A 72,089-nucleotide genomic window follows, 5' to 3' on the forward strand; every position below is an offset into this window, starting at 1 on the left:
GCATAATATTCCATTGTATATATGTACCACATCTTTATTTATTCCTGTCAGTAGACATTTGGGTTGCTTCCATGTCTTGGCTATTGTAAATAGTGCTGCGGTGAACATTGGGGTGCATGTATCTTCAGATTAAAGTTTTTGTCTTTTCCAGATATATACCCAAGAGTTGACAAATAATAATTTTTTAAAAATAAAGACTTTCAAGTGGATTTTTCAGACTCAGCTGATTGTGTGAGGATGACTGATACAGCAGAGCAGGTGGAGCCCTTGTGCTCCCAGCTCCCAGCATACCAGGTAGATGCATTAATAGCAGTACATGGCATTCACAGTTCATAGCTCAACTCTTGCCTAATTCATACTTGAACACATTCCACTCTTAAATCCCTAAACTGTCTATCATATATCAAATTCTGAGTTGTTATAAAATAGCCAAGCAATGAGTACTGTACTATATATTCTGAGCCATTGCACAGTGGTGCTTCCAGCCAGACATCAGTTCAATTTGAGCAGTGCTGCAATTCCTAGTGAACATTAGGGTTTATTCTACCATTATCTGAATGTTTTGCATTTATTCTGTCCTGTCCTTATTAGCTAATGAAATGAGAGGAAAATAGAAAACCAAATATACTGATGCATAGGTCTCATAAACTTAATGTAATTGAGAGTAAAAAAAAAAAAACGTGGTAGCCTCTCAGAAACTAGAAATCTTTAATGCCAATCAAACTTCCACTCAATAACTGTGTATTAAAATATGAAGGAAAAGAACAAAATTAGGGGAACACATGAAATGATAGGTGGATTGTTATCAGATTTTTTGAAGTCTGGACTCAGTGGGATATAAACATAAAATGGATTTATTTTTTCTCCAGTCACTGCCTTGAACTATGCTCTACTGAATCTCTTTTTCCTGTCCTTTAATGACGCCTTGGACAGATTTCATAAGTCTCTGGTCACTTTTGGTTATTAAAACACAGTCCAGTTTACAGTTTCAATCTCAATGTCTGTTTAATTTCCATTTCTCTTCTGTTCCGCTTCAGCATCAGCTTCAACAGCGACCCTGACAATTTATGAGTGCCAGGACAAGGTACGAAAGAGATGTTTCTTCTCTATTCCTGCTTCAAAACATGACACTTCCAGAGTATCAATGTGGACAGGATGTGGGGGGAAATGGATACATGACCAAGTTTCTCTTTACTTCCTGTCTGTGATTGTGTCCCCTTTTTGTCGTTATTGGTTAGTACTGCTTCTTTGTTATCTCCTCCTGACCATCAAGAATTTCTGTAAGAAAAGCATGGAATTTTTGTCTCCCTTGTGGGGACAAAAGGCCTGTTTCAGTTTTGCAGAAATTCAGTGGATTTGTTTATTTACATAGTTCCCTAGTGTGGAGGATGAGGAAGTGGTTCTCAACCTGTGCAGTACAGTAGTTTCCTACCACCCAGGAAGCCTTTAAAAATGTGTGAAGGCATTATTGGTTGTCAGGGTAACAGACTGCATTTAGTGTTCAGGGACCAGTGATATTAAATGTAATCTCCAAAGGGATCAGAGTAAAAAACAGTGCATGCAGTGCAGGGACAGCCTCTGAAGAATAGTGCTAGTCCATTTCCCACATCCTTCCGCTTCTGAGAGGCCGTGTAGAAAGAGTGAGATACATCTTCATTTGTAGGCAAATAGCCACACTCTTCCCCACCCCCTCCCGGCCCCACCAGTGCTTGTCTGCAAAGGCCACCTCAGTCCTAGCCTCGTATCCTCTACGATCTAGCAAATACAGGGACAATGACTGGCATAGCAGCACCTCCTTCCACTCAGGACCCTGATTTCATACCTAGGCCAGAGTCCATTCTGACTGGGTGATGTCAACAATGTAAGCCCAGTTACCCTCACAACAATTTTTATTTTTTTAATTTATTTTTACTGGAGTATAGCTGCTTTACAATGTTGTGTTAGTTTCTGTTGTACAGCAAAGTGAATCAGCTGTACATATAGGTATATCCCCTCTGTTTTGGATTTCCTTCCCATTTAGGTCACCACAGAGCACTGAGTAGAGTTCCCTGTGCTATACAGCAACAATTGTTCTTGACTTTGATGCCTTTGTTTGCCCTTCTCCAGTTCCCTTAAATATTCTGGGAAGTGAAGGACAGGGACGATTTGTGGATGAAGGTTGTGGGTGCCAGGACAGGACATGCTACCACTTGATAGGTTTAGTGAGCCTCTGAAGAATAGTGCTACCCCATTGCCCACATCCTTCCCCTTCTGAGAAGCCATGTAGAAAGAGTGAGATACATCTTCACTTGTAGGCAAATAACCATACTCTTCCTCACCCCCTCCCCGCCCTACCAGTGCTTGTCTGCAAAGGCCACCTCAGTCCCAGCCTCATATCCTCATGGTGTCTGGCCATAATCCTGGGCAAGAATCAGAAGAAGAAAAGGGACTAAGTGCCTCTTGGTCCTCAGCTCTAGATTGTAGGTTGTCATTCTAGGATAATAGGAAAAATCTTTCAATATCCTACAACATGATAATAAAAAAATCTAATTTCAAAGTGAGAGGTAATTAGAAACTTTTAACATTTTTTAATTAACTCTCTGAGAATAGTTCCCATTTTTCACAAATTTACTTTAACACATGCTTCCCTCCCTTCCCCCTGAGAGTGCCTTATGAACAAATACTGGTGACTAAATAGAGAGAAAATAGTTCTGATAAGCTGAAATCCATGAAATATTTGCTGAGTAGACTCTGGGGTCTTTGTTACTCTGTGGAACAGTGAAGAAGCCCTAGACTTGAAGTCATATTGACTTCAGTTCAAATGATGCTTTTGTCAATAATGCCTTGTGACATATGAATGAGGTTCAAGTCTCAAGGATGAGTCTTAGGTTTCTGACTGTGCAATTGTGTGGGTGGTGGTGTGATTTACTGAGATGAAACTGCTAGAGGAACAGGTTAGAGAAAGAAGATCCTGAGTTTAGTTTTGGACATGCTGAATTTGATATGCCTTTGATACCCCCAAGTAGAGGTGCACAGGAAATGAATGGAGACTTCCTCGGATTCAGAAGAAATATCTGAGCTGGAATCATATATGTGAAAACTAAATGTGAGTGGATACAAACTGATGCCATAGGAGTGGAATGAATAGTCTAAGAAGAATGCAAAGTTAAAAGGATCTGGGACTGCGTGAGAAGGAATTGTGGAAGTTCGTGTTTAGGTAGAAGAAAATGATTCAGTACAGGAGCATCAAGGGATACAGGAAGGGAGAGGAAAGTTAGCTTACTTCACATTTTCCCATATCCTTTCTTTTTCCACGTGTGTTGATGCATTACCTGACATTCTTATCTATCACATTGCCTAGACTTAGTAATAGCAAGCTTCTCCTCTGTTCCAGGTGGATATTGGTGCACTCACTGCTGTCCTTTTCATCTGCATTTTTCTTGCTTGAAGACTCTGTATTCATTCCTTTGGAATGTCAAAAAGATGTTTCCTGAAGCCTGTGGTTCACTTGGCTTACAATGAGAAAAAGGAGGAGCCCTGCAAATGGTTGAAACTTCATCTTCCATCCAGTACATAGAAGGCTCTGTTATTGTGTTCTGTTGTTGTAGTTGTTATTACTTGAATGGTTGAAGTTGTTGTACACTTTCTCAGCAAGATGGTCTAACTTTGAGCATACTCCTGCATTCACTTTACAGGGATGGCCATTTGTATTTTCTTTTATTTAATTTAATGAACTATGACAATGTGCAAAGTTAAAGAATGTTAGCATTTATGATTAAAAGAGCAAAGCAGATAGCACCAGAATCATTTGTTCAGATCGTTGTAGATGTATGAGAAAAAAATTTATTCCCCTTGACGTCTTGTATTAAGATTGTCATATTACTTCTGGGAGTAGCAGATTGGTTTCTCTAAGCCCTCTTCCCACCCCCCATAGGTGTGTGTGTGTGTGTGTGTGTGTACACACATAATGTTACTTTTTAAAAAAACTTTTCATATTCTTATTTGGTTTATTTGGAAAATTAAAATTGACCACACAAAGGTAAAATTAGAATGACTAAAAAATAGACTATCACTAAATGGCAAGTCACTAGTATTGTTTGTGATGCATTATCTTAGTTCTGTTCCTTAGTGAAGTGTGAAAGTGTTAGTTGCTTAGTGGTGTCCAACTCTTTGTGATCCCCTGGAGTATATCCTTTCAGGCTCCTCTGTCCATGGAATTCTCCAGGCAAGAATACTGGAGTGGGTTGCCATGCCCTCCTCCAGGGGATCTTCCCAACCCAGGGATTGAACCTGCATCTCTTATGTCCCCTGCACTGCAGGCGGGTTCTGTTCCTCAGTTATATTCTGTAATTCATGGCAGCTTTGTCTGGTTCCTTACATTGAGTTTGATGGCCACAGAGCCAATTGAACAACTCGTTAACTTTGATTTCTTTTTTATTTTAAGTTCATTGCAACTTAATTTAGCCTTGCAAAAACACATGCTGAAACACTGCCAGAGATTGACTAGATAAATACCATGGAGGTTAGCATCGCAGAAACAGTCAAAACCGGAGCAAAATGTTCTGGAGTTCAAGCCTAAATTTAGCAAGTCAATAAGAGTGATAACCTAGGATGAACAACTCTGGAAGATTGGTCTGCTTCCCCAGGGGAGAAAAATGTTCCTGTCCAGAGTATTAGATAACAATATGACAGTCAAATCATAAAATAAAAATTTGGTTGCATATTCTTGGCAATGTTGCCTTTTACCCAAGAACCTAGTCAGTTGCCGCTTAGTAGGTGAAGACACGGATACTGGTGGTCTCAAATAACAATCACTTACATTCTAAGAGGACATGTTCCAATTTGCTCATGCCATAAACCTGTGTTTTTGTGGCCTGGGTGGGAGTGTGGGATTGGTGAAGAGGGTGTCGAGGAAGAAAATAATCCATTATGCATTTCAGGAGTATGCTATTATAATTACAAGAGACAATGCACTGGTTCAAAATTGGGAAAAGAATACATCAAGGTTGAATATTATTATCATGTTTATTTAACTTATATGCAGAGTACATCATGTGAAATGCTGGACTGGGTGGATCACAAGCTGGAATCAAGATTGTCAGGAAAAATATCTACAACCTCACATATACAGATAATACCACTCTAACAGAAAGTGAAGAGGAACTAAAGAGCCTCTTGATGAGAGTGAAAGAGGAGAGTGAAAAAGCTGACCTAAAACTCAACATTCAAAAAACTAAGATTGTGGCATCTGGTCCCATCACTTCATGGCAAATAGATGGGGAAACAATGCATATTCTTTATTTTCTTGAGCTCCAAAATCACTGTGGATGTTGACTGCTGCTACAAAATTAAAAGACACTTGTTCCTTGGAAGAAAAGCTATGAACAACCTAGACAGCCTATTAAAAAACAGAGACATCACTTTGCCAACAAAGGTCTATTCATCAAAGCTGTGGTTTTTCCAGTAGTCATATATGGATATTAGAGTTGGACCATAAAGAAGGCCTGAAGTGAAGTGAAGTTGCTCAGTTGTGTCCAACTCTTTGCAACCCCGTGGACTGTAGCCTGCCAGGCTCCTCCATCCATGGGATTCTCCAGGCAAGAATACTGGAGTGGGTTGCCATTTCCTTCACCAGGGTATCTTCCCCACCCAGGGATCAAACCCACGTCTCCTGCACTGCAGGCAGACGCTTTAACCTCTGAGCCAAAGAAGGCATAGTGCCAAATAATTGATGCTTTCAAAGTGTGGTGCTGGAGAACACTCTTGAGAATCCCTTGGACAACAAGGAGATCAAACCAGTCAATCCTAAAGGAAATCAACCCTGAATATTCATTGGAAGGACTGATGGTGAAGCTGAAACTCCAATACTTTGGCCACCTGATGTGAAGAGCCAACTCATTAGAAGAGACCCTGATGCTTGGAAAGATTGAAGGCAATAGGAGAAGAGGGCAGAAGATGGCTGGATGGCATCACCAACTCAGTGGTCATGAGCAAACTTTGGGAGATGGTGAAGTGCTGGGGAGCTTGGCATGCTACAGTCCATAGGGTTCCAAAATGTCAAACATGACTTATGGAGTGAACAGCAGGGATAGAGGGCTGTCAGGTAGAGTTCTGTGCTTTCAAGCAAGAAACAAATAAGACAAAACAAAATTTCAGACAAATTTAAGCCCCAAGAGAAAATTGTTGAAAGGATTTTAAGTAACTCTGGAAATCATAGTAAGATTTATATCTATGCTTTCTTCTAAGTTTTTATAGTTTTATTCTCTGTATTTAGGTCTTTGATAAACTGTGAGTTAATTTTTGTATAGGGTGTGAGGTAGGGATCCAACTTCATTATTTTGCATATGGATATCCAGTGATCTCAGCACCATATATAAAAAAGGTTACTCTTTCCACATTGAGTTATCTTGGCACCCTTATCAAAAGTTAATAGAGACAGAAAGTGAACTTGGTGGTTCCTTGATGCTGGGGAGAAGGGATTTGGGGGAATGCAGAGCAACTGCTAAACGGCAGAGTGTTTCTTTGGATGGGAGTAGTGAAAGTGACCTAAAATTAGAATTATATAACTGGATGCCTTTAATGGATGAGTTGTACAGTATGACAATTATATCTCAGGAAAGGCATTAACATTTTACAAAATAATAATCTGTTAAAAAATCAAAGGAAGTGTTTATCAGTCTAGAAGTATAGAACCAAGATAGTTTGAGGGATTGGGTAGTGAGTCATTGACAGTTTAAGGACCTTTTTTTCATAGTGACTTTAGCATCAATAGTATTTTCAAAATATTTTATCATTCAGTACAGAATTCAAAGTTTTAGGAGATTGGTCCAGCCTGAGCCATATGTCTAACATTGGAATAACAACAGTTAAGCCTGGCACAAGGTTCATTTAGTATTACCAGTCACTGTGTTAAGTGGTTCACGTTTATCGACTTTTTTCATCTTCAAAATTACCCTATTAAAGTGACTATTAGTATTATAAATTTTTTACAGAGAAATGGGAACTGAGGTTCATTAAGATTAATGAAACTTATCCCACGTCCAAGGTGGGGAGAAGCGGCTGCACTTTACTGGGTCAGCCATGAAGAGATATCCCACATCCAAGGTAAGAGAAAACCAAGTAAGACAGTAGGCACTGAGAGAGGGCATCAGAGGGCAGACAGAGTGCAACCACAATCACAGACAACCAGCTAATCTGATCACATAGACCACAGCCTTGTCTAACTCAGTGAAACTAAGCCATGCCATGGGGGGCCACCCAAGATAGATGTGTCATGGTGGAGATGTCTGACAGAATGTAGTCCACTGGAGAAGGGAATGGCAAACCACTTCAGTATTCTTGCCTTTAGAACCCCATGAACAGTATGAAAAGGCAAAATGATAGGATACTGAAAGAGGAACTCACCAGGTGGGTAGGTGCCCAATAATGCTACTGGAGATCAGTGGAGAAATAACACCAGAAAGAATGAAGGGATGGAGCCAAAGCAAAAATAACACTCAGCTGTGGATGGGAATGGTGATAGAAGCAAGGTTTGATGTTGTAAAGAACAATATTACATAAGAACCTGGAATGTTAGGTCCATGAATCAAGGCAAATTCAGTTTAGTTCAGTTCAGTCACTCAGTCATGTCCAACTCTTTGTGACCCCATGAATTGCAGCACACCAGGCCTCCCTGTCCATTACCAACTCCTGGAGTTCACCCAAACTCATGTCCATCGAGTCTGTGATGCCACCCAGCCATCTCATCCTCTGTCATCCCCTTCTCCTCCTGCCCCCAATCCCTCCCAGCATCAGGGTCTTTTCCAGTGAGTCAACCCAGCATGAGCTGGCCAAAGTATTGGAGTTTCAGCTTTAGCATCAGTCCTTCCAAAGAACACCCAGGACTGGTGTCCTTTAGGATGGATGGGTTGGACCTCCTTGCAGTCCAAGGGACTCGCAAGAGTCTTCTCCAACACCACAGTTCAAAAGCATCAATTCTTCAGTGCTCAGCTTTCTTCACAGTCCAACTTTCACATCCATACATGACTACTGGAAAAACCATAGCTTTGACACGACTGAGCGACTGAACTGAACTGAACTGAAGGTTAAGAAAATTGCCTAGGTTACGGCTTGTAAGTGAAGTAACTGTAAGTAACTGAAGACCTAGTCAGACTTGTTTAGAGTCCATGGTTTTAACAACTATGCTATAGAATCTTTCCGTAAAAATGAAGTTTTCAAACACTGATATATTTTCACAGCCGGCATCTTATTATCCTGGAGTTAGTGCGTTTGTCAAAGTAAAAGTGTTATTACTGGAAGAAAGGGAAGCCACACTGAGCTGGTAGAAACAACAAAGAAGATGTTTTACATATATATATATATATATATATATATATATATATATATAATGAAATAATACTCAGCCATGAAAAGAATGACGTAACGACATTTGCAGCATCATGGATGGATATAGAGATTGTCATACCAAGTGAAATAAGTCAGATAGAGAAAGACAGGGAATTCTTTGGTGCCCTAGTGCTTAGGATTCTGGGCTTCCACTGCTGTGGCCCTAGTTCAATCCCTGGTCGGGGAACTGAGATGCCACAAGTCACATGGTGTGGCCAAAACAAAAACAAAGACAGAATCATCAGACAGAGACAAATATAAAATATCACTTATATGTGAATTCTAAAAACAAGAATGATACAGATGAACTTATTTACAAAACAGAAACAGATTTCCAAACAAAGAAAACAGACTAATGTTACCAACGAGGAAAGTGAGGGAGGCATAAATTAGGAGGTTGGGATTAACAAATCCACACTACTATGTATGAAATAGATAACCAAAAATGACCTGCTATATAGCAAGAGGAACTATATTCAGTACCTTGTAATGAACTGTAATGTAAAAGAATCTACAAAAGAAAATATATGATATATATCATATGAAGTGACAGTGTTAGTCACTCATTCGTGTCTGACTTTTTGGGACCCCATGGGCTGTAGCATGCCAGATTCCTCAGTCCATGGAATTCTCCAGGCAAGAATAATGGAGTTAGAAACCATTTCCTTATCCAGGGGGTCTTCTCTACCCAAGTATTGAACCTGGACCTCCTGGATTGCAGGGAGATTCTTTACCATCTGAGCCACCAGGGAAGTCTACATTTATACTGTACACATAAATAATACATCAGTTCAGTTCAGTCACTCAGTCATGTCTGACTCTTGGCGATCCCATGAACCACAGCACGCCAGGCCTCCCTGTCCATCACCAACTCCCAGAGTCCTCCCAAACCCATGTCCATTGTGTCGGTGATGCCATCCAACCATCTCATCCTCTGTCGTCCCCTTCTCCTCCTGCCCTCATCTTTCTCAGCATCAGGGTCTTTTCCAATGAGTCAGCTCTTCACATCAGGTGGCCAAAGTATTGGAGTTTCAGCTTCAACATCAGTCCTTCAAAAGAACACCCAAGACTGATATCCTTTAGGATGGACTGATTGGATCTCCTTGCAGTTCAAGGGACTCTCAAGAGTCTTCTCCAACACCACAGTTCAAAAGCATCAATTCTTCAGTGCTCAGCTTTCTTTATAGTCCAACTCTCACATGTATACATGACTACTAGAAAAACCACAGCCTTGAGTATACGGACCTTTGTTGGCAAAGTAATGTCTCTGCTTTTTAATATGCTGTCTAGGTTGGTCATAACTTTCCTTCCAAGGAGTAAGCGTCTTTTAATTTCCCAGAGGGATGGTATAGGGAGGGAGGAAGGAGGAGGGTTCAGGATGGGGAACACATGTATACCTGTGGCAGATTCATTTTGATATATGGCAAAACCAATACAATATTGTAAAGTTAAATAAAATAAAATAAAAAAAAAATTTTCATGGCTGCAATCACCATGTGCAGTGATTTTGGAGCCCAGAAAAATAAAGTCTGACACTGTTTCCACTGTTTCCCCATCTGTTTCCCATGAAGTGATGGGAACAGATGCCATGATCTTAGTTTTCTGCATGTTGAGCTTTAAGCCAACTTTTTCACTCTCCACTTTCACTTTCATCAAGAGGCTCCTTAGTTCTTTACTTTCCGCCATAAGTGTAGTGTCATCTGCATATCTGAGGTTCTTGATATTTCTCCCGGCAATCTTGATTCCAGATTGTGCTTCCTCCAGCCCAGCGTTTCTCATGATGTACTCTGCATATAAGCTAAATAAGCAGGGTGACAATATACAGCCTTGACGTACTCCTTTTCCTATTTGGAACCAGTCTGTTGTTCCATGTCCAGTTCTAACTGTTGCTTCCTGACCTGCATATAAGTTTTTCAAGAAACAGGTCAGGTGGTCTGGTATTCCCATCTTTTGAAGAATTTTCCACAGTTTATTGTGATCCACACAGTCAAGGGCTTTGGCATAGTCAATAAAGCAGAAATAGATGTTTTTTTCTGGAACTCTCTTGCATTTTCGATGATCCAGTGGATGTTGGCAATTTGATCTCTGGTTCCTCTGCCTTTTCTAAAACCAGCTTGAACATCAGAAAGTTCACGGTTCACGTATTGCTGAAGCCTCGCTTGGAGAATTTTGAGCATTACTTTACTAGCGTGTGAGATGAGTGCAATTGTGTGGTAGTTTGAGCATTCTTTGGCATTGCCTTTCTTTGGGATTGGAATGAAAACTGACCTTTTCCAGTCCTGTGGCCACTGCTGAGTATTCCAAACTTGCTGGCATATTGAGTGCAGCACTTTCACAGCATCCTCTTTCAGGATTTTAAATAGCTTAACTGGAATTCCATCACCTCCACTAGCTTTGTTCGTAGTGATGCTTTCTAAGGCCCACTTGACTTCACATTCCAGGATGTCTGGCTCTAGGTGAGTGATCACACCATCGTGATTATCTGAGTTGTTAAGCTCTTTTTTGTACAGTTCTCCTGTGTATTCTTGCCACCTCTTCTTAATATCTTCTGCTTCTGTTAGGTCCATACAATTTCTGACCTTTGTCGAGCCCATCTTTGCATGAAATGTTCCCTTGGTATCTCTAATTTTCTTGAAGTGATCTCTAGTCTTTTCTATTCTATTGTTTTCCTCTATTATAGATATATAATCTGAATCACTTTGCTGCACACCTGAAGCTAACCTATTGTAAATCAACTGTACATCAATTAAAAAACAAAACACATGACCATCAGAGGAACTAACTAAATTAGTCTTTATTAAGCCTATGCCTCTTGCTGGACATTGTCAAATCTATCATCCACCCTATTGTGTTATACATGTGCCCTATGAAACCCCTGTTCACCCTCTTTTACCTGGTACCTCAGGAGGCTGCCCTACATGTGCTGCAACAACTTGAGTCCTGTGTGGCTTCTGTTAAGTCAGTGAATAAGAGGTAGGACATTGAAGTAACAGAGGTTTGCAAAGGCAGGTGATTTATCCCCCTGACTCCCTCCCATATGGTCACCAAGAACTGGTGTCCATCAACTAAGCTTCCAGCTCCTCCCAGGTAGGCTAACCCTAGCCACAGTGACAGATATTTTTGAAGGTGGTTCTTCTAACTCCCCCTTCCCTTTGATCCTTCAGGATTGCTAGGAACCCCTGCTGTTTCCCTTTCACTCTGTCCATATTTTGTAGAGTCTCTTTGTTGAACCTCTCCAATCACTCCTTTTGAGGGTGAATGATACCAGGACTCTGGATAATACAGAGTAATCCTAAAAGGTTAATAATCTTCTTCTTCTTCTTCTTTTTTTTTTTTTTTTTTTTAGAATTGAGACTGAGATAATTAAGTAACTTGGCCAAGAGTCCAATTAGAAAGCAGCAGAGCCAGAAATCAAACAATTTTTTTAAACTTTTTTTTACTGACAGCTGGTTCCATAAGCTAAAGCCTGTTAGCTATATCCAGAGGAAAACTAGAAATGTCACTGAAGAAGGGATGTATTTCAGAATAAATTTAAATGAGCATCACTCATTTCAAAATTCAATCGAATCTCCCTTCAAATGTACTGTATCTGTAGCAAAGGGTTTCAGGTGTGATGTCATGGTTACAAATGTGAAATATGAAGTCACTGCCTGACTCTCCATCGACTATCACTGTGTGACTTTTGATTAATTACTTAGATTCTTTTTGTTTCAATGTCCTCAGTTGTAAAAGTAGAGTAATATTAGTGCCAGCTTCATAGAATAATGGAAAGGATAAAATGAGCTAATATTTATAAAGCCCTTAGAACAGTGTGTGACTCATGGTAAGAGGTCAATAAGTGTAGCTCTTTTATTATGGATTTCAGTGTATTCACTTCTGTTGCCTCAAACCTATCTAGTTGATTCTCACAAACAGAATCTTCCTGCTTTCTGGAGATAAGAAACAAATACACAGCTTCTCTCTCTCTTTTTTAAAAAATTATTGTTACTGAACCTGCTAGAAGGTAACCATTTTGAGCAGCTAATTATATCCCATCTTTGGGCCCTTTGGAGTTCTTATTGCCAAAAGTTCCCTTTCAATGGAATCATTAGGTGGGTAGAGATGGTTCCATGGTGAAGGTAACTTCGCTTACCTATGCTCAGCAGGGTGTGAATGCAGAGTTTGTTTTTACATTATATTTGGTTGTTTGTCTGGTTGTATTTTTTTACCTAGTCCTGCTGGTGACCAGAGGTGCTTCAGTACATTTTGCAAGAGGAACAGGCTCAATGGCTACATTGGAATCAAGCTTTTTCTCTTGGTTGATCAGCACCTTGTTGCTTAGTCACTGGTCTCCAATGACAGAAATTGGAAAGAGTATGAGATTGGGAGTTATGAGATCTGAGTTATCTTTGAGTTGTTTCACTACATGGCTGTATGACTTTGGTTAAATTGCTAACCTATTTCAAACTTAAGTATCTCATCTGTCAAAAGAGGAAGTTGGATCAGTTGATAAATAAGATCTCTTTCTCTTCTGAAATACCATGGCATTACTGAGGGAATCGTAGCAGCTAATCAAAGTGGCCTTTCCTGCTGGCTCAGCAGTAAAGAATCTGCCTGCAATGCAGGAGACATGGGTTCAATCCCTAATCCAGGAAGATCCTTGAGAAGGAAATGGCAACCCACTGCAGTATTTTTGCCTGGGAAATCCCATGGACAGAGGAGCCTGGTGGACTACAGTCCATGATGTCACAAAGAGTCAGACATGACTTAGCAACTAAAAAACAATAGATGAAAGTGGCCAGCCTTCTCCTTGTCTTATGTGAGTGCTCTATGGCAAAGTAGAAAGAGCACAGGCTGAGGAAACAAAAACAAATGGAGACCTAGCATGACTTTGCCGCTTATTCCCTATATGAACATTGAAAAGTTTTAAAATATTGAAAAATCTCAAATTCCTCGTTTTTAAAGATAAGATATGCTTCAAAACATTGTTAGAAGATGACTCATGTCAGTTTCCTAATACACTCTATGGTAGCTTTACTAATATTCAAGCAGCTTGCTGTTTAATTGAGGAGATTAAGAGAGATCTCTGTTCTTGCCTGGAGAATCCCAGGGACGGGGGAGCCTGTGGGCTGCCATCTACGGGGTCGCACAGAGTCGGACACGATTGAAGCGACTTAGCAGCAGCAGCAGCATAATAGAATTATTAGAGCAGAGGAATTTGTGATTATCTTTTTCAAACCACAGATCAGGACATAGGATATGAGGAAAGATTTCTTTTCAGATTTGTGAATTTATTTATAGGAAAATTCATGTGAATTTATAAACATTAGATTCTATTGAGCCTTTACAGAAGTTCCTTAGTTAAAATAGTTAGAAGTGTATGATGACATGGGCGAAGTATATGTATGATATGGGAAATTTCTGGTGGACATCCATGTAAATGAAATGCCATGTATGACATATAAAATTCTACACCTTTACATCTAAACTCTTGATTTTTCTTATCCTGACTCTCTTCTTGATTTTTTTCCTTTAAAAAAACCACTCAGTTCTATTGAAATATACTTTACCTACAGTGAAATTCACCTGTTTTTAGTGTACATAGTTTGATGACTCTTGACAAATGTTATGTAATCCTTACAACCATGACTGATATTGTTTCCATCAAACCATTGTCCACCCCCTGCCAAATTCCCTCAGGTTTCTTTGAAATCAATTTCCACCCTTTCCTCTACTGGATCCTGTCAACCCCTGATCCACTTTATATCAGTATTGTTTTGTCTTTTCAAGATTTTTATATACCTGGAATAATATAGTATGTAGTCTTTGTGTTAGGCTTCCTTCACTTGGCATAATGCTTTTGAGATTCATCATGTCGTTGAGCACATGAATAGTTTATTACTTTCAATGTAGAGTATTTTGCCTTTGTATCAAATACATATTTTGTTTATCCTTTCCCCAGTTCATGGACATCTTGATTGCTTCTAGTTTTTGGTGATTATGGATAAAACTACTACAACTAATAGTATACAGATATTTGTGTGAACATAAGTTTTTATTTCCCTTACCTGAGAGTGGGATTGCTGAATCATATGATAATAAAATATTTAACTTTATAAGAAAAATGCCAAACTGTTCCCCAGAGTGGCTGGACAATTTTGCATTCCCATCAGCAACCCATATGGGATCGGTTCATTTTGCGTTCTCAGCAGTGTTGAGGATTGTCAGGCCTTTTATTTGTAACCTTTCCAGTAGGCACGTGGTGATATCTAACTGTGGTTTTAGCTTGCAATTTCTTAATGAGACAAGAGTATTTATGTCCAGAAAAGTGCCTGCCACTCCTCCTGCCTGTCGGGGCTGTTAGAGTGTGAATGAAAGTGAAAGTCACTCAGGGGTATCTGACTCTTTGTGACACCATGGCCTAAACAGTCCATGGAGTTCTCCAGGCCAGAATACTGGAGTGGGTTGCCTTTCCCTTCTCTGGGGCATATTCCCAATCCAAGAATCAAACCCAGGTCTCCCACATTGCAAGTGGATTCTTTACCAGCTGAGCCACAAAGTGATTACATATAGTCTGGAGTTGAGCTGGGTTTAGGATTTCTTGTTGCTATGGTTACCCTCAGTGACCCTCCCTTAAAGGCACTGACACATTCCTTCCTTGCACTCCAGTGGTGCTTGGAGTTTGGGAATTCTTTCCTCAGTACAGTCAATACTAAAGGAAATCAGTTCTGAATATTCATTGGAAGGATTGATGCTGAAGCTGAAACTCCAATACTTTGGCCACCTGATGCGAAGAACTGACTCATTTGAAAAGACCATGATGCTGGGAAAGACTGAGGGCAGGAGGAGAAGGGGACGACAGAGGATGAGATGTTTGGATGGCATCACTGACTCAATGGACATGAGTTTGAGTAAGCTCCTGGAGTTGGTGATGGACAGGGAAGCCTGGCATGCTGCAGTCCATGGGGTTGCAAAGAGTTGGACACGACTGAGCAAATGAGCTGATTGACTGACTCCTCCAAGGAGCAGTGGGATTCTGCCTGTGTCCTGGAAGCTGGAGGGTTCTGTCTCCTTTCTTCTGGGGCAGATGGCTTGTGCTTGGCTGAGAGGAGAGCACAGGGAAGTAGGCAGGGTTTCTTGACTGTGTCTCAGTGGTGGCCCAGTGCCATCAAAGGGGACTCTCTCAGGTCTTAGTGCTTCCTCTCCAGCATGCAGCTGGTGGAGGCTTGGGGAAAAGAGCTTACAAATGAGTGCAGACTGCCCTGTAGTGTGGGTCTTTCAACCTTATAAATTCATCACGAACTCCAAGTAGACCTCTAAGAATTCATTAAAGTTTCAGTTGTTTTTTCTTACCTCCTTTTTATTGGTCATCTCTTCCTGTCGTGCTCTCCCAAAGGTTCAGTTAGTCAGTTCAGTCAGTCATGTCCAACTCTTTGTGACCCCACGGACTGCAGCACGCCAGGCCTCCCTGTTCATCACCAACTCCCAGAGTTTACTCAAACTCATGTCCACTGAGTCGGTGATGCCATCCAACCATCTCATCCTGTGTCATCCCCTTCTCCTCCTGCCTTCAATCTTTCCCAGCACCAGGGCCTTTTCCAATGAATCAGTTCTTCACATCAGGTTAAAAACAAACAAACAAATCTGTCCTCTCTTTTCTTCAAAGGATCTTGCCACTTGAAAATGTAATTCAGTACATGGCTTTGTTACTTCAGCAATTGGAGCAACTCAGGAATAACTATGGTCTTGTCAGTTATCTATCCCTATCTGATAGTTGGGCTTCCCAGGTGGCGCTAGCAGTAAAGAACTCTCCTGCCAATGCAGGAAACATAAGAGACTCGGATTTGATCCCTGGGTTGGAAGATCCCCTGGAGGAGGGTATGGCAACCCAGTCCAGTATTCTTGCCTGAAGAATCTCCATGGAGCCTGGTGTGCTGCAGTCCATGGGGTCACACTGAGTTGGACACAACTGAAGCAACTTAGCAGGCATGCACCCATGTCTTTTAGTTAAGGTGGAAGCCACATTCTCTTACAGCTTTTTACATCCTGAGGAGAAGCAGGGCTTCTTTCAACCCATGTTCTTTTGATTTGATCACTCAATCTACTATGCTACGTACCTTGGAATAGACTCTGGACCTCATAGGTCACTGCTGTAACAAATGTAATGCCAGCAAAAGGCACTCTATATCAAGGTCAAGTCCTTGAAATACTGCCATCTCCCTCCCCTATCTCGACATTCCAACTCTGGGAAGTAGAGGGAACCCTGGAAGAGATAGGGCTTAATCTGGACCTTGAAAAGAGGAGAGAGAGCCTTAACGAATGTGGTCAGAAGAAAACGTTTTCTTCTGTGAAGAAAACAATGTGCTGTCTTTCTAATGTCCTTCCCCCTTTATGTCTGTGGCAAGTCAGTTAGTACTGATCCAGCCACAGGACAGTCTCTTTAGGGCACTTCCATCTGATTTGAGCCACTTCTCCCTCCAAAAGATTGTTATCCTTCTCCATTCCATGGCTCTGTCTCCATCCAAAAGAACTGGCTGTGTAACAATTCCCATGAGGTAACTTGCCTGTGTCCAGAAGTAAATATGGCTAGAGAATCATCCTTGGGCAAAGCCTTGGTTTACAAAAATCACAGATTTGGCTAATCTTCAAGATTTAGCAGTGAGCTTGAGAAGATGGTTATCTCCCTGTAATTTCCAGTGTATGTTTTCTACTAGTACAAGAACCTACTCCACCGTAAATAATTCCTTCTCCTAACCCAGTTTAGATAATTGAGAAATGGTGATTCTACAGTTATAAAGTCCATTCTTTTGCCTTCTATGAATACATAAATATGTCTAAACTGACTCCAAGGTCTTATCAGATGATAATGTCTCAATGTGAATGGGTTTACCTTAAACCTTTCTGAAGTTCAGGTGAGAGAAGAGGGGCACAGAAGAGAGCATGTACTTGAAGTGAAGTGAAGTGAAGTCACTCAGTCGTGTCTGATTCTTTGTGACCCCATGGACTGTAGCCTACCAGGCTCCTCAGTCCTTGGAAGTTTCCAGGCAAGAGTACTGGAGTGGGTTGCCATTTCCTTCTCCATAGGATCTTCCCAACCCAGGGATTGAGAAGATGGATTGAGAATGGGTTTACCTTAAACCTTTCTGAAGTTCAGGTGAGAGAAGAGAGGAACAGAAGACAGCATGTACTTACTCGTGTTCTAATTGGGTGGGGTATGGACAGGTATTATGGGCACAGAATAAAGGAGAACAGAAATGAGAAAATGAAGTCATTGACAATGAACTTCACAAGTTTGATCCTGTGCCTAACCTAGCTGCCAGTGAATTACTTTGAGGAAGAAATGCCCTGTGTAAACAAGAATCTGGTTATCAAGGGAAATCATAATCCAGTTATGATGTTTTGATGGTCAGAAAGTTCCTATTTATCCCATTGCTCTTTTTTATTGAGTTCTTTTTAAACTCAAGAGAAGAACTGGATGTGGGAAATTGAACAGATTCCAGTCTCTCTAAGGACTCTTCTATATGTATTTTAATATTTTTAACTTGTGATAATATTTCATTTCAACAATGTAAAAGTTATTATTATGGATAAATAAGATGAAGCAGATTCTTTAAGCTGTTTTACTAGCTTTTTGTTGAGAGTTAAAAAAACTATGTATCATGGGCATTGATTTGGCATTTCAGTGCCTTTCCTTCATTGAGTGCTGATCATATTGCAAGCCAAATTCATTTCAAAAAATTGAAGCAGTGGTCTTGGAAATGAAATGACAGCAATCTGTAATCCTTTATGAAAAAGATGGGATTGGTTTCCGACTTGGTGTCTCATGCTTGTTTTGGCACACACTGCAAGACACTGTGAAGGAAACTCATAGCCTGGATAAGGAAGCATCTCATATCCTTTTCCATCCAACCTCCTTGTAAAGAGTCAGAAATACACTGATGTGATCCAGATGGAATCCTGCACTTTTTGTAATAGTTTCACATTATGATATCTTGATAAATAACAGGTGGCAATCAAGGTACTAAAAACATAACAAGTATATATTTCTGGGCAGAGGAGGAGGTGGAAGAGAGAAAAAAAGGAGCAAAAGAAACATGCAAAGAGAGATATTCCTGTTGACTTTACTTGCATGGTCAATATCAGGAATTTATTTAATGCAACATTTATTATAAAATCAATACCCAAGTTTCCAATCTTGGAGAGCCACACGTCAGGAGCTTTGCTAAAGTTATTACAAACTTTATTCTATTTAGATTTCAGAACAACCAAATGAGTTAGTTACTATTATATCACATGTTAAATAAGTCATCCAAAGCACACATAGGTAAATGAATGAACCGTGATTTGAAAACAGCTTGATCTAATTTCAAGGCACTAAACTGTTGTGATGGGATTTTGCCTATTTAATCAAAGTCTCAATAAATTCATTTTGATATATAGAGATTATCTGGGTGGGCCTGACTCAAACAAATGAGCTCTTTAATAGTGGTGTTTCTCTGACTGGTAGCAAAGGTAGAAGTTAGAGAGATTAGAGGCAGGAAGGAGATTTGATATGAGGAATCCTACTGGTCACTGTGAATGATCTCCAGATGACATTCAGGAAACTGGGACCTTTGGTTCCATGACCATTACAAACCAATATAATGTAACATAACCACATCTGAGAAGAAACTTTAAATGCAGTTGCATGGTTTAGATTCAGCTCAAGGCCCATGCTCCTACTCTTTGGCACAAGAATAGGAAGGCTTACTGGAGGTGGCATTCTTTCAGTCAGGGTCCCAGAAGAGAACTGAGTCAAGCAGAAGTTAGGGAAACTAAGTAGAGTCATGGTAGCCACAGCAGCCCTGCGACCACCAACATGTAATACTACTTAAAAATAAGTGTGTTTGTGTAAGCCATTGAGGTTTGGGGGTGTTATACAGCAAAACTAAGTGACACATATAGCATATACAGTTTTTTTTATCCTTTTCTTTAGATTTAATATTTTGGTAGCATATTCATTGTCTATTGTCAAGTAACAATATCACCACAAACTCAGTTGCTTAAAACAACACATATTTATCATCATAGTTTCTGTGGGTCAGGAGTTTGGTAATAGCTTAATCAGATCCTCTGTTTTGGGGTCTGACTAAGTTATGGTCAAGATATCGGCCAGTGTTCAGTCTCATCTGAGGCTCAACTTGGGAAGAACCTGTCTTCAGGCTTAAGGGGTTATTGGTAGCATTCCCTTTTTTGCAGGCTGCTAGGCTGAGGCCAGCATATTAAAAAACAGAGACATTATTTTACCAACAAAGGTCCATCTAGTCAAAGCTATGGTTTTTCCAGTAGTCATATATGAATGTGAGAGTTGGACTATAAAGAAAGCTGAGTGCCAAATAATTGATGCTTTTGAACTGTGGTGTTGGAGAAGACTCTTGAGTGTCCCTTGGACTATAAGGAGATTCAACCAGTCAATCCTGAAGGAAATCAGTTCTAAATATTCATTGGAAGGACTGATCCTGAAGCTGAAACTCCAATACTTTGGCCACCCGATGTGAAGAACTGACTCATTGGAAAAGATCTTGATGCTGGGAAAGATTGAATGCTGGAGGAGAAGGGGACGGCAGAGGATGAGATGGTTGGATGATATCACTGACGTGATGGACATGAGTTTTAGTAGGCTCCGGGAGTTGGTGATGGACAGGGAAGCCTGGCATGCTGCAGTCCATGAGGTCGCAAAGAGTAGGACATGACTGAGCGACTGAACTGAACTGAGACTGAGGGCCAAGCTTTCTCACTGGCCATTTGCTGGAGAACCCCTTCACTTCCTTGCTGAGTGGCTGTCTCCACAGGGAAATCTTAAAACATGCCAGTTTGCTTCCTCAAAGTCAGAATGGGAGAGTCTCCTAGCAAGACTGATGCTACAACTGTGTGACGTTATCACAGAAGTGCTATCCCATCACCTCTGTTGTATTTTATTGATTAGACGAAAGCCCTAGATTCTGCCTCCACTCAACTGAGGGAAGTATACAAAGGTGCTAACACCAGGAGGAAGGGACCATGGGCAACCATCTTAGAGTCTGTCTACTACAGATAGAACTTCTCATGTCACTCAACATTCCCTCAAAATATAATTTTTAATGCTTGAGCAATACCTCACAAGAATGGACAATAATTTAATAATAATTCAATCATTCTGTTATTCATCAGTTGGGTGGTTAGTTACCTTTTCTATTAGAATCATCATTCTGGAAAATACCTTGTACATTCATTTTTGTCTACCTGTTTACTTATTTTGTTTACATCCTTAAATGACAATTTGCTGAATTAAAGGCTATGATGGTTTTTAATGCCCTTGATAAATATTGTCAGGTAAGATTCATTGACTCACCATCCCTTGGCATTTATATATAATATGGTTAAATCTGAACTCTTTTAATAGGGCTATTGACTACATTTCATCTATTAATTAATTGTTTCTTCTCTATTTTCCTATTGCCATGTTAATATTTTTATTATTGATTTTAATTTATTTTTGTATATTAGAAGTATTAACCTGCTTTTAAGCTCAATCTCTGGATTTATTTTTGGTTCTTCTTTTACCTTTTTTTTTTTTTTTTTTTGATGACAGGTTAAAACTTTTATGTAATAAAATGTATGAAACTTTTCATTTGCAATTTCTTTCATTGTTTGGGTAATTAAAAATTTATTTCCCCTCCTGAGATCAGTGTCATTTTAACCTCTATTTTCTATTATATTTTATGGCTTTAGTTTTCCAATTTCATTATTACTGTGTACTAAGATTTATTTTTGTGCATGCTATGCTATGAGGCTTAAACTTATTTTCCCCTGAAAATAGCCAATGTGTCCATCATGATGTAATAAATGTTCCATCACGTCCAAATTTGCTTCAAAAGCTTCTGTCATTAAATATTAAATTCTTAAATATACTATGGCTTATTTCAAGTATGCTAATTTTAAAAATTATCCTGCTGATTCTCTAACCAATGTCACACTAATTTTAATTACTATGCTTTTAGAATATGTTTTCCTTCTCCAGAATATGCTTTAAAATATGCTAAAAGTAGCTTCTAACTTAAGGGATGGGTGATATCGTTATGTATTTTGCCTTCTGTATTCAGTATCTCCATGGACTATCATATCATATTAATCTTAATGTTCTACCTGAAATAATCTAAGGAAACCAACTAATATGTTTCAGTACAGATTCTTTATATAATAGAATCGTTTCAAAGTGCATTGCGAAAAATTTAATTTTTATGAACAATATTGGCATTTTATTAAATAAAACCTGAGTGAGCTCTTTAGAGAGACAGTTTACATTAATTGGGGAAAAAGAGATAGATAAAAAGTTCTTTCAATATTTTGTCCATTTTTGAGCATCTTAATTCCATTTAGATATTCATGAAAGAAGTGAAGCAGAGCTAAGCATATGCAGAAATGGTAAGTAGGAGCAAGGCAGAAAGTGATTATACAATAAGCACTAGTATGCAAATCATGTATGTTCATTTTCATAACGTATGCATAAGTATATACACTTATATTTACTTCTAATGATATTATTGAGATATCTTTAAAATAAATAAGATTGTACATTTTGAGACTCTAGAAACAAGAAAGGGCAGAGAGGTCTTTTGTCCATTTCTACATTTGCCCATTCTGTTTTCTTTATATCTACTAGCTAACAAGCAATAGTCTGCCTGGAGGCAAATGTCCCATATAACTCAATCCTTCCTTTATGCTAACACATTCAAAAGGATATGCAAATTATTTAACAATAGTAAAGTCATCACAGTTCTCAGGGAAAATAATTTCCATATTCACCAGGAAGTTTATATAGATAAATGAGCATAATAAATAGAAGCGAGGTCCTTGATGCTTGACCAACTCCTGCCACTTCTAGCCTCTTCTCAGTCATATATTCAAGAATTGAAGTAATAAATAGTTTCAAATAGTAGTTTCAAATAATAGTTTCTTATTATTTGGATGACTTACATTTCACTGTTTATCTAGGGAAAGGGAAATGTCCATACATTTGTACTTCATGCCCTCATTGAACTTTCCTGACCCCTTCTTGTGTACTCAGATTTTGAAACCAAAATCAGTTTGTTTCTGTACAAAAGCAAAATTTGCATAATCAGTGTCTGCTATTCAGTGGAAAGGTATATGAAGAGACCATGATGGTTATTAGAGAGCATTTCTATGGATCTCTTCTGCTTGGGCATAGCAGCTGGTGTGATCCTGGGAACCTGAAGCAGCCAGAGAGGTAGGGCTCACAGCACACCATGATGGGGACTCTCCAAGTTGACAAGATTTAGGACGTTTCTACTATTGGACAGCCAAATTGGAGAGTACTCCTCTTGGAAGGACACTGTACATTTATTTTCAAATATAGAGCCTGGATAAGAATCCTAATAAAATAGAGAGACTAACATTTATTCAAAAAATGATGTGCCAAGTGCTATACTAAACACTAAATGGTGTTTCATTTAATTATCACAGCAATACTATGAGGTAGGCACCATGATAATTAAAATGCCCATTCAATTTATTTTCCATACTAAAACACTTTGGGGAGTAAAATGCTAGCTATTAATATTTACAGTCAGACAATAGGTATAACATGGGACTTTCCTGGGAAAACTGCAAATGTGGTCACTCTTATCATCCCCATATTACAAATAAGGAAATTGAGGTTCAGAGAGATTAAGTAATATCCCCAAGCACCACAGCTAGAAAATGACAGATCTAGGACTCTCAAATCCTTAAGCTTATCACATTATAGAGTAACTGATCCATTACAAAGCAGTAATTCAGGAGATATTTGATAGACAATGACAGATTAATAACATTTCTGCTCTACTTCCTTCAATAAAATCCTCCACAAAATAAGTGAAAGATTAAGAGAAGGAGAAACCTCCATCTTTTTTATTCTATTGAAGTATAGTTGATTTACAATGTTGTGTTCATTTCTGGTGTACAGCAAAGTGGCTCAGATAAATATATGTGTGTATATATGTGTGTGTGTGTATGTGTGTGTATTCTTTCTCATATTCTTTCCATTATAGCTTATCACAAGATATTGACTATAGTTTCCTGTGCTATACAGTAAGACTGCCGGGAGCCGGCATATTGCATATTGAGTGCATATTGCGTAGTGAGTGCAGCACTTTACACAGCATCATCTTTCAGGATCTGGAATAGCTCAACTGGAATTCTATCACTGCCGGGAGCCAGCGTGAGGAGCTCCACCCATGACAAAGGTCATGAGGAAGGAGGCTTGGCATACACAAAGGCGGGATCAAGCCTCAGGAGTCTCCCTGGAAATTCTTGAGCATCTACCCCCAAAACCAGAGTCTGCCTACTTTCTGCTTTGTGCTTTCACCTACACCTCTGACTTTACGGGGGGCTGTCCCCCACTACCTCTTTCTGAAAAAAAGAGTTAACTTACAGCTCCGGTTAATAAAGTTCCTGGGTGTGATAGTATTTCAACCTACAAACTCCTTTGGAAGTCCTCTAGCCTGCCTGAATAGGTTTTTCCGGCCACATGTGATTTCTCAGAGCCTCCCAACTGTGAGAGGCATGAGATGTTCTAAACTGTCTGAATACAGATTCCTTTGAGCAGTTAAAAGATTGATTAGAAATTGTATTGGTGAAGGGTTTTTCACTTGTTGGGCCAATGTTTGCTGCTAAGTCTCCATATCCCTTACCTGCTGTGTCCCTGGCAGTGTATTGATTAATATAATTGGTGTAAGTCGTAGCTTTAATGTTTGTAACTTGGGACCCTTGAGTTAATTCTTTTTCTTGTTATAGCCCACCACACCTTTGCTCTGTAGGAATGCAACTTTATCTAATGCTTTTGGAGGGTGGCGCTCGACTTTAGAGAAAAATAAGTTTTCTGAAGAAAGGGTCTTAAAATGTTAACAGGCCTCCAGGCCAGAAGATGATGCAAATCACCTAAACTTTTGCATATGATAAGTTTGCAGGAAGAAAGACTGGCTTACTGCATGACTTACCCCTTCCCCCATTATCCTCTATGCATAACTTAAGGTATAAAAACTACTTTGGAAAATAAAGTGAGGGCCTTGTTCCCTGAAACTTGGTCTCCCCATGTCATTCTTTCTCTCACCTTCTGGCTGAATTATTCAGCCTCTTTTCTCCACTGAATTTCCTCACTGAGCTATCCTTATTTCAGCCTCTTTTCTTCACTGAATTTTCCTACTGAGCTATCCTTATTCTATTACTCTTTATATCCTTAATTAACGTTTAATTAAGCAGTTGTTTCCTGATCCTCGCCGACGCCGTCCCGGCTTCGAATTCCCTGGATCCACCGGGGCTGGACCCCGGCAGTAAGACCATGGTTTATCCATTCTATATATATTAGTTTTCATCTGCTAATCCCAAACTTCTACTCCAGCCATTCCCCACACCTTCCCCCTTGGCAACCACAAGTCTGAAGTCTGTTCTCTATGTCTGTGAGTCTGTTTCATAGATAAGTTCATTTGTATCATTTTTTTAGAGTCCACATATTAGTGATATCATATGATATTTTTCTTTCTAACTTAGTATGATAATCCGTAGGTCCATCCATGTTGTTGTAAATGGCATTATTTCATTCTTTTTATAATTGTGTAGTATTCCATTGTATATATGTACTACATTCTTTACCCATTTATCTGTCGATGGACATTTAGGTTCGTGTCTTGGCTGTTGTAAACAGTACTGTGATGATCACAGGGATGCATATATCCTTTTGAGCCATGATTTTCTCCAAATATATGCCCAGGAGTGGGATTGCTCTATTTTCAGTTTCTTAAGGAACCTCCATGCTGTTCTCCATAGTGGTTGTACCAATTTACATTCCCACCAACAGTGTAGGAGGGTTCTTTTTTCTCCACACTCTCTCCAGCAATTATTTTCTGTAGAATTTTTGATGATGGCCATTCTGACTGGTGTGAGATGGTATCTCTTTGTGGTTTCGATTTGCATTTCTCTAATAATTAGTGATGTTGAGCATGTTTTCTTGTGCCTGTTGGCCATCTGTTTATCTTCTTTGGAGAAATGTCTGTCTAGGTCTTCTGCCCACTTTTCTATTGGGTTGTTTGTTTTTTAGTTATTTAGTTGTATACTGTGTATATTTTGGAGATTAAGCCCTTGTCGGTTGTATTGGAGAAAATTCCATTTTAAAGAAATTAAGAATTCGTCAAAAATCCTGAATCACAACATATACAGAATTTCTTACAGGATAGTATTGCTCCTGAGTCCCTTTTGCAAAAAATGTACTTACACAAAAATCTAGTCAACTCAAACAGTAAAGAACCAAAACATGGAGAAGCCATGGTATGATACGCCTGGGATTAAGTACTGATTCCTTTAATATTTGTAATTTAAAATGAAAAAATATAGGAATTATAATTATAGAACAGAATATAAAGGATATAAACACTGATAATGTAAAAATTGTAATGGAGCTTACAAAAATGTGGAGGTATGAGGGAAGAGAGGAGTGGGAGGAAGTTTAAGTACATGAATATCTTTCTTATCAATAGAGAAAAATCAAGAGATATCATTCAACCTGATAAGTCAGTAAGTAGATGTTAAACATACTATCTAAACTTAGGAAGATAAACAGAAATATTAAAAATATATAAACTTTTAATATTACCAAAAATTAAAAAATAATAAACAGAATTAAACATAGAATTTTATAACTGTATAAAAAAGCAATCCATACTAAACACCAAAACAACAAGAAAGTAAACAAATGAATAGAAAAAACAACCACCTTATGATGATAAGGTAAAGCTGAGAATATCATGGTAACACATTTATGAATGTATCAGCTGATGCAACTACATAAATGAAGTGAATGAAAGTGACAGAATTATTCATATTTGCAAAATAATATGATTATCCATGTGAGAAACCCAAAAAGAAAAATTGAAACTCTACTAGAAAAAATAAGAGAATCAGTGAGGTATTTCATTTCAAAGTCAGCAATGTTAATCAGTAACTTCTCTGTATATAAAAATTCAGTTCAGTTCAGTTCAGTCACTCAGTCATGTCCAACTCTTTGCAACCCCATGGACTGCAGCATGCCAGGCTTCCTTGTCTATCACCAACACCTGGAGTTTACCCAAACTCATGTCCATTGAGTCAGTGATGCCATCCAATCATCTCATCCTCTGTTGTCCCTTTCTCCTCCTGTCCTCAATCTTTCCCAGCATTAGGGTCTTTTCCAATGAGTCAGTTCTTTGCATCAGGTGGCCAAAGTATTGGAGTTTCAGCTTCAGCATCAGTCCTTCCAATGAACACCCAGGACTGATCTCCTCTAGGATGGACTGGTTGGAACTCCTTGCAGTCCACGGGACACTCAAGAGTCTTCTTCAACACCACGATTCAAAAGCATCAATTATTTGGCACTCAACTTTCTTTATAGTCCAAGTTTCATATCCATACATGACTACAGGAAAAACCATAGCCTTGACTAGACGGACCTTTGCTGGCAAAGTAATGTCTCTGCTTTTTAATATGCAGTTTAGGTTGGTCATAACTTTCCTTCCAAAGAGTAAGCGTCTTTTAATTAATGAGATATAAGTTACAATTAAAGAGAAATCTCTGCCATCAATATCCATATGATTTCTAACATTCAGTCTTAGAAAGACATCTTTCCATTTGAAGCAACATGGATATCATGCTAAGTGAAATGAGCCCCAGAAAGGAAAAAACTCCATGATCTTACTTTTATATGGAGTCTTTAAAATCTGTGTTGAATTCATAGAGGCAGAGAGTAGAATGGTGGCTACTAGGGGGTGGGGAGGTAGGAGAAATGTGGAGATGTTGGTCAAAGAGAACAAAGTCACAGTAGGATGAATAAGCTTAGAGATCTAATGCACAACATGATAACTACAGTTAACATTGTATTGAATACTGAAAATTTGCTGAGAGTGTAGATTTCAGGTGCTCTCATCACATTAAAAAAATGGAAAGTCTATGAGATGATATGTTAATTAGCTTAACTGTAGTAATCATTTCACTATGTATATGTATATCAAATCATCATGTTGTACACGTTAAACATACAATGTTTATTTAAAAATAAAATTAAAAAAACATCTAGGCATAAATACCATAAGAAATGCACAGCATTTATATCAGCTAGAAACTTAAAAAATATACTGAGTGACTTAAAATCAGCTTTAAAGAAGTAAAAAGCTATATACTAAGTTGTTGGAGTATGACCTTCAATATTGGAAGTATATCAATTCTTTTGTATTGATCAATATATTCAATTCTAATCCAAACATTAACATGAGTGTAGCTATAACTTGACATAATGATTCTGAATTTCATCTGGATAAATAAGCATGAGAATAGCAAGGAATCCTCTGAAAAAGGAGTATAAAGTAGGGGAACTAGGATTACTGTACACTACAATGTTGCATAAAGCAACAGTAATTAAAGTGGTTTGATTTTGGGACTTAAACTGACTGATGAACAGAATAGAGAGGCCAGTCAGATCCAAACACATCTGGAATTTAGTTTGTGATATAAAGTAGTATGTCTGGTAATGGGAAAAATATTAATAGATCATTCAATATATACACAGTGGAATATATTCAGCCTTTAAAAAGAAAGAAATCTGCCATTTATGATAACATAGATGAAACTTGAAGCATTCTGCTAAGTGAAATAAGTCACATAGTAAAAGATAAATACTGTATGATCTCAGTTATATGTGAAATCAAAAAAATAAAAATAAAATAAAAACTTAACTCAAAGAAACAGACTCATGATGTGAGGACCTGGAGGGTGAGGGAAATAGGTAAAGGCGGTCAAAGGGTACAACCTTTGAAGTATAGGGGGAAAAAGTTGTTCTCAGGATCTGATATGTATGCTTGCATGCATGGTGATGGTAGTTAACAATACTGGAGAGAATAAATGAGAGTTGCTAAGAACGTAGATGGGCTTCCTTGGTGGCTCAGATGGTGAAGAATCTGTCTGCAATCGGGAGACCTGGGTTCGATCCCTGGGTTGGGAAAATCCCCTGGAGGAGGGCACGGCAACCCACTCCAGTATTCTTGCCTGGAGAATCCGCATGGACAGAGGAGCCTGGCAGGCTTTTCAGTCCATGGGGTCGCAAAGTGTCAAACACTACTGAGTGACTAAGTACAGTACCCAGAACAAGAATATAGATCTTAACTGTTCTTACCATCACTACCACCACAACCAAACAATGGTAATTATGTGAGATGAAGGATGTTAATAGATTTATTGTGGCAATCATTTCTCAGTATATATGTGTGTCAAATCATCAGATTGTTTGTACACCTTAAACTTATGAAATGCTGTATTTCAGCTATATTGCAACAAAACTGGAAAAAAATAGACATCAGAGCAACTGGCTAGCAGTTTTATTTTTTTTTTAAATATATAATTGTAAATCTTGTTTCCCACTTCCCTCTTTAAACTGAAGGGTAGAGCAGATAGATCAAATATTTAAACAAAAAAAATGCATAAATAAACCAGATAAAATCATGGGGAAATTTATGTGTGTATGTAGAGAGAGGATCTTTCTAACCTGAAAAAAAAATCCATTACTGAAAATAATCATAAAAGGTAATTTTATTATATAAATCTTAAAAATTTCTGCATGACAAATATAATTATAACAGTCTGAAAAACTGACACATTTGGGAAGAAAGATTTCTAACTTCTGGGCCAGAGAAGACACTGATTTTCTTAATATTGAAATAACTCATATAAATGAATAAACAAGAAAGAGAAAATCAAGCTGATAAAAATAGCCAAAAGGGGAGAGGGTGAAACAGATCATATAAAAAGAATTTAACAAATGTTAAACCATGTATGTGTTCACAGATATAAGTTAAACAATACAAAATAAAATGACAAAATACTATTTTTAAACTATCATATTAGAGAAGATTAAAAAGTGGTTTGAGGGACACAGTTGGAAAGCGTGAGGAGAAACAAGCACTCATATACTGTTGATAGAATCATAAATTGAGGCAAAGTATTTTGAAGGACAAGTTGCCATTATTAAAATTTTAAGTATATTATAACTTTTGACTTAGTGATTTGTCCTTTAAGTCTTTAGTATATAGATAACTTTGTGTATGTGATCAACTACATATGTAGAACTAAGCCTGTTGCAGCACCCAGGTTAGAAGGAGAAAATGACAAAATTTTAAATATCTTGTTGGTTTTGAACATCATGGTACATCTGCAATGCAATACTATGTATTTGTTTATAGCAGTGAAATTAAAAAGAAAGACACGTAATATATATTGTAAAATGAAAAAGAAAGTTACAGAACAATATGTGTAGTATACTTTTTCATATAGATATAAAAAAGTCAGACTTTCTATCTGTATACATATAGATATTTCCAGATATGCAAAAAGCTTACCAGTTATTTCTAGTGAGTAGGATTAGTACCTTAAGAGGGGAAGGAAGTGAACTTCTTATTTTATTTTATGTATCTTAAGGCAATTTGAGTATTTTTCCACAATCATTTATTTCTTTTATAACAAAACTGGCTTGTATTTTATTAAGTAGCTGTTGATGGCCCTTTAGTTACAAATCTATTTTTAGATATCACTAGTGTGCTTCTCTAGTGCCTTTATGAAGAAGAAATTTTAGGCACCTAAGAAATGTTTAGTGAGAACCTATTCTAGGTCCTTGGCATATATGGGGGAAATGAAAAATTGCTCATGGGAAAAAACAAAATAGAATTCATTTTTCCCTAGACTTGTGAACTCTATTTTGATAATTTGTATTACCCTTTGGCAATCCACTTTATCTTAAAATGCTGGGGATTCCTAACAAGAACATCATGCATGGTTACTTACAAAAGTACAGATAATTGTGATTAAAATTTCAAATAAATTAACTTTAAGAGCCATGCGAGGGCAACTAAGTACTTCTGTTCTGGGACTAGACATGCAATGCTTATCCTCAGTCAACATAATTATGTCCTTTGAGCCGTATATTAGAACTTGTAAGACATACATTCGGTCATAACAACAGTCTTGTATAGGCATGAAACTCTGAATGTCAATGGGGCATAAATGATCAGAAATTTCAAAATCCTCTTCCTGGGCTTTCTAGAATCTTCATAATTGTTCTCCATTCTCTTTTCTGATTTTCCTTCCTGTTCCTTTTCATTGCTTTGCTAAGGTCAAGAATCTCCCAGCCTTTCATGGACTGATGATTGCTCCTCCTACCCTTACACCCCAACTCACCCCAACATGCCTTATAAAAGCATAGCCTGAGGGAGGAACAGCATAATACATTTCTGTTAAGAGCATGAACTACGGACCCATTTTCCAGTTTTGTGACTCTGGACAAGTTGTTTAAACCATATGTGCTTCACTCGCCCCCACCTCACAGAGTTATTAGAAGTAAATTACTTAAATTAAAAGACTAATAACTAATCTGTAGTCTTACAGCAGTTCCCTTGGCACATAGCTGGCATCATGTAAGAACTTGTTAAGTCAACAAATAAGTCCTATGAGGCTTGGCATAGACATGACCACCATCAGGAAACTTTTCTCACTTTCCTCTTAGTTTTTCTCCTCTCTGTGCTTTGACTTGACGTTATGTTTACTGGACTACATTTTCTAAAAATTAATTTATTTTTGGCCCCATGGAGAAGCATAAGGGATCTTAGTTCCCTGACCAGGGATAGAACCTGTGCCCCTTGCAGTGGAAGCACTGCGTCCTAACCACTGGACCACCAGGCACTTCACCCACACTGCATTTTAATTGTCAGTTGTTCTAGAGCTTGCCTGCTGAAGTGATCTACAGTGAAGATGTTCTTCAGTTGGTAAATGCAAGTTTGGTTTTTGTTTTTTTTTAAGGCACATATTTTGTTTGTTTGTTTGTTTTTGCCTTCCACCAAATCCCTAGTGCCTAGACTGGTGCCTAGGGCAGATGCATTTGAACAAACCAAGAAAAAAGCTTCTCACTTCTTTTATATCCCCACCTATTATAGTGCTGCACAGGAGTATCAAGTAATAATAAAATTATTAGTAGTAGTAATCACTACTTTATAATGTGACACAGACTGAGTGCTACATGGCAGAAAGTGTGTTAAGTACTTTACATACAGAATTTTATTTAAGCCTCTTAACAACCCAGTAATGGAGGAGCTGTTAGTAGCCTAACTTTTGTAATGGAGAGAGTGAGGCTGAGCAAGACCCCCTTATACCTACTGATCATACAACCAGTAAGTCATAGAGTTGAAACCCTGGTGATCTGACTTCGGAGCTGCTCTCTTAACAAAACTGACAGTTGTTGAAAGTCACCTGAGCTATGTCACAGGTGGTGAACATTGTCTCATAGGCATTCACTCTTTGAAGGAAAAATGCCATTTATGTAGATCCACATAAGCATTGAATTTCTTTCAGGTACCTCTCCCATTAAACCGAAACAGTATAAGAAAGAAGGTGGGGGAGAATTATCTCATATGATTGTCACACTAACCTGTGGATGCCCAGCTATCACCTCTGCTGTACTGATGAGTAAATCAGTTTCAGAGAGATCAACATGAAATGCTGAGCTTTTGAACACACCTCAGTATGACTTCAAACACTAAACTAATTTTTGTTGTTTGTACCATAGATATTTCTAAGGAGGTTAATTAAAAATAATACAGCATTGATAATGACATTTTAGAAACTATGATATTTAGGTAAGAGAAATACTTATACCAGTAGGATTTTCCAAATGTGTAACATACCAGTTTTTTAGTAACCAGAGGTAAACTTTGGAGAAAATGATAGATGAAATAAGTCCAGTGGTGATCCTGCCACATCTTGTCCCCCTTAACCTAGTAATCATTCCAGAACAGTTCTGGTGGAAATATTTTTATCCTTGTACCTTTGAGATTTTTGGTTTTAAGGGATGTATGATTTCTGAATCAGTTGATGTTCTATAAATTTTCCAAAAAAGTACATTTGTTACTGAATTTTACTCCATAATTTTATCCTTTCTAAAACAGCATGTATTTTTGATAGCAATTTTTTTAGCATCTCTCACAGAAGTATATTTTAAACTATAGTTATGTTGGTAGATTTTAGCTTTCTTTGTAGAACACTTTCTCTACCCAAATCCTGACAATTTAGACCACCTGGTACACAGTTTATGACTTCATATCTGTACAGTAACTGAAAATTCTGAAGCACATCTCTTTACGTGGAATCAGAGATATCATTATGCAATTCATCCCTTTCCTACTCTTGACTGTCTTGTTGTCCCCTAGAAGATTTTTATCGTAAGTTCCTCATTGCCTGTCAAGTGTATCACCTTATCATTTACGTGACTTATTGTAAGTTTATGTACCCTAGCATATAAATTCATTTTATCTTGGCTTGTTTTTGTTTGAGTCCACATAAGATTGCTTTCCTTTGGAGAGTAAGCTCTTTCTAAATATGCTTATCTGAACAAAATGCACAACGACCTAGAAGCTAAGCCAAGTGGTAACAACATACAGAGTTTTGTCAAGTTGTCTTATGTTGATCAGCTTTTGGAACTGAGCCCCTTTAAAATTCATAGACTTTTCAGCATGAACACCCTAAGCTGCAAAGTCAGGAATTCCAGTTTGGTAGCATAGAGAAACATGTCCTTGTAATTAGAATGAGACCAATGGTATAATGGCCATTCATGCCACTGCACTTGGTTCCTTGAGCTTTGGGTCAAAAAAGTGTATATACTATAAATCTAACACTTATATAAATAAGTAAACATCATGTTCAATATGCCAGATATCTCCCAAGATCAAACTGGCATGCAAATACTGGCAGAAAGTCTCCTACTGTGACTTGCAGTCAGTATGCAAAGTGTTAGTCACTCAGTCATGTCCAACTCTTTGTGACCCCATGGACTGTAGCCCACCAGTTTTCTCTGTCCATGGGATTCTCCAGGCAGGAATACTGGAATGGGGTGCCATTTTCTTCTCCAGAGGACCTTGCTGATGCTGGGATCGAACCTGGGTCTCCTGCATTGCAGGCAGATTCTTTACCATCTGAGCCAAACAACTCCATATTGTTTGTCTCCAATAATGATTTTCATGTGAATCCATGTACAAATACAGACAGGACTGAACTTAGTAGAAAGGAAGTCTGACTAGAAAGAATCCTCTGAAGTGCAAGAGTGTCCCCTCATTTGGGAATAACATTCCCAGGACACAGGACACATTCTTTGTTTCTTTTGTCTAAGAGAGAGGGATATATTTGCAAATGATCTGAAGAAAATGAGAACTTTTATGCAAATCAATTACTACGCACTAATAAAAATGATCCCATGTGCCAAAGGAATAACAGTCCAAGGTTGGTCCATCTAGTATAAATAATGTAGCCTAAACTGGAAATGGATTAAGTAGAAATGTCTGAGTATTTCAATAAAAGTAAATGTCACACACACATATATAGAGATAGGGCCCAAGTATTCTGAAGATAAAAACTTGTAGTGTACAAAATCAAAAAAGAACACATTATTTCCTGAAAATTACCTTCAGAAACCATAGAGCATTGTTAAGTCAGACTCATTAGAGAGATGGCCAGTCTGAATTGCTGAAATGTCTTCAGTATTTAGAATTTATTTTATTTGGATACATTTTATTGCTCTAAACTAATTTAAATAATAATCAGTAAAGCATAGTCTAGTGGAACATTTAATGAGCTTGATTTTAATTAATAGATAAGGGTAATTTGTAACTGACTCATTGTTTATCTTCAAGTTGATTTTGCTAATGTCTTTGGAAGCATTTGTTTCTGCAAGCAGTTTACTATTCTTCAACATTCTTCATTAACATTTGCCAAACAGTTTTTGCATAGAAAAGTGCAAAAGGAGTGTTCAACCCAGAATTCTTTGTTATCATAAAATTAAATAAGATTTGAATGATTTTTATAGAAAAATTCCTCATAATGGATTGATTACATGCAGGGCAAACTTTGGTAGTATTGGGAAAAAATTTTAAAGAGCTAGAAATCTAACAAAATTCTCCTTTACTCTCGCCAGACAGTACTGACATAGCTGGTTGATTTGATCAAATTAAGATATTTTGTTAAAGCACTATAAAACAAACAAACCCTTAGGCTATTTGATGGAATTGACTAGTTATATTTTTGTTTCAAACTGGCTGATTCCATACTGTCAAAGTAGAGAAATAGCCCAAATGTACTTGATTCCTTTAAATATATATTTATTTGAACTAATATTTTTTAAGGGGTGATGTGTCTCTCTTAAAAAAGATGTTTTGAATGCTAAAATTATTCATCAGTCCTTGAGAATTTATTGAGGTCATTTTGTGTGCTAAGGATAAAATTTTTAAGATTCTGCCTTTGCTTGCAGGTTGCTAACAGCATAACATATTATACATTTAATAATAACAAATTATGTATATTATTATATATAATTTGAGAAAAATATGAGTGAGTTTCGTTCAGGCATTCTTCCATTCAACTGAACTAACATGATTTGAGAACCTGTGCCAGGTTCTAAAGTGTAAATGCGCAGAACATCACTTTTTTGCCATATAAGAGGAGATGTGACATGGAGAATAAGAGGCATCTGCTACACACACTATGATTTAACAAAAATAAAGGAAACAAACACCTTTTCTTCAAAGATGTCCCAGGTAGGAACTGTGGCCTGAAATCATCTGTATAACTATTTTAATACATGACTTGCCCCATGAGGACCCAGTAATGGTTATGCTTTTGGAGTACGGAATCAACTGGAAATTAAATTGGAGAGGTGAACATTTGTTCAAACACTGTTGACACCTCATCCAGGTGACTCAGACCTAAGTTCCTTCTGCCTTTCTAGAAGTCTCCATCCTCAGATCCTATTAGATAATTAGTTTAGCACTCCATTCCACTTGACTTCTGTAGACATTGCTGAAATCTTCAGATCCCATTTCTTTCTTTCCTGAGCTAACAAACTGAACAGAGACACGTGTTTGTCTGTTAGTTTTACAAAATCAGGTTGAGGGGAAGATCTGTAGGAATTTTCCCACATGCCTTCTCTACAGGTACCCTATATTTTCATTCCACATTTTCAGATTCGAGTTGACAGGAATAATTAATCATACAAAAAGGCAAGGTACTCAAATCCAACAAACATAATGTATGGTTCTCTTTGTGGTTTTAATGAACGCACCCTTAGTGTACCTTTCAAAGTACATATTCAGCGTGGTTCTGTGATAGTGCAGCCATCCTCTCTTTTCTCTCTTCTTGGCATTGCTTCTGGTTAGTGCATTCTGGCTTGTTTATGGTAGATGCTTTCAAAGAAGCATGATTTATTGACTCCAGTGAGCTTGCTGAATATTTATTTATGTAAGTATAATTTAGTGTGTACAAAATAAAAAGCCACCACCCCTTCACCATTTTGGCTATGGATTTTTAAAACAAATTTATACATTAATGGTATTATTTAAAAATACTCTCCCACATTTTATCTAATTAGAAACCCTCTCAATTTCTGCTTCTTTTCTGTGCTCCCAGAGTATCTGTTCTTTAAGACCTGTATCCCTATCATAGTCTTTGTCACACTCTATTATAATTTTATGCTTTCTTGTTTATTTTTTCACTGTGCTTGGAGTTCTCTATCCTAATGGCACTTACTAGGGTATTAGTAGGTATTTGCTGAGTGAGCCATTGATTAAATAATAGGTGTCTTGAATACCTGGATTGTGTTAATTTTTCTTATTTTCAATACCGTGCTTCTCTTGGGATGTTTGCATGCTAAGTTGCTTCAGCTGTGTCTGACTCTTTGCGACCCCATGGACTGTAGCCTGCCAGGCTCCTCTGTTCATGGAATTCTCCAGGCAAGAAAACTAGAGTGGGTCGCCATTTCCTTCTCCAAGGTATCTTCCTGACCCAGGAATTGAACCCACATCTCTTATGTCTCCTGCATTAGTAGGTGATTCTTTACCACTAGCGCCATTTGGGGTGTTGACCATGCATAAATCCATACTGGATCCCTAAAATGACTGCATAAATATCAATACAGTGCTCAAGGCCTACAAGTGATATCCATATGAGAAGATACAAATATAATCTATAAAACTGTGGACCCAATGGACTATTTTATAGACGTTCATTTTATAGATGAGGAAACTAAGTTTTTCATAGGAAAATGATTTCCCAGGTCATCAAACCTTTTAGTGGTGGAGTCAGGTTTTCAGTCCAAATCTACTATATAGTATAAAAGGGAGACACCAAAAAGGGCTATGAAAATAATTTAAAGGTTAAAGGACATAGTTCAAATATGGGTTCAAGATGGGTTGGGATAGAACACATTCAAGGGGTAAACGATGACCCCTATCTCACCAAAACTAATTCAATAGGATAAAGGTATTGAATAAAATCAATGATCTGGGAAAGAGAGACAGAGGAAAAGTAGACCAATTACCACGTTTCCAGGATTCACAATTTAACATTTCCTAAAGTAAGAGTATATCTTATAATCAAAAGGATCTATGTGGGTCTTTAACCTGGCCGGGGACATTTTGAAATATATTGCTCCCTCCTTGATCTCTCCCACCCAATAAAAAGATGATTTATGAAGGGAAGCAAAATTGGTGAAACATTATATGTGATTGTGCTAAATTGAAGTCATTCTGTAGCACAGTTTAAGTATTTATTTTTCTGAAAGGACTCTTCTTGTTAAATACTTCTCATTCTATTATTTCCAGCCAGTGGAAATCCATCATGAGTATTTAAATCTCAAAGATGAGCTAGATTCTAAATCTGTACCTCATGTTTCTCAGCTGAGTCTCTTCTTCAAATTATATATGCATTTTCTGTATCTGTATTCCGATTCATTTTTCACACTTTCACAGTCTGGGATGGGAACCATGCATTTGCTAGTTCTTGACCTATTTTTAAGTTTTGTCAAATTTTTTTTCAACTTTTGCCTCTGCCCAGGAGGAACAACCACTTTAGATTGAATCACATTACAATCAGTTTTGTAAACTTAATCAAAATTGGGTCTTATACTATGTTTGTCTCTAATCAACTTAAAACTGAGTGTTTTTTCCCATTAATTCTGCTATCATGAGCCTTCTTTCTAGATATGTTTGTTCTTATTCTAAGGGCCTTGTCAGCTGTAATTCCAGAATATAGATAACTCTATAATCTCATGCTCAGCAATTATTTCCAGCTTGTTCTTGACTAAAATCTTTAACATTTCCTCTCATGTCTTCAGCCCTAGTGGCCTCAAACTGTCCTGCTGAAATGACTTCCAACCATTAAAGTTTACCAATTTTAAGTGATTTTTTCCTACCATCCGAATCACTAGAGTTCCATAAGACTATAGAATGTGAAGTCACTCAGTCGTGTCTGACTCTTTGTGACCCTATGGACTGTAGCCTACCAGGCTTTTCTGTCCATAAGACTGTAGGGACCATCCAATTTGATATTCAATATCATGGTCAAGAACACTGATGCCCAGGGAGATGAAATGATTTTTCCAAGGTCACATAAATTGGTAGTATCAGAGTCAATGTGAGGACTCAAGGCTCTTGATTTTTGTAAGATGGCTTTTCAACCCTACTGTAGTATGTTTATTTATATGACCAATGTCTTATTTTTCTTATGTTGTTTAAAGCTCCAAAATACTTGTAACATTTTGTTTATCTTAACCTTTGACTTGAATTTTTGTGAAAATACTGTAATCTATTCTTATGCTTATCATCCCAAATCATCAATAAAAGATGTCTTCATTTCCACCTATATCAGGAAGCCCATTAACACAGCATTTTAATTTGAATTAATGATAACACTTAGAAAGGAATGCTAGATCAAATGCTATAACCGATCTTCATTATAATTCCAGTACAGACTAGCAGATGTACAGTTATAGCCATGTTGTGTTATGAACATTTTGAAAAAGTAATTAAATGAGTGGCTCTGGATAAGACATTAGAACCAAGGTGATAAAGTCAATGATGCAGATCCAAACTGAAAAAAACAGTAACCCATAGTCAAAGTAATTCTTGTATTTAAATATTACTACCTATTGATTTTGTCTTAATAGTTTTACTTTCAGAAATAGAGTGCTCCTAGGAATTCCAATTATTGGCATACATTTCTACACTGTTTATGAATTAAGACAAAAATCACATGCTGTTATAATGACATTTGGAGGCATTCAACAAAGGGGTAGCATAAAAAATCTATGGTTTTAGAACATGGAAACCCTTGGGTTTCCTTTTAAAGAAAATGTGTAACCAACTTCAATAGTGAGAATGGTTATGTACTCATGGTGCTAAAGAAAACCCCTGTGTTTCTGTTACAAGTGTGTATGTTCAAAGAGAATGACATATTCCAAAGGAAAGCTGAGTATTGACTCATAGCTCCTGTGCAGTCCATCTGCTGCTTTTAAAGTCTGCATGGAGTCCTTGAGGTGAACGTGAAGACAAACTCAACTGAGATAAGTAAAATTCTGTTCAGAAAAAGCAGAGGTACATATGCAATTACACACACACACACACACACACACACACACGGGGCTTCCCTGGTGGCTCAGTGATAAAGAATCCACCTGCCAATTCAGGAGACATGTGGTTGATCCCTTGGTCAGGAAGATCTCCAGGAGAAGGAAATGGCAACCCACTCCAATATTCTTGCTTGGGAAATCCCATGGATAGAGGAGCCTAGTGGGCTACAGTCCATGGAGTTGAAAAGAGTTGGACATGACTTAGTGATTAAACAACAACAACAGCAAAATATATAAACAGTGCAGATTTATTTTTGTTTATTTAAGTATTGACACATGCATACTTTTTGAGACACTAAGTTGCCTTTCTGCCAATAAACTCCAGTTTGCAACTGTTTTTTTTTTTTTAATCATTAAGGAGTGGTTCATAGGCAATAAGCAAAGATTTTTGTAGAGCATGAGTCACTGAAATCCCTTGCCTCTGATTTTTGTTTTTGATATAAGAAGACCTGTACATATTCAAAAACAAGAATTGAGAAAATTATCTGGAAAAATCGATGCTCAGAGCTTCAATTACATGGACAGGTCATAAGAGAATATTTCAAGGGGAAGGGAAGCTAAATTACTGAGATAATTGTTTCCATTTCCCCACTCAGTTTTCATGGGTAAGCACAATATTTTGCAGTTTATATTGAAAACCTTTTTGGCCATTTGTTGATGCTACTGATGAATTCTGACCTCTCTTCATGGTCATTACTCAGATCTGAGAGCGTATGTTTTAAAGTAAAAGCAAGACAAACTTGCAAACTAAAACAAAATATTTGGAAGCAGGGACTGAGGGTCAAAAACTCCATTAGTGTCTTCAATCAATATAATGGAATTACCTGGGGAACTTGTTAAAAAATTCAGATTACCAGGGCTTACTAGACTCTCTTGTTATGGAGTATAAGAATACATATGTGTAAACAGCTCCCCGGGTGATTCAGATGCATTTAGCTAGGCTGGCCAGCACTAGTGATGTTTGGGAACTACTGAAGTACATCATAACAAATATTTAACAACTGAGGTTCCCTTAGGAGATTTCTTATATGTTTCATAGTTTGAAATTATCTATTTTACCTGATTCTTTTACTGAGTGTATTTACACGTCATGTAAGGAGAGAACCACTTCCACTAAAATTTCCTGATCAGAGTAGTCCCCATGTGGTATTTTTATAACAACACAACTGGAGAGATGGGTACAAGTTTATGCAAGCTACTATCTGGTAGACCTATTTGTGTGAAACTTTTATTGGAAAGATGTCTCAGAAATATTGTTGTTTTAGTGGCTAAGTCGTGTCTGACTCTTTGTGACTCCATGGAGTATAGCCTGCCAGGTTGCTGTGTCCATGGGATATCCGAGGCAAGAATACAGGAGTGGGTTGCCTCTTCTTTCCCCAGGGATCTTGCCAACCCAGGGATTGAACCCATGTCTCCTGCACTGCAGGCAGATTCTTTACTGATGAGCCCTATTGGGTTGGCCGAAAGGTTCGTTTGGGTTTTTTGTAAGATATTATGGCAAAACCTGAGTGAATTTTAGGCCAATCCAATAGCTAGTTAAGTATAGGCTAGATGCTTTTGTTAAGAGTAAATAAATATATTTTCCCATTTGTCATAACAACCAGCATTCACCAGAATAAATGTTAATATTTATGAAATCCCATATAACTAATCTGATACAGTTATTAAGAAGATGAAATTAACAAAATTGCCATAGTTGCTATACATAGAATCAACTACTCAGATTCTTAGGCAATTCATTACTGAAGAAAATTACAAATCCCTCTCAAACCAGTCATGCAGCTGAACTAGGAAAGTATCATATTCGAAATGATGAAAAAGTTACTTTTGTTTTTCAAATCCTAATGTATCTGAGCTATCTCACTTGCTTGACTTCATGGTATATTTGCACCATTTACATTTTGCCAATGGTTGGATCTCCTTGCAGTCCAAGGGACTCTCAAGAGTCTTCTCCAACACCACAGTTAAAAAGCATCAATTCTTCAGCACTCAGCTTTCTTTACAGTCCAACTCTCGCATCCATACATGACCACTGGAAAAACCATAGCCTTAACTAGATGGACCTTTGTTGGCAAAGTAATGTCTCTGCTTTTGAATATGCTGTGTAGGTTGGTCATAACTTTCCTTCCAAGAAGTAAGTGTCTTTTAATTTCATGGCTGCAATCACCATCTGCAGTGATTTTGGAGCCCAAAAAAATAAAGTCAGCCACTCTTTCTACTGTTTCCTCATCTATTTGCCATAAAGTGATGGGACCAGATGCCATGATCTTAGTTTTCTGACTGTTGAGCTTTAAGCCAACTTTTTCATTTTCCTCTTTCACTTTCATCAAGAGGCTCTTTAGTTCTTCTTCACTTTCTGCCATAAGGGTGGTGTCATCTGCATATCTGAGGTTCTTGATATTTCTCCCGGCAATCTTGATTCCAGCCTGTGTTTCCTCCAGCCCAGCATTTCTCATGATGTACTCTGCATATAAGTTAAATAAGCAGGGTGACAATATACAGCCTTGACGTACTCCTTTCCCTATTTGGAACCAGTTTGTTGTTCCATGTCCAGTTCTAACTGTTGCTACCTGACCTGCATACAGGTTTCTCAAGAGGCAGGTCAGGTGGTCTGGTGTTCCCAAGATCAGTCCTGGGTGTTCATTGGAAGGACTGATGTTGAAGCTGAAACTCTAATACTTTGGCCACCTGATGTGAAAAGCTGACTCATTTGAAAAGACCCTGATGCTGGGAAAGATTGAGGGCAGGATGAGAAGGGGACAACAGAGGATAAGATGGTTGGATGTCATCACCGACTTGATGGACATGGGTTTGGGTGAAATCCAGGAGTTGGTGATGGACAGGGAGGCCTGGCTTGCTGCAGTTCATGGGGTCACAAAGAGTTGGACATGACTGAGCAACTGAACTGAAGTAAACACTTTGCCAAAGTAAGTACAAATGTTTTGTAGCAATGAGATGGTAAGTGGAAACAACTATGTCTCTGGAAGAAAAACAAATCAAAACATGATTTGCACCATTTAACATTTTTAATGACATTTTCAGCTACTGTAGCCAATGCCAAGCCACCAAGTTGATATCACTGTATGTAGAGTTGGGAAGAAATGCACAGTTGGCTCTCACAATGTGGCGTGACCTGGTCGTAGCACACCATTGGCTGTATATTTTTAGGCTACAGCTACCAAATGGTAATCAAGGAACCATCCTTTTACTTCCTCATATTTTCACATTCAGGATCACTGCTTGCTCTCTGAGAGCTCCTGTCTATTTTTTTTAATTAATTAATTAATTTTAATTGGAGGCTACTTTACAATATTGATTATGGTAGTTTTTGCCATACATAGACATGAATTAGTCATGGCTGTACATGTGTCCTGCCATCCTGAACCACCCCCCTCCACCTCCCTCCCCACCCCATCCCTCTGTGTTTTCCCAGAGTACCAGTTTTGGGTATTTTACATATGGTAATATTCACGTTTCAAGGCTATTCTCTTATATCGTCCCACCCTGGCCTTCTCCCACATATTCCAAACGTTTGTTCTTTACTTTTGTGTCTCTTTTGCTGTCTTGCATACAGGGTTGTCATTACCATCTTTCTAAATTCCATCAGTTCAGTTCAGTCACTCAGTCGTGTCTGACTCTTTGTGACCCTGTGGACTTTAGCATGCCAGGCTTCCCTGTCCATCATCAACTCCCAGAGTTTACTCAAACTCATGTCCATCCAACCAGCTCATCCTCTGTTGTCCCCTTTTCCTCCCGCCTTCAATCTTTCCCAGCATCAGGGTCTTTTCAAATGAGTCAGCTCTTTGCATCAGGTGGCCAAAGTGTTGCAGCTTCCGCTTCAACATCAGTCCTTCCAATGAATGTTTAGGACTGATTTTTAGGATTGACTGGTTGGATCTCCTTGCAGTCCCTATATATGCATTAATGTACTATATTGGTGTTTCTCTTTCTGGCTTACTTCTTTCTGTATAATAGGCTCCAGTTTCATCTGCCTCATTAGAACTGACTCAAAATGCATTCTTTTTTATAGCTGAATAATATTCCATTGTGTATATGTTCCACAACTTCCTTATCCATTTGTCTGATGGTGGACATCTAGGTTGCTTCAATGTCCTCGTTATTGTAAACAGTGCTGCAATGAACATTGGGGTACACGTGCCTCTTTCAGTTCTGGTTTCCTCCATGTGTACGCCCAGCAGTGGGATTGCTGGGTCATATGGCCATTCCATTTCCAGGTTCTAAGGAATCTCCACACTGTTCTCCATAGTGGCTGTACTAGCTTGCATTCCCACCAGCAGTGTAAGAGGGTTCCCTTTTCTCCACACCCTCCAGCATTTATTGTTTGTAGACTTTCTGATGGCAGTCATTCTGACCAGCGTGTAATGGTACTTCATTGTTTTTTTGATTTGCATTTCTCTGATAATGAGTGATGTTGGAGAGCTCCCATCTTTTATGGAGAAAATAAACAAGGAGACAGACAAGTGTTGTGTAATGAAATAAGTACTGGGAAAAGGATGAACACTGGGTGGTTAATGAGCACCAAAGAGGGACAGCTAACCAAAGTTTGAGGAAGCTTCCCTGAGGAGGTGACATCTAAAGCAAATTTCATAGCATACACCTGTGGACCATACTTTGATAAACCTTACACATATTGTGGACTTTTCTTGTTGATCAGACAGTAAAGAATCTGCCTGCAGTGTGGGAGACCCAGGTTAGATTCCTGGCTCAGGAAGATCCCCTGGAGAAGGGAATGGCTACCCACTCCAGTGTTCTTGCCTGCAGAATTCTGATATCTATTATATATTGGGTTGGGGGCAGAAGAGTAGCTGATTCTGGATGGATAGCCAAGGACCGAGTCTTAGAGGAACTTGAGGGACATGATTAGGAGCTTGGATATTACATCTGTTGTTCATAGAAGAGCACTGAAGGTTGGGGAATTAGTGGATACATAGCAGAAAATGCATTTAATGAGGAGGGGAATGGGCTGGAAGTAGAGAAAAATCCTGTGTAAAACTCAAGGAACTCATACATTCCACATGGAGAGAGGCCTGTAAGCAGAGGGTTTACTTTGATACATGACAGTATGGGCTTGAATAAAGGTATGAACTTGGCTGTGGATTGTTTTTTATGTTCCTGTCATGTATGTGTAAGTAGGTTGTAAGCTTCTTGAATATAAAAGTTTAGAATGTTACCAATTCCACAGATATCTCTGAAGTCATGTGGTGGTATGTGTGCATGTTATGTCTCCTCAGTAGTTTCTGACTCTTTGTGACACCATGGACTGTAGCCCGCCAGGCTCCTCTGTTCATGAGATTCTCCAGGCAAGAATACTGGAGTGGGTTGCCATGCCTCCTCCAGGGGATCTTCCCAACCCAAGGATTGAATCCACATCTCTTATGTCTCCTGCATCAGTAGGTGGGTTCTTGACCTCTAGTGTCACCTGGGAGGCCCATAGTGGTATATAGAGAAGCAAATTATACAAGAATTTTATTGTATGTTTCTATTTACACATGGAGTTTGAGTTTATGTGGAAATATTACCCACCTGATCACTAAACTATAAGAAATGGAAAGAAATTTGTTTAGGTCTTTAACAAACACATGCAAAATCAACACGAGCTGTAAATGTAATTAAAAACATCATATCACTTACTAGTATATAGAAATATTAGGTATTTAATTTTAACATTTACAAACTATTTATACATGTAGACCTCTTTCTTTGCCAAAGAGTGGTCAAAGATTTTGAATATTTGGACATTTTCTATTTATAAATGAGTAGTTGTACTATTTTAATAATATGGGGAAATCAATTTTAGTGACTTACTCTTACACATGTAACAATAGGCTATACAGGAAATGACCTTGGATTTGATTGTGATCTAAAGACTTGCAATGTTGTGTTATATTCTCCAGTCAACCTCTCATAATCAAGCCCTCTATTATCAACACAGGTTATTTCTCAAGTCTAAGTAAAAATAGCATATTTTCTTTGGAAAGGATTTGAAGAATACGATTTATTTATCATAACACAAATTGTGCCCACTTAATACTAAATATACTAAAAATAATTCATACAATTTACTAGCATTAGCAGATAAGCTGAGCAATTGTATAAAAGAACTGCTGTGTATGACATATACATAGGACACAGACACATTTGGTGATAGGACTGAATTTTCTTTGGTGTTGTAGCCTGTGCCCCCTATTTCATAAATGATGTTTTAAATTTATTCTTTAACTTGAAATATTTGGTTAAAAGAAGAAAAGGGATTTAATATGCACAGGTGAGAGTTTGCTCTTTCTGTAGTTAGAATTCTTCATTTAAAACTAAAAAGGTAAGCATAGTCTGCACTGTACTGCAGTAACGATGTTAACAATCTTTATGTTTTAACACAAAGGCTTATATTTGGCTCACCCTACATGCCCCACAGAAATAAGCAATGAGACAAGGTAATGATGGTAGGTTCACAGCTCAATGGATGACCCATGTGTGATGCTACCTGTTCAGTTTTTGGCTACCAGAGCACAAATGTCAGGGCAAAAAGCAAGGAGACTTTCACCTAATCTTAAGTGCCTTGGAGGGGAAGCGATACAAAATTGTTTCCCCTCATATTTCATGGGCTGGATTTAATCACATATTTCCACCTAGCTGCAAAGTAGAGTGGGAATTCAGTTACTCCTGTGCCCAGAAAGTAGACAGAAATTGGATATGGGTGAATGCTGGACTACCTGTCTTAGAGAATAAAAGACTAATATGTTAAATATATGGAATCAGGACAGGAAAAGCTCAAGAATTCCACTCAAATTTCTTTCAGAGTCTGTATTCTCTCATTCCAAGAACCATGTCTTCCATGATTTTGTATCTTCAGTGAATATGACAATGCCTGAGTACCTAGGCATTCAAGAAAATTTCTGTTGAATGACTCATTTCCCTAGAATCTATAGAGAAGTGAGAGAATTGCTTGAATTCTAAGGGTTAATTGAACACAAACCACACACACACACACACACACACACAAAACCCACTAGATTCATTAGATAGATAAAAGGATATAACCAGTTAATCATAAATGAACAGATTGAAATCAGTTTGGTATAATCTACCAGTTCAACATAAGTTCTTTCTTCCTGAGTGGAAAGACATGTCTAGTTAAAAGAATTCCAAAAGTCAGATGACGAAACTGAACCAAAATAGCCGATCAAGGAATCCTGTCAGCATCCCATTTCGGCCTACCATAAATTCCATCACATGAGCTGCTGATGTGGTAAAACCTCCATCTGTGCTGTTTTAGTATCCGCAAAACATAACCAGAGAGCTGAGAAGCACCTTAGCAAGTATTCGGTCTAGGGATGGTTAGTGATTGGAAGAGGTCCACTCCCAAGGCAGACATTTTGCTTGCTCTTTCTATAAGTTTGTAAGTGAGCTGAAGGCTATGCAGATAATTATATATATATATATATATATATATATATATATATATATATATAATGCCTTACACTGTAAGCTACTGTACTATGAACTTTATATGAATTATCAAATGCATTCTTTACAGCAAGTCTACAAGGTAGGTAATATTATTCTCTTCATTTTACAGGCTAGGGAACAGAGGCTTAGAAAGGTTAAGTACCCTGCTAATGGTTACATATTTGGTAACTAGAAAACGTTACTTCCAAATTCAGTGCTCTTAACCTCTGTTCTCGGTCACTGGGATATTATGCAGTTACTACAGGCTACCGTGACAGTGTTGAACCAAGACACTCAGAATCTTTCTGAACACTGTGACACAAGTAGTTATGTCCAGCCAGTGGTGATTGTTAAAGGAATTTGAAACTTATTTCCCTTGTCAACTGCCTTAGTTTGCATGAGGTGTTTAGGATTCAGGAGCAAACTGGCAGAGTAGAAGGACCTTGAGCTCACCTCCTCACAATATCACACATAAATCGCAACTAACTGTTGAACAACCCTCAACAGAAAAGACAAACCTACCAAAAAGATCTTCTACAACATGAAGAAGAAGGCACAGTGAGATGGTAGGAGTAATTCACTTGCAATATAATAAAACCCCTCCATTCACATGGGAAAACTGAGTTCCAAGAGAAAGATGTCTAAGGTTACCTTCAGGGAGATAGTGTCAGACCTTGGAGTGGAAGAATCCAGAAGTCCTGACTTGGAACCCCAGGCTCATATACCAGGATATCTACCGAGATCTCTGCTCTAACAAGGGCAGCAGCTTAGAAATCAGGGACCTTTGGTTTCTTTCTGACAATGGACCCACAAGAGAACAAGCCTTAGAGCACAGTGTACTCCGTCACTTCTAGAAGATCCGATGGACACTTTGTCAATATTTGCCATAGCATTTAGTCATACAGATTAGGTGTGCTGGGGGTTGCACAGAATTTCATGGAAGGATCAGTGACAGTTCTAGTTTGATGACCCCCAACTAGGCTAAATCACGCCTGTTACTTCCCGTCACTGATGAATCTGACTCACAGAGAAGGAAATCCAGAGAGCCACAGAAAGGGTAATGCTACACAAGAGGAAGAGAGAATTAGAAAAGAGGAGAAAATGGAAAAGAGATAAGATTATAAAACATTTGTTATGCTGATGAGTAGAGAGAGGCTGTTCACAAATTCTTATGGCTGTTCCCACACTCCAATTATTTGTGTCCTTAAATTGAACACCTAGACAAAATATCTTACTTCAGCATGAAGACTGTGGCTTCTTCACTGCTTTTTGGCCCAAGATCTCCACAGTTCTTTGTTTTGCATGGCCTGGATTTCACCTTTTCCACTTAGCCATTCTCCAACTGGCAAAGTCAGTGTCTAGGGTACCCTGGAGTGTATAGCAAGGACCCTCGAAGGCGAGCTGAGTATCTGCCGTCTATCTCAGCCCACAGCTGTGGTGAGTCTTTTCTTCTGATGATTTTCAATGCACCCTCCATCTCAGAGATGAGAGCCTGCTTTGGATGAGGGTTTCAGGGTTGCACTCGAACCTTTTCAAGCTAACTCTTTGAATTTCAAGGACACGGTGGGTTACAAGAAGTAGGGGCTCTGGCTGCCTTCACAGGAACTTTCCTTACAATTCATTTTCTATTCATGCGTGGTGTGCATCATGCTCTTCATATTGTGAAGAAAGCAACAAGAAAAGGACCTCATTTTCCTGCATCTCATTGTGTTAGCAGAACAGCAACGTTGAATGAAAGATGGAAATTAAGGAGGGAAATTCTACATTATCCTTAAGAGCATTTGACAGAACATCATATTCTATGTAACTTAAATAGCCAAATAGAGCAAGCAGAGTTTAATTAAAGGCAGACTATGGGCTACAAACTTCTGACAATGATTTGAAAGGGTGCTTAACAATACCTTAACTTGACTCATTTTGATTCTTTTTAAGGCCCCAGTATTATTACTCTGAGTATCTACCATCCCCAAATTAAGAGAGTTGTAGATGTCAGCCTTGGCAAAAGATATCCCACTGTGTGAGTTTCAAAACTAACATTTGTGATCCATTGTTGGTAAAGTATACTGTGCTTGTGTCAGACGGGGTGTCAGGGAGGGGTTTGTGTGTGTGTGTGAGATGGGGTGTCAGGGAAGGGTGTGTGTGAGATGGGGTATCAGGGAGGAGTGTGTTTTTGTGTGAGAGATGGGGTGTCAGGAAGGGGTGTGTGTGTGAGAGGGATGGGGTGTCTGGGAGGGGTGTGTGTGTGTGTATAAGAGAGAGATAGGGTGTCAGGGAGAGGTGTGTGTATGTGTGTGTGAGAGATGGGGTGTCAGGGAGGGGTTTGTGTGTATATGTATTTTCATGGAAAGCACAACCTGCTGAGAGGCACGACCTGAGTGAATTTACTACAGTCCAGTGTCTGACTTTCAGCCTCAGCATCAGAGATTTTCTCATTTCTACACTCCCATGGGAGGACAATTCCCTCTGAATATGTGTTAATATCTTCAGTCAAATTTGAAGGCCTGGCAGTTATATTCACCTGGAGATGATTAATCACTTCTTTGAATGCTATTGGTATAAAAATGAGGAGGTTCAAACTAAGGTACATGTGGGGATCCTGGTTTACATAAACTTTAATCTCACACATTCTGGAAAAAAGGAGGAAAAGCACAGAAAATGCCTTGTATAACAAAAGCTACCAATTAGGTCCAAACTCAAGAAATAGCGGCAAAGGGGATCATATTACCCATATTTCTGAGGCTGATCCTTCAAGATTAATCCCTGCTTATGGCTGGACGCTCTTGGATCACTGACGTTCTGGAAAGGGCCCGTTTAGGTTTAATGATGCTGGAACTCTGTGGCACTGCCACCTCAGCCTGGTCCTCACACTGTTATCTGATGCTCTAGTGTCAGTACTTTGATCCATGTTGTATATTCCTGTTTATGTATTTCTGATCGTTTCCTTCCCCACTAGCCTCAGAGGATTTATGGTCAGGGATTAGGGTTCTGCTTTGTCCACATTCAATCCCTCTAGGAGTGTTGTCATTGTTCTGTTGCTCAGTCGTGTCCGACTCTTTGTGACACCACGGCCTGCAGCACACCAGGCTTCTGTGTCCTGCACTATATCCTGCAGCTTGCTCAAACTCATGTCCATTGAGTCAGTGATGCCATCCAGCCATCTCATCCTGTCACCCCCTAAGAGTGTAGCTGGTGCAGCTCAGTCCCATGGCTCAGTACTGGCTGCCTAGTGCTAGAGTTCCCTGTGCTAACTGACTGTCTTGACTAGATTCCTGCTTAGAGCTGATGGCTAGACCCTCTGGGTACATTCCTTAAGAGGAGAGGCATATATACACTTGACTCTTGGCAGAATTGGCAATGACAACAATAACCTGGGACTCCTGGTAACATTTATGGATTTCAAGGATAAACCCAAAATCTTGTTTAATTTTCTAGATAAAAATCATAGCTGACTTAAGGAAGTGATTCAGATGGCTATAAGATACCCAATCTGCAGCAGAGGAAGCTATGAGAGTAGAATTTTATTTACATATTTATAAGAATAAAGGACTCTGATTTTATAATTTTGGCCTCACAAATATCCTTCATATGTGAGGAAGGAAAAAAGGCATTTTTGATATGCACATCTGTAGGCTTTAGAGAACCATTCCAGCTTAATAAAAAATGAATCAGAAAAAAATAACTCAAGTTGGGGAAAGATTAAATATATAAAGAACAATGGCGACAATAAAACATAGTTAAAATTGAATATTGCTAATAAACATATGAATTATAATAAAAATGATGAGTAGTATCTTAAAATAGAAAATAAACTCTTTAAAAAATAGTTGCTTAGAACTCAACATTTCCAATCTGTGAAACCAAAGATAGGAGTTTAGGAAAGAATAAAAATAGCAGTGAGTCTCAACACAGTGCATTGTGGCTACATGATGATTCTTCAGGTTTTGTAGATTGATATGTCAATATTCATTTCAAGTAAGTGTTTTCCAAATTTTAGGTTACAGAATTATGTAGTACCTCTTTGAAATAAGTGCCAACAAAAAGAATGCGAAAAATGCATTGATGAAAAGATAACAAAAAGCAAGTTAGAAAATAAAAAGTAAAATTTTAGAAATAAGACCAGATATGTTGGTAATTATAATAAATTTGAAATGATGAAATTAATTCGTTAAAAGAAAGTTGTGATAAGTGTACTGCTCACAAGGAAAACATCTATATTAAATTATATAGAAAGATTAAAAACAAAGAAGTGATTTAACATACATTAGGAAAATGCAAATCAGAAAGCAGGGCAAGCAATATTAATATAAGATACAATGAAATTTTAAACAAATAGTATTATGCTCAGAACAACACAGGAGTAAAAATATACAAGGTAAAAGCCTTTAAAAATCACAAATTTGATTAAAAACACAAATCACAAATTTGATTAAAAACACAATTACATTGAAAGACATTAACATAGTAAGTAGGACAAAGTCAGTAATGATACAGAAGATTTAGATAAGCATAAAGGAAGCTGATTTAACAGATATTAGAACAGTTTTTTTAAAAAAACAAATAACATATATTTCCCCATGTGTCTATGGAACTTAAATGAATTATGCTCTTGAACTAAGAAAAAACTTTAATAGATTCAAAAAAGTCTAAATTTATAGGCCTCATTTTCAGGCATAATGTACTACTAGAAATCAAGAACAAACAAGAAAAACCTATGTGTGTGTGTGTGTGTGTGTGCGTGCATGTATGCGAATGTGTTATAGCAGTTTGAGAAAACAGGAAACATTATAGAATAACAGTGGAACATTATTATTTTGACAACAACAACCAAAAAAGGAGAATTAGAAGCTCTGGCAGGGGGAAAGCCCTAGAAAACAACAGGAACAAACTCCTATACAAGAAAGTCATAGTCCAAATGTAAAGCAAATGAAAATGGAGAAAGATTTTCAGTAACTGGTAGAATATAATAAAAAGAATCCATTTGACTTACACAGGGAAAATCCTGTATTTTAAACAACTTTCTTATTTTTGTATAATTTCAAATTTACAGAACAGTTACAAGAACACTGAAATTTTATATCCTCTCATCAGATGACCAGCTGTTTATCTTGTATTTATTGCCTCCTTTCTTCTGCTTACTTTGGGTTTATTTTGTTATTCCTTATCTAATTCCTTAATGTAAAAGTTGATGTCTTTGAATTAAAATCTTCCTTTCTAACATAGGTATTTAGATTTATAAATTTCCCCCTACCTACTGCTGTATCAGCACCATCCCACATGTATTGTGTCTTTATTCAGTTCAAAATGCTTTCTCATTCCTATTTTGATCTTTTTTTTCACCCATGACTTATTTGGAAATGTATTATTTAATATCTAAATATTACAGATTTTCCTGATATTTTTCTGTAATTGACTTATGATTCAATTATAGCCAGACCACGTAGTGTACGTTTCATGGTTTGAATGCTTTCAAATTTATCAACATTTCTTTTATGACCCCAAACATGTATTTTTTTTTAAAGCATGAAAACAAAAATAAAAGCATGTATATTTTTCAGTTGTTGAGTAGAGGATTCTAAACTATCAGTTAGGTCAAGGAGGTTGATAGTTGTTTCAAGTATTCTATTTTCTTCACGATATTCTGTTTACTCTTACTGAAAGAAGGTTGTTGCAATCTCCCATTGTGATTGTGAATTTATTATTTTTTCCAGTTCTATCAATTTTTGCCCCGCATATTTTGAAACTTTTTTTATCCTCTCAATGAATCTTCTTTCTCTAGTGATTTATTTGTTTTTTTAAATATTTATTTATTTGGCTGCACTGGGTCTTAGTTGCGGCACACGGGATCTCAAATCTTCTTTATGGCATGCGAACTCTTAGTTGTGGCATTGGGATCTTGTTCCCTGACCTGGAACTGAAACCAGGACCCTGGGAACGTGGAGTCTTGGCCACAGGACAACCAGGGAAGTCCTTCTCTGGTGATTTAAAATGCTGTTACCTATGTCACTGATTTTCAAAGTTTGGCTATGTTGTGCTTTGGTTTTCTTCCTTTAAGCCCCTGTTTAGGTTTTATAGAGTTTTTTTTTTTTTTTTTGGTCTCTGGGATTATAATGTTGATCAACTCTGAAAAATTTCAGCCTTAATTTTCCAAATCTTATATTATTTTATTTTTAACTTGAATTTCATATATGTTAGGCTACTTTTTGTTATCTCATATGGTTGCTGATGATGTGGGTTTTTTTTCCATTTCTTTTTCTCTATGTATTTGTTTTGAAAAGTTTCTACTGCTATGTTATCAATTTCATTAACTTTTTCAACTGCAGTGTTTTCACTGAACTCTATCTGATCATTGTGCAAACTCTAAAAATCTCCTTCAATTCTGAAACTTCCATAAACTGTTTTCACTAAACCAGGGTAATGTGAGCTATTTTCTTATCTTTTATCTCTGGGAATCAATAAATAGTATGCTTGTGTTACTTGCTCAGTCATGTCTGAGTCTTTTTGTGACCCCATGGACTATAGCCCACCAGACTCCTCTGTGCATGGAATTCTCCAGGAAAGAATACTGGAGTGGAGTATTAAAATTGATAAATAATGATACAACATATCTGTTTCTCTGCTTCTAGAAAATTACCTGCAAAATATTTGGTGGTTCACATATTTGGTGAATTTATGAATGAAAATAAGATGGAGGTGTTAAGGGTCAGTTAAGGTGGATATTTCTCTTCATAAGGTCTTCCTTATTATTTGCTTTTTAAAATATGATCACATTCATATATTACTTAGAAAATTATATTGGAAAAGTTAAATTGTTTAACTCTGTTTAACTACAGACAAAATATATCTGCATAATTAATACCTGTCAGAAAATTTAACTGGAATGTTGAATGCATTCTTCAGAAAGAGGCATTCTGTTGGTTAAGCAATGGGCTTGATTATTTTAGATTCTTGCAATCCTATAGCTGCATTAGGCAAAATTAGTTAAGTAAAGTACCTGAAACTCTATATCAGAAATCTTTAATGCATGGTCCATGGAAAATTGTGTAAATGTTAACTGCTCCACAAGTGATTAGTGGTGTTAAAGGAAAAATAAATAAAAATTTAAAAGAAAGATTAATTTCACAGAAGTTCCCTTCCAAATTGCATTGTTACTAGATTATTTTAAATTTTTCATATGTACCAAAAGATTGCATTGATCTGTTAATCTCAATGGCCCTTCACTGAACAGTCCCAGTTACCTTGGTTAACGAACTTGAGTGTCATTAACAAAACATTTTGTGATCTATATCATGCACACAATTAAAAAAAAACAAATTCTAAATGTATTAGAACAAAAAATTCAATAAATTTTTACTAAGTAAAGAAACCAATTTTACTAGTACCCATTTACATTACCACCAGCATCCCATAAACCTGACTGGAGCAACTTCCAACTCTTTATTCCTAAACAGGTAATTGCTTTTGTATTAGCATAGATTATTTTTTAACCTTTATATAAATAGAAATATATATGTAAATATATAAAAAGAAATATATGTATGTAAATAGAAATAGATAGCATCACTGACTCAATGGATGTGAATTTGAGCAAACACTGTGAGATAGTGAAGGAGACGGAAGCCTGGCATGCTGTAGTCCATGGATTTGCAAGGAGTTGGACACAAATTAGCAACTGAACAACAACAATAAATAGAAATATAGTACCATGTCATTTAAATATTATTTTTAGTTTTCTATATATGCCTTTTTCCTTGCAAATAATCCATCAAGATATATCCCCAATTCACACACAAAAAATGGATTAATGGCTGCAAATTGTGTACTAAAGTATAAAAGTAGCAATGAAAATGGTAATGTAAATAGTACAATTCAGAGTAACATCACAGACATAGCTAAAAAATTGGACTTTAGTGAGAATATGGAACATATGTCTGTGAATTTAAGAAAGAAATATTAAATCTGTGAAACCTGGTGTTTTCACTAAAGCACCAAGAAAGGAAAACTGGATTGGAAAACAGTGAAATAAATATTTGAAAAATTAGATTTCATTCAACCAGTGATGAATTTTCTCCTAGTTACAGCAATTCACTGTAACAAATTTTGCTAAACTGTAGCCTAAAGCCATCAACAATTTATTATTTCCAAGCAAAATATAATGATGTCACTGGTAGACCAATCTTTTCCCAACTGAAAATGACATAAATGTATCCAGAAAGATATGGATAAATTTATTACTTAAATCAGAGAAGATACAAAGAATCATATTCATCATGACAAAATAGTTACAATGAGATACAGTTAACACTGAAGAAAGTTATTAAACTCAGATATATATGTCTCATGAAATTGGGCATTGTTTTTCTGCTATAAATGACTAGAAAGGTGGGCAAAGTATTTCAAATGACTGTTTTCAAACATTGTGCAAAAAACAGCATAGGCATATGAATCTTGAGAGAAAGGAAACAGACAAGTTGAATCTTTCATTTTCCATGAATTTCTATCTGGAGGCAATTTTAAATCTATTACATGGGAATGGGAAACTCAAGAAACAGAGACCTAGCTGAGTTGAGGAAACAACTTGAGTTTTTCAGACACTGATGTTGCTGGAGTTGTGGGAAATTCTAGAAAATAAAGAGCTATGCAAGAAAGGGGCTTCCCTGGTGGCTCAGTGGTAAAGAATCCAGCTGCAACACAGGAGTCACAGGTTCAGTTTCTGGGTTGGGAAGGTCCCATGGAGAAGGAAATGGCACCGTACTAGAGTTAGAATTTACCTAGAGAATCCCATGGACAGAAAAGCCCAGTGGGCTACAGTCTATGGGGTCGCAAAGTAGACATGACTGAAGCAACTTAGCATGCAAGAAAGAGGGCTAGAAAGGCATTTTTGTTGTTGTTTAGTTGCTAAGTCGGGTCTTAAGTGAGCTTGCCTGGTGGCTCAGATGGTAAAGAATCCACCTGCAATGTGGGAGACCTGGGTTTGATCCCTGGGTTGGTAAGATCCTCTGGAGGAGGGCATGGCAACCCACCCCAATATTCTTGCCTGGAGAGTCCCAATGGACAGAGGAGCCTGGTGGGCTACAGTCCATGGGGTCGCAAAGAGTCTGACCCTACTGAGTAACTAAGCACAGCACAGACCCTCTCTAGCAATACTGAAGAATAAGACTTGAAAGGATCATGCTTATCTACAAGTAACTTAACTGCTTTCCAAACCAGATTTCAGCACACTTTACAAAAAAAAAAAAACCACCTTAATAATTAAAAATTTCACAAAGTTCAACCTTCAAAAAAAATGGTTAGATATGTGACAAAGCAGGAAATGTGAATCATAACTTCGAGAAAAATAAAGGCATCAGGAACTGATTTAACATTGGTAGAGAAGAGGAAATTATCCAACAAGAACTAGAAAACAGCTCATTGAAATGTGCTCAAAGAATGAAAGGAAAATATAAACAAAACCAAGAAAGAATTAAAAAGATATTTTAAAATCCCTAACTAGAACTTCTAAAGCTGGAAATTGCAATATCAGAAATGGAAGTGTTTGAGAGCAGATTTTATACTTCAGGAGGAAATACCAGTGAATTAGAAGGTACAGCAATAGGGAACTTCCCTGGTGGTCCAGTGGTAAGGACTCTGTGCTTCCACTGCAGGGGCAGAGATTCCATCCCTGTTCAGGGAACTAAGATCCTGCATGCCATATGGTAGAGCAAAAAAAAGAAAAAAAAATGAAGTTACAATAGTGGAAATTAGCCAAAGTAAAGTACAGAGAATGGAAGAAAAGAATGAACACTGTCCTTGTTGACTTGTGGAAAAATATCAAACAATCTAATGTGTAACTGTGGTCCCCAAAGGGGAAAATGTTGGATAACTGTTGCCTGAAATTTTTCAAAATTTAATGATAACTAAATATCTGAACCAGAGATCAAATTGCCAACATCCACTGGATTATCAAAAAAGCAAGAAAATTCCAGGAAAACATCTATTTCTGCTTTATTGACTATGCCAAAACCTTTGACTGTGGATCACAATAAACTGTGGAAAATTCTGAAAGAGATGGGAATACCAGACCACCTAACCTGCCTCTTGAGAAACCTGTATGCAGGTCAGGAAGCAACAGTTAGAACTGGACATGGAGCAACACACGGTTCCAAATAGGAAAAGGAGTACATCAAGGCTGTATATTGCCACCCTCCTTATTTAACTTATATGCAGAGTACATCATGAGAAACGCTGGGCTGGAAGAAGCACAAGCTGGAATTAAGATTGCCAGGAGAAATAGCAAGAATCTCAGATATGCAGATGACACCATCCTTATGGCAGAAAGTGAAGAGGAACTAAAAAGCCTCTTGATGAAAGTGAAAGAGGAGAGTGAAAAAGTTGGCTTAAAGCTCAACATTCAGAAAACTAAGATCATGGCATTCGGTCCCATCATTTCATGGGAAATAGATGGGGAAACAGTGGAAACAGTGGCTGACTTTATTTTCTTGGACTCCAAAATCACTGCAGATGGTGACTGCAGCCATGAAATTAAAAGACGCTTACTCCTTGCAAGGAAAGTTATGACCAACTTAGACAGCATATTAAAAGCTGAGACATTACTTTGCCAACAAAGGTCTATCTAGTCAAGCTATGGTTTTTCCAGAGTCATGTTATGGATGTGAGAGTTGCACTATAAGGAAAGCTGAGTGCTGAAGAATTGATGTTTTTGAACTGTGGTGTTGGAGAAGACTCTTGAGAGTCCCTTGGACTGCAAAGAAACCCAACCAGTCCATCCTAAAGGAGATCAGTCCTGAGAGTTCATTGGAAGGACTGATGGTGAAGCTGAAACTCCAATACTTTGGCCACCTGATGTGAAGAACCGACTCATTGGAAAAGACCTTGATGCTGGGAAAAATTGAAGGCAGGAGGAAAAGGGGATGGCAGAGGATGAGATGGTTGGATGGCATCACCGACTCAATGGACATGAGTTTGGGTAAACTCTGGGAGTTGATGATGGACAGGGAGGCTTGGTGTGCTTCAGTCCATGGGGTTACAAAGAATTGGACACGACTGAGCGACAAAAATGAACTGAACTGAAATATCTGAAAATGCAAGAGGTTCAACAACATCCAAAAGTAATAAAATAAAGAAAATCATGTCAATGTACATCTTAATTAAAGCTGAAAAAGAAGGACATTATGAAAAAATTGAAACAAGTCAGAGGGAAAAAAAAGAAAGTGTATAAGAATGGCTATAGTGTTCTCACCACAGAGATGAGTGACATTTTTAAAGTACTAAGAAACAAATGTCTGGTGACCAATATTCTATATCAAGGAAAAATATATTTCAGATGAATGTTAAATACAACATTCTCAGAAAACCTACAGGAGAGAAAATTTATCTCCAGCAGGCCTACACTACAAGGAATGGTGAGAGGAATTTCTTCACGCGGAAGGAAAATAATACCAATGGAAAATTGGATCTCTTTCTAAAGAGATGAAAATTACTAGTAATGGTAAATATGCGGGGAAAATATTTTCCTAATTTTAATTTTGTATTTTGTAACTGATATGAAAACAAAAATAATAAAATTGTATCCTTATATTTTTAACAAGTAAACAATATGACAGCAATAGCATAAAGGATGAGAATGGGGAAATGAAAGTGAAAGTTGCTCAGTGGTGTCCGTCTCTGTGCGAACCCATGGACTATATATATGGTCCATGGAATTCTTCAGGCCAGAATAGTCGAGTGGGTAGCCTTTCCTTCTTCATGGGATCTTCCCAACCCAGGGATGGAACCCAGATTTCTCTCATTGCAGGCGGATTCAATACCAGCTGAACCACCAGGGAAGCCCAAGAATACTGGAGCGGGTAGCTTATCCCTTCTCCAGCAGATCTTCCCCACCCAGGAATTGAACTGTGGTCTCCTGCATTGCAGGCGGATTCTTTACCAACTGAGCTATTTTTAAGCTCCTACATTATAGGGGAAATTGTGTATAACTATTTGAAGGTAGAAAGTGATAACTTAAAGAAAATTAAACCTTTTGCAACTTATTTTAAAACAGTAAACCAAAAAGGTACAGACTACAAACTAAAAAAAAGTACAATGTTAATGATTCCAATTATACATAGTGAAAAAGTAGACATCTGAGCAAAATGTGATAGAGACCATGATAATCAGCAGCACACAAAGTGGAAGAGCAAATACCTATCAAACATGAAAATAGGTCTCTTTAAACTTTGCTTTACTGATATATGAAATATGAATCAGCTTCCTGCATATGTGGCATACATACACCTGGAAGAGATGCTAGATCACATTCTGTTCTATTTATCACTGAAAATCCAGAAAAAAACCCAGTGAAAACTGCAGAAGACCAAAATTTTAAATTCTCATTTAGTCAATGATTAAAACTAAAAAGCTGCACTACAAATATCCCTGAAGGGGCACCAGCTCTCTGTATAGCATGTGACAGCTTGCTATGAAAACAAAGAAGTACCACCTGAATGTTATTCTATAAAGTACTTTAATCACAGAAAATACTTAATGACATACCTTGTTCTATTGCACTTCACTTTACTGTGTTTCAGATATAGCGTGTATTCTATAAATTGAAGGTTTGTAGCAATCCTGTGGTGGAGCAAGTCTATCAGCATCATTTTTTCCAATAGCATTACCTGACTTCTGTCTCTGGGTCACATTTTGGTAATTCTCACCATATTTCAATGTTTTCCATTATTATTATATTTGTTGTAGTGATCTGTGATCAGTGACCTTTAATATTACTATTGTCATTGTCTTGGGGCTGCCATGAACCATGCCTGTATAAGACAGTGAACTTATTTGATAAATGCTGTGTGTCCTGACTGCTCTATCAGTCAGCTGGTCCCACATCTCTCTGCTTCTCCTCAGGCCTCCCTATCCCCTGAGATACAACAATATTGAAATCAGGCCAATGAATAATTCTTCAATGATCTCTGTAAGTGTTCAAGTGAATGGAGTAGTTGCATGTCTCTCATTTTAAATCAAAAGCTAGAAATAATTAAGCTTAGTGGGGAAGGTATGTTGAAAGCTGAGATTGACCAAATCTAGGCCTCTTGCAGGAAATGGTTTGCTAGGTTGTGAATGCAAAGGAGGGAAATTAAAAGTGCTACTCCAGTGAACACATGACTGATTCGAAAGTGAAACAACCTTATTGCTGATATGGAGAATGTTTAGTCCGGATAGAAGTTCAAACCAGCACAATATTCCCTTAAGCTAGAGCCTAATCCAGAGCCAAACCCTAACTCTCTTCAATTCGGTGAAGGCTGAGAGACGTGAGGAAGCTGCAGCAGAAAAGTGTGAATCTGACAGGCATTGGCACATGAGGTTTGAAGAAGCCCATGGATCAAGAGGTAATTTTGTAAGACTATAGCTGCCATACATAATAATTCCTTTGATAGATTTGGGCAAAGTAAATTGAAAACTCTTTGGAAAGGATTCACCATTCTAGATGCCATTAAGAACATTTGTGACTCATAGGAAGAGGTCAAAATGTCAGCATTCACAGGAGTTTGGACAAACTTGATTCTAACCCTCCTTGATGACTGAGGGGTTCAAGACTTCAATGGAGGAAGTAACTGCAGATGTGATAGAAATAGAATGAAAACGAGTATTAGAAGTGGGGCCTGAGGATGTGACTAAAATGCTGCAATCTCATGATAAAATTCCAGCACTTGAGGAGTTGCTTTGTATGGATGAGTTAAGAAAGGGGTTTCTGGAGATGAAATCTCTTCCTGATGAAGATGCTGTGAAGACTGTTGAAACAAAGGATTTAGAATGCTACATCAATTTAGTTGATAAAGCAGTGGCATAGTCAAAGCTATGGTTTTTCTAGTAGTCGTGTATAGATGTGAGAGTTGGACCATAAAGAACGCTGAGCGCTGAAGAATTGATGCTTTCAAACTGTGATGTTGGAGAAGACTCTTGAGAGTCCCTTGGACAGCAAGTAAATCAAAACAGCCAATCCTAAAGGAAATCAGCCCTGAATATTCATTGGAAGGACTGATGCTGAAGCTGAAGTTCCAATACTCTGGTCACCTATGTGAACAGCCAAGTCACTGGAAAAGATCATGATTCTGGGAAATATTGAGGGCATGAGGAGAAAGGGACAACAGAGGATGAGATGGTTGGATGGTATCACTGACTCAATGGTCATGAGTTTAAGCAAACTCTGAGAGATAGTGAAGGACAGGCAAGCCTGGCATGCTGCAGTCTGTGGAGTTGTAAAGAGTCAGCCATGACTGAGGGATTGAACAACAACAAATCTGTGGCAGGGTTTGAGAGGACTGACTCCAATTTTGAAAGAAATTTTATTGCAGATAAAATACTATCTTACATCATTGCATGCTACAGATAAATTTTCATGAGAGGAAAAGTGAACTGATGTGGCAAATTTCATTGTTTCCTTTTACAAAATTGCCATAGCCACCCCACAGCCTTTGTAACTACCACCCTGATTAGCCAGTAGCCATCAATGAAGCAAAACCCTCTATCAGCAAAAAAAAATTTCGACTCCCTGAAGGTTCAGATGATGGTTATCATTTTTTAATAGTAAACTATTTTTTTAATTGAGATATGTACAGTGTTCTTTTTAGACATAATGCTATTGCATACCTATTATAACAGACTATAGTACTGTGTGAATGTAAGTTTTACATGCAATGGGGAATTTAAAAATCTGTGTGATTCACTTTATTGCAATATTTACTTTATTGCAATGGTCTGGAACCAAACCTGAACTATTTCTATGGTTTACCTTTATACCTCCTAAAACTGACTTGGTGAAAATTTTGTAAGTGATAAAATGGTGGACCTTGAATGCATTTTTTGAATGCTCTGTACAGAAATGGTCTAAAAATAACATCTTATATAGCAAAGTATGACTGCTCTTGAGAACACATATGTATATATGAGTTTTTAAGGGAAAGAGAAGGTAAAACTGTCTTCATAATAGAAGAGTGATATATGCAAGTATCTTGAAGAGCCTAAACCTATGATTTCATGGATAAAATATCATTATTTACAATACTGTGGATAACCTATCAAAATATTTTAAATGCAAATGGATTACAAAAATATTCCCCCAAATTGGCTGTTTCCTCAAATCTAAAGATCTTCCTCAATTCATTGAAGAGAGAAACCCATGACATATCATTAGGCATGGTCAAAATCCACACTTAAATGCTTTAATAGAACATGTAGAATATTTTTCAGAGCCAAATAAAACCAGAGACTAGAAATGGAATCTATTCTCTGACAAGTTGAAATATCCAGTGTTTCAGCTGTTGAGTGCAATGTGCTTGTCAACTTTGCATCTGATGGTTCACTGATAATAGTTTTTATTGAAGCATGTCTCCATAATTTATGGGTCCTCATTTCATCTTAATATCCCTATCAGCCTGAAATACTTGCTGCCATTACCAACAACCTATAATTGTGAGTTAGGACTTTCTAATTTTAAATCAGTAAACAGTAAGAAAAGGAACTGACCATGTTGCTCAGTGTATCCACAGGTCAGATATAGATTTTTGGTGAAAGAGCTACATTTGTAGATTATAGACTAAAATAGTGTTAATTTTATAAAGTAGGAACACATATGATCAGATCGGATTAATTACTGTCATTATGTACATCAAGAGGGCAAGAATGGTTGTATGCAGATGAGGTTGGAGATTATTTTCTATAGTTTTCTACAGTTCATGAGAAACATGACAGTAGTTTGCATAAGCAGAGATTTAAATAGTTTGATATAAGGGATAGGAGTTGAGTGCATGGGACAAGATGATGGCAAAGTAAGAAGAGGGATCAAAATAAGGTCTATGTTTTGGCTTTTGTAGAATGCTTTGCCTTTTGCTGTGACCGAGAGCACAAGAAAAAGAACAATTTGACAAGGACATTCTGTTTTATTATTTGCTTCTAAGGACTGTGAACATTCAATAGGGAAATACCACCAAAGGAAATTGTATGAAGCTGGTATAGAGGAGAGTGATTTTGATTGGACATTAACATTTTGAGGCCATCAGAATATCTATGCTGATTAGAACCATAGCTTTGAGAACATCATCCAGGAAGCCTGTGAGTGAAGAAACTATAGGGCAGATCAGTGAGGAATAACACATTTAAGGGACAGAGGAGTATGGGGTCAAAGAAAACAAAAAAGAGCCTTCCTTCAAGAAGGAATCAACTGACCAGAATTTGACTAAGACACAGAGTGGCATGAGAGCTGAAAGCATCTATTAGATTTCATGAAATAGAGTTTACTTAACAAACTTATTTTGAGTAGAATTATTGTAGTGATCAAAGTGGAACTCAGATTGGATTTGGTTGAAGAGTGAATGGCAAATGAATTGAAACAGTGAGTATGGACCACTTTTTAGAGAAGTTTGTGCTTAGTTCAGTTCAGGCGCTCAGTCGTGTCTGACTCTTTGCCACCCCATGAATCGCAGCACACCAGGACTCCCTGTCCATCACCAACTCCTGGAGTTCACTCAGACTCACGTCCATCAAGTGAGTGATGCCATCCAGCCATCTCATCCTCTGTCGTCCCCTACTCCTCCTGCCCCCAATCCCTCCCAGCATCAGAGTCCTTTCCAATGAGTCAACTCTTCTCATGAGGTGGCCAAAGTACTGGAGTTTCAGCCTTAGCATCATTCCTTCCAAAGAAATCCCAGGGCTGATCTCCTTCAGAATGGACTGGTTGGATTTCCTTGCAGCCCAAGGGACTCTCAAGAGTCTTCTCCAACACCACAGTTCAAAAGCATTAATTCTTTGGTGCTCAGCCTTCTTCACAGTCCAACTCTCACATCCATACATGACCACTGGAAAAACCATAGCCTTGACTAGACGGACCTTTGTTGGCAAAGTAATCTCTGTGCTTTTGAATATGCTATCTAGGTTGGTCATAACTTTCCTTCCAAGGAGTAAGCGTCTTTTAATTTCATGGCTGCAGTCACCATCTGCAGCGATTTTGGAGCCCCCCCAAAAAAGTCTGACACTGTTTCCACATCTATTTTCCATGAAGTGATAGGACCGGATACCATGATCTTTGTCTTCTGAATGTTGAGCTTTAAGCCAACTTTTTCACTCTCCACTTTCACTTTCATCAACAGGCTTTTTAGTTCCTCTTTACTTTCTGCCATAAGGGTGGTGTCATCTGCATATCTGAGGTTATTGATATTTCTCCCGGGAATCTTGATTCCAACTTGTGTTTCTTCCAGTCCAGTGTTTCTGATGATGTACTCTGCATAGAAGTTAAATACGCAGGGTGACAATATACAGCCTTGACGTACTCCTTTTCCTATTTGGAACCAGTCTGTTGTTACATATTAAATTCTAACTGCTGCTTCCTGACCTGCATACAAATTTCTCAAGAGGCAGGTCAGGTGGTCTGGTATTCCCATCTCTTTCAGAATTTTCCATAGTTTATTGTGATCCACACAGTCAAAGCCTTTGGCATAATCAATAAAGCAGAAATAGATGTTTTTCTGGAACTCTCTTGCTTTTTCCATGATCCAGCAGATGTTGGCAATTTGATCTCTGGTTCCTCTGCTTTTACTAAAACCAGCTTGAACATCAGGAAGTTCACAGTTCACAGATTGCTGAAGCCTGGCTTGGAGAATTTTGAGCATTACTTTACCAGTGTGTGAGATGAGTGCCAGTTGTGCGGTAGCTTGAGCATTCTTTGGCATTGCCTTTCTTTGGGATTGGAATGAAAACGTACCTTTCCCAGTCCTGTGGCCACTGCTGAGTTTTCCCGATTTGCTGGCATACTGAGTGCAGCCCTTTCACAGCATCATCTTTCAGGACTTGAAATAGCTCAACTGGAATTCCATCACCTCCACTAGCTTTGTTCGTAGTGATGCTTCCTAAGGCCCACTTGACTTCACATTCCAGGATGTCTGGCTCTAGGTGAGTGATCACACCATCGTGATTATCTGGGTCATGAAGATCTTTTTTGTACAGTTCTTCTGTGTAGGGAGACAATTAGGGCTGACTGAGGCAGTGAGGTCAGGAGGAAAACTTTCAAAAAATAAAAGCACCTAAAAATCAAGAATATGTACTTGTTGATGGGAACAATTCGGTATAAAAGGAAAGGTTGAAATATGGGAACAATAAAAAGCTGGGAGAGTGTGCAATCACAAGCACATGTTGAGTGATATAATTTAGATGGGAGGAGGTATACCACTTCAATTCTAACTGGAGGGAAAGAAGAAAAAGTGAGTATGGATGTTGGTAGGGTTGCAGGAGGTAAATTGATCTGCTCAGAAATGCATGGGATAGATTTGTGATATGAAGTTTTGGGAAACTGGGGAAGATTTGATGTTGTCATGATAGAGAAAGAAGATCAAGTTGATTAGGGAAAGCTTAGTAGGACTTGTACATAGTGTGTTGGCCCTAATTAATGCTAATGACCACTAATTTTAGAGTGTTGCCATCAGACCCATTTTGTTGCTTTTTAAAATTTGGTGGTAAGAGCAGAGGTGAAACTTACATGCATACAATTTGGGATATTGTCAGCTATATGAGAAGCAAGGGAGATAAAATATTTAAAGTTATAGACAATACCAATTCTATAATGTAAGGATTCAGTTAAGGGATAGGGAAAAAGTTGAGGCGTTACTAAGAATTTGAAGTGCTTATAAACTCAAACAGCAGTAGAAAGAATAAATAAATGGACATTTTGGTAAAAACTAGAATGCTTTGGAGGTGGAATATTTCTGAGTGATGATCCTGGTATGTGTACAACTTGGCTGAAGGAGACTGTAGGAGGAATATGTTGGATGTTAAGAAAATGAGAGACCAGAGTGTTGAGCAGCTCATTTGTAGGAACAGGATGATAACAAGGCTTGAGAGAAACAAAGACCTGTTTTTCAGGTGCCTCTGCCTTGAATGAATAATTGGAGGGGAGGGGGTTAGATACAGTAATCAAAAGCGAGAGAAGTTGGCCAAGCCAGAGGTTGATAAAATTTGACTTAATTAAAATTAAGAACTTCTTTTCATCAAAAAACACCTTAAGACATGAAAAGGCAAGCCACAGACTGGGACATGGTAAATACAACACATATATTGGGGGAAGGAAACAAATCCAAAATACACACAGAGTTTACACATATCAATGAAAGATAATAAAGTATGGAAAGAATACAGGTGCTTCACTAGAAAGGATATCCAAATGGTCAGAAGATGTATGAAAATATGCTCAACATTATTGCTCATTAGAAAAATGCAACTTAAAATCAAAATGAGATATTGCTATATATCTGCTAGAATGTCTGAAATTAAAATGACTAACAATAACAGTAGTGGATGAGAATAATGGACAACTGGAAATCTCATATATTATTGGTGGGAATGTGAAATTGCAGAGCCACTTTAGAAAATATATTGGCAATAAAGATACATTTACCCTAAGACCTCAGTCATATTCTGAGTATATGCCTAAGAAAATGACTGCAAAGTCCCCAAAAAGGACATGTACAAGCTTATTAATGGTATATTTATTTTTAATAGCTGTGAAATGTAAATAATTAAAATGCCTATCAACAGTAGCATGTATAAATACTTACATTCATACAATGAAAAACAACAATACAAGGTAATGATTTATTGCTATATATTACAACATGGGTGAAACTTACAAACATAAAGTCCAGAAAAATAGTCAGATAGATAAATACTAGTCTATTATAAAGACATAGGCAAAAATAATCTGTGGTGATCAGAGTCAGAATAGTGGCTGCCTTAATAGGAAAAAGAAGGAGATATTATTGACTGGAATGTGGCATGAAAGAAACTTTAAGCATGCTAGAAATGTCTTATTGCTTGATCTTGTTGGTTATGTGGGTGTATAAATATGTAAAAATCTATCAAGCTATACATTAAGATTTGTGCATTTTATTGTTTGTCTTTTAACCCATACAAAAGTATTACAAGAACTTTCAAGAACTTGTTCCCATGTATCACTAGAATTCCACATAAATATAAGATCCATGAACCTAGGGTCCTTATTAACAAAATGAAATGTCAGTCTTATTAACAAATTGAAAGAAAAAATGAATGAATATAAATAGATTTTGAAAGCTGGATCAAGGGAGAGGAAGCTCAGGATATGATGTTGAAAGGATTCAATAGGATAGATGGATGGCCTCTGAAATATTGTTTGTAAACTCTAGAGTGCAGCTGAATTCCTTTAAAGGATGACTGGACTCCATCCCAAGAAATTCTGATTTAGTAGTTCTGGGAGTGGGGCTTGAGGTTTTAACAAGTGTCCCAAATAATTCTGATGTAGATATTCCCAGGTTCACCCACTGAGAATGATTTTTCTAAATGTTTACATTTTGGAAGGAATGAAAAGAAATCATAGAGGAGTGACTGCACCCTCTCAAAAAAAGGTTACGCTTAATACTAGAGCAGGCACTCCTTTCTCTGCAGATTTTCAGCCATGACTTCTGACATGAAGCCCTTTTCCCTTTGGTAACTGTAAGTTTGATTCAAAGATCTGTGAATCTGTTTCTGTCTTATAAATAAGTTCATTTGTTCTCACTTGTTAATTTGTATTACTCTTGTTTGCTTATATGACCAACTTGGCCTCTAAACTGTGAAATACTGTGAAGCAGTGGTAAAGAATCCATCTACTAGTGCAAGAGATGCGGGTTCAACCCCTGGGTTGAGAAAGTCCCGTGGAGAAAGGAATGGCAACCCACTCCAGTATTCTTGCCTAGAGAATTACATGGACAGAGGAGCCTGACAGGCTACAGTCCTGCTGCTGCTGCTGCTAAGTCGCTTCAGTCGTGTCCGACTCTGTGCGACCCCATAGACGTCAGCCCACCAGGCTCCCCCGTCCCTGGGATTCTCCAGGCAAGAACACTGGAGTGGGTTGCCATTTCCTCCTCCAATGCATGAAAGTGAAAAGTGAAAGTGAAGTTGCTCAGTCATGTCCGACTCCTAGCGACCCCATGGACTGCAGCCCACCAGGCTCCTCCGTCCATGGTATTTTCTATGCAAGAGTACTGGAGTGGGGTGCCATTGCCTTCTCCGAGGCTACAGTCCATGAAGTATCAAAAAGTCAGACTTGACTGAGGACACATGTACATGCACATACACACGTACACTGATGGGCAGAGGCTGTGTCACATTCTCACTATTCGATGTGCCTAGTTTGGAGCACTGCACATATTATTGCCCAACTGGTTTTTGTTTGATGAACAAATGTCTGAATTTCATTGAGGCCAGAATTCAAGGAAAAGTGAAACACTGAGCCTAAGTTTCAGGGAACGATGTGGGCATGCCAAGATGCATGTGAGCACAGGAATGAAGAGACAGGATGACCTTGGTAAGCTGGGGAACTGAAGTTTTCAGAGCCAAGCATGGAACATGCTGATACCTAATAATACTGCCACATCAAAGAAAGTCATCTTTGCATATGTCGACGAGATGTTTTTATGAAGATGTGGAATTATGATAGAGGCCACATTTGGGTTTGTTATACTTTGGCATTGGGCGTAATAACCATCTCAGGGCAAAATGCTTATTTCCTATGAGTGATTAATTAGGCATTACACAACTATGTGTTGTCAGTATCAAGTGTTTTCTGTCATCAGATTTCAAAAGAACTTTTTATCTTGTTTCTGCATGGGAATAAGGAAATTCAATAACCATGAATATTTCAAAGTGCTTATAATTAAAACTTCATGTGCTTGGCACGAAAACATGTTTCAGAGATTGAGCCAATTGTTTGCTGATTCTGCTGTTGATCTGCACCCGTGCATGCTAACAGCTGGCTAGCAAACACTGCGTGGCTTTGCTTCTTAGCCACCATGGAAGTAATGAAATATCTCCTTTTTGGGAGAACATCATTAATATTCAAGACAGAGTCAAATGCTCATGTGGTGTTTTCAATTAAGCTTTACATGTGGAGCTTAAATAAGCTCACCTGGAGCCTGGTGGGCATGACTGAGTGACTGAGTGCACACATACAGAAGAGAGAGCTAGACAAACACTTACCACCTTAAGTCACTGAAATAGAATATAGCCAACTAGTACTGAAGAGCAACATGGTGACCTGTTCCTTTCCAGGTGAACCTATGGGGAGGCCAAGGTGTGCAGTGTCCCTAGAGATGGGGTGGGCGTCCTTGAATAAGGCTAGGTTAGGATGAAGTGAAAGTTGCTCAGTCATGTCTGACTCTTTGTGACCTCAGGGGCTATACAGTCCATGGAATTCTCCAGGCCAGAATACTGGAGTGGGTAGCTTTTTCCTTTTCCAGGGGATTTCCCAACCCAGGGATCTAACCAGGGTCTCCTGCATTGCAGGCAGATTCTTTACCAGCTGAGCCACCAGGGTAGCCCAAGCTAGGATGGTGGTGAGCAATAACACTGGGGTCTGTAGCCAAAAGATTAAATGCTAGAGAGTGTGTTCCCAACTCAATAAAGTCAAAGTCAAGGTAAACAATCCCAAATTGTCTCCACTCTGGGGTCCTACATTAACAGCAAAATGCAGCTCATACCCCAAACAGGGCAGAGAGAAAAATAGAAAAGCAATAAGAAAGAAGTACAAAGGCAAATAGATATGTGGTTCCCCTTTAGGCATCTCCCGGGTGGAACACAAGCACCCTGGGTGGCTCTCTGTGTCATTGTTGAAGGACAAGTTTCAATCATTTAAAGGAGACAGCTGGAACAGACAGGAACCACCTCCCTTCTACTGAGTGGTGCAGTAAAATACTAGATTCACGGGTAATGTTCGAAGTGCTCTGCTAGAACCTCGTGTCCCTACTTACAGAACTCGACTCTGTTGTTCAAAATATTGACCACAGAGAGTAGAAAAGCAACTGAGCCTCATTTATTTCATCATCAAAATGTTCAAGAAACACAGACCTGAGCTATGATAATTACCACTTAAGCAGATGGGAAAACTAATGCTTGGGAGGAAGTGGGAGCAATGGGACCATTTCCATGCTTCCCCTTGTCTTATGAGTCTCTGACTTGGCTCGGTTTCCTACTTTCTCTGAGTTGGCCTCTATGATCTCATTCATTGCACGCTTACTGTCGAGTGATCAATTTCAAACTATTTCTTTTCTATCCTTGCTCTCTCTCTGTTGATTACAAAGCTTCATTTCTGGAGAGCAGCTTTCATTAAATCATCCTTAATAACAGCGAGCCAAGGTCCATTCAATTTACAGTGTGATACACGGTTCCTTTATTGTTTCTTCTTCAATTTATAATTATTTTCTTTAGGCATTGAAGGCTAAGGGTAAAGTGCAGTGGTCTATGCAATTTTCTCTAATTCCTAATATAGTAAGGTCTAGGGATACACTGATGTGCTAGCAAATGAATTTTCATAATTATGCTAAGTACTCTACCAAAGGGTCAAGCCGTGACTTCCCCAGCCCTACTCAGCTACAGATGCTATTTCATCAAACTATAGGCTTTGTGCCACCCAGATCATGGGCCAATATTGCAGTATTGATCCAAACTGGCAGGATATTAGGAACCCTACTCATGTCAGAGGCTGGAGTCTGGAACTAGTCTTGCTGTTCTGAGCAACCAGATATCCACCTCACCATAAACATGGGGGCATCCACTGCAGATCCTTCATAACTAATTAATCCCTCTGGACCTGTGCTCCAAACCCCCTCTGCACTTTGATGGGACCCTTGTTCTCTACTTGATCTTTGCCAGTCCCTCTGGTCATCTACTAGCTGGACGCTGTCGTCAGTTCTCAGGTGCTAGCTCGGATCCTGTGCCAAACACTACTCAGCACTAAGACCTTACCTTCTTTCTATCTGAATGCAGAATATGTCCTGGGGGCTAGTCTTCTTGTGCCCTACCTGGTATATTAAAAGCACTGTCAGTATCATCACTGGCTCTCATTATCCCTGTTTACCATATTCACTGAACACTGCATTCCTCAGAGCCCAGCATTAAAGTTGGATCAATCTCTGTAAGCCTAGACCAGGTCACCAATAGCAGTTTCTCCTTCCAAGCTAGCATGTGAGGCAGTTGTTGGACTGTGTCTTGGGGGTTGTAGAGGACCTTGAGGGAAAAATAGAACCAGAGAAAGGAGGCTCCTTTCTTGTGTGCATCAGAAGACAAAGATAGCGTTTTCACCAAGGTGAACAGCAGGAACAAGCAGGAACAGCTGCATTGATGCAGCTGAGGGGTTGTCATTCTCTAACTCTCCCAGCTCCAGCCCCACTTGGTTGCTCCTCTAATACTTCCAGGTGGTAGGTTTAACTCCAGCAAATCTCTGAGTGTCTAATGAACTAGCCTGGCAGGATGTCAGGAATCTCACCTCTATAGCTGGGTAGGATCTAGACTCGGTATTGCTGTCTTAATTGTGGTACCTCATATGTCTTGGGTACATGTACACCCATGGCTTCATAGCCATTCCCTTTCTCTTTTCTTTAGGTCCAGCCCATACCACAGTGTTCCTTCTTTGTTTTGAAAAATCTGTACACCGAATCCCTAGAAACCTGTGCAGAACCCTGATGCACTATTACTTTCATGTGAGCCAACTTCCTTGAAGGGTTGGATCTAGTTTCCTTCATGCCTAATTTTCAACCAGATGGACCCCCACCTCCAGCATGCAGACTGGTCTGATTCTCTACACCTCAAAATGCCTGCTGCCATGTCCTACTCTTCATGGACTGTAGCCTGCCAGGCTCCTATGTCCATGGGATTCTCCAGGCAAGAATACTGGAGTGGGTTGTCATTTCCTTCTCCAATATCAGGCCTTACTGACTATCAATAGAGATCACTTCTGACTGAATTAATCATACCCCCTTGAATGTTGTGGTTTGGATGCTCTAACCATATCGGTGCCCAGCTCTAGAGCCAAACTCTTCTTCCCCATAAGTCTGTTATTTTCATAACTCTAGGATTTTATATATGTAAATATAAATAGGGTCCCTTCTGCCAAGATGCCAAGATAGGATAGTCTCTGGTTAGAGCGGACACTATCCATGCCATGAAAACCCCTACCCCATATACTTATTAAAGCATGATCTGAAAAATGAGGAATTTACCAGTATATCTATTCAGGAAGGAGGAGAAGTGGGAGACAGAGGATGAGATGGTTGGATGACATCACCAACTCAATGGACATGAATTTCAGCAAACTCTGGGAGATAGTGAAGGACAGGGAATCCTGGCGTGCTGCAGTCCATGGGGTTGCAAAGATCGGACATGAGTGAGTGACTAAACAACAACATATATGTGTGTGTGTATATATATATATTATCTTTGCCTGTGTTTGGTCTTTGTCACTGCATGCAGGTTTTCTCTAGTTCTGGAGAGCAGTGGCTCCTCTTGTTGCTGAACATAGGCTCTAGTGTGTGCAGGCTCAGTATTTGTGGCACAAGGGGTTAGTTGCCTTGGAACATGTGGGATCCTCCCTGACTAGGGATTGAACCCATGTCCCCTGCATTGGCAGGCAGATTCTTAACCAGTGGACCACCACGGAAGTCCCAGCACATATATATTGATGTGGTCTGAACAGTGTTTTACTGTCCTTACTTTTTCTTTCTCTTTTTAAATATCATTCAGTAAGGCTTCCTTTCCTTTCACTGTGGGCTCCACCACTCCTTATTGTCTTATATCTGGCCTGTTTAGCTCATTTAGCGTATCTGCCTAGACTCTAAATGCATTTAAGCTTGTAAAAAAAACCTAGCTACAGTAAGTGTAAGAATGAAAGGCTGAAATGAACCTCTGCAAAAAGAGCAATTTCAAATGGAAGGTAATC

Source organism: Bubalus kerabau, chromosome X (genome assembly GCF_029407905.1).
Source record: "Bubalus kerabau isolate K-KA32 ecotype Philippines breed swamp buffalo chromosome X, PCC_UOA_SB_1v2, whole genome shotgun sequence".
NCBI classification, from domain to species: Eukaryota; Metazoa; Chordata; class Mammalia; order Artiodactyla; family Bovidae; genus Bubalus; species Bubalus kerabau.